The sequence below is a fragment of the Macaca mulatta genome, chromosome 5 (genome assembly GCF_049350105.2).
Source record: "Macaca mulatta isolate MMU2019108-1 chromosome 5, T2T-MMU8v2.0, whole genome shotgun sequence".
NCBI classification, from domain to species: Eukaryota; Metazoa; Chordata; class Mammalia; order Primates; family Cercopithecidae; genus Macaca; species Macaca mulatta.
In genome coordinates this window covers 191,903,843-191,975,931 of record NC_133410.1, presented here as the reverse complement: position 1 = coordinate 191,975,931, position 72,089 = coordinate 191,903,843, and the positions used below count along the sequence as shown (strand labels likewise).

Genomic DNA, 72,089 nt, shown 5'->3' with positions numbered 1-72,089 from the left:
TAATGCAGACACGCAAGGGGGTCAGAGATGTAAAAAGCAAGTGCAGAGAGTGTGGTTTCAATGGAGGCACAATCAGACAGTTTAAAGAAATGACAAAACTGTTGAGCACCACAAAGGTTAAAGATAATGGGAGGCATTTTAGAAGGAAGCAGAAAAGACATCAGCTTACTGAGAATGTCTCAACTACCACTACCACTAAGTCTTAAGAGTCCTAACTTTTTTTTTTTTTTTTTTTTTTTTTTTTTTGAGATAGGGTCTTGCTCTGTCACCCAGGCTGGAGTGCAGTGACACAATCACGGTTCATTGCAACCTCCAGCTCCTGGGTGTAAGCGAATCTCCTGCCTCAGCCTTCTGAGTAGCTGGGACTACAGGCATGCACAACCACACCCAGCTAATTTTTAAAAATTTTTTGTAGAGATAGGTCTCACTCTGTTGCCCAGGCTGGTCTTGAACTCAAGGCCTCAAACAATCCTCCCACCTCAGCCTCTTAAATTGTTGGGATTACAGGCATAAGTCCCAACTCTTTTTTTTTTTTTTTTTTTTTTTGGAGTCCCAATTCTTAAGGGCAAAATAATGGCTAGAGTAAGCCGTGCATCCCATTCCCATTGCAGTCTGTTGGTGGTGAGTCTGTGTTACAGGCTTAACATGGGGTCTAATCCAGAAGTGCTGATCTCTGCTTTCTCAGCTCAATGCAGCCTGGAAATCTCAAGGTACTTCACTACATACTAAGAAGGGAATAAATACCCACATTTGGAATCCAGTAAGCCAAAGGCAAATTCTCTGTGGATCCTGTTTAACCCAGTCGGTGATGAGTTAACTAACAATGACAGATTTTCATCTTTTGCAAAATTGTCTACAAAGAATGACAATCAGAAAGCGGAGTGCCTGCGTGTGAAAAATGTTGAAAGTTTCATCAGAACTGCAAAAAACAAATGGGTTTGCTCTTCAGTGTTAATGCCAATCAATTGATGATGGCTCCCTAAAATCTATATTGAGAAGAACTTTGGAGGTCCTTGAAGTTCAGCAAGTAAAGAGCACCATGAAAAATATGAGCTGTGTCCAGCGTGGGTATCTAACTGACAGCACTCTTGCCAAATATTTGCTGTTGCTACACCTCCCTTTCCTTGAACCATACAAGACTTTGGCCAACAAGTATCATCTTTGAACATTTCTTCTAATGTACCTGTGACCTTGCACATTTGCGGTTTGTCACCAGCTTCTTGAGGTGCAAAACAACACTCTGAAAAGGAAGCTTTTGTACAGTGACTGAGACAGCCCTGCAAAAGGTCCTCCCTGATTAAAGCAATACAGTTTTGGTGTCTGGATAACAGGATGGTTGTCTACAATTTGACATAGGAAAGCAAGGGTAACGAGCCGACTCTTCATCTTTCCCAATGGACAAGCAGCAAGCCCTGTGTGTATGACTTGACCATCACAGAATCTGATGGATTTTGCTTCTGAGATCAGAGTAGAGTTCAAGTAAAACTTCAGAGAGCCCCATCTTCTTTTATTCAGACCAAGCTGCTCAGTAGGAAATTAGTATTTTGTGATGGTTGACTGTCCATTTAATGCTTCTATAACAGGTTTGCGCTGTGCACTATTTCTTGACGAAGTAAGCATTATTAAAATTAATTTATTTCCCCTACTTAATATCAAATCTTGCTTCTTGTTTTGGAACCAAAAGTGTTCTTGGGTTTTTCCCCATTTGGACAAAATGCATCAGCTTTTAAATTTAGAGGAAAAAAATACAATAGCTAAGTACTCCCATTATGCCCTGACAAGTAGATTTCCTACCAGAATTATTTAATATTACTTAGCAATATGCACAAGCACTTAATCCACTCAACATCTTTATCCTAAGAAAACAGGCCTAGTGAAGCCAGGCACAGTGGCTCACATCTGGAATCCTAGTACTTTGGGAGGCTGAAATGGGAGGATCACTTGAGCCTGGTAGTTCGAGACCAATCTGGGCAACATAGCGAGACCCCATCTCTATATTTTTTCTTTTTTCTTTTTTCCTTTTTCCCTTTCTCTCTCTCTTTCTCTTTCTTTCTTTCTTTTTCTTTCTTTCCTTCCTTCCTTCCCTCCTTCCTTCCTTCTCTTGTTCTTTCTTTCCTTGTTCCCTCTTTTCTTTTTCCCCTTCCTTCCTTCCTTCCTTCCTCTTTCTTTCTTCCTTCCTTCCTTCCTTTCTTCCTTCCTTCCTTCCTTCCTTCCTTCCTTACTTCCTTCCTTCCTTCCTTCCTTCCTTCCTGGGCTCAAGTGATCACCTGTCTTGGCCTGCCAAAGTGCTGTGATTACAGGCATGAGCCACCATGCCCAGTCTCCATTAAAAAAAAAATAATTGGGAGGCCAAGGCGAGTGGATCATGAGGTCAGGAGATTGAGACCATTCTGGCTAACACAGTGAAACCCCATCTCTACTAAAAAAAACACCAAAAAATTAGCCAGGTGTGGTGGTGGGCACCTGTAGTCCCGGCTACTTGGGAGGCTGAGGCAGGAGAATGGCATCAACCTGGGAGGCAGAGCTTGCAGTGAGCCAAGATCGCCCCACTGCACTCCAGCCTGGGCAACAGAGTGAGACTCCGTCTCAAAAAAAAAAAAAAAAAAAAAAAGAAAGAAAGAAAGAAAACAGGCCTAGTGAGAAGGGATGATAGGTTTAAAAACCAAAGACACTGGATTGGATCAACAACAGTTTCATGACATCCATTCAAAATGTATTTATTAAGGACATAACATATTGGGTGTCAGTACTGTTCTAGGCACTGAAAATACAGCTGTGAACAAAACACACACAGTTCCTGCTCTCAAGGAGCTTACATTTTAGTGAAAGGAGACAGTCCAATAACCAGATGCTATGAAGAAAATAAAAGGTGGGCCAGGAGTGGTGGCTCATGCCTGTAATCCCAGAACTTTGCAAGGCCAAGACAGGCGGATCACCTGAGGTCAGGAGTTCCAGACCAGCCTGGCCAACATGGTGAAACTCCATCTCTACCAAAACTACAAAATTAGTTGGGCATGGTGGTGTGTGCCTGTAAGCTACTCGGGAGGTTGAGGCTGGAGAATCCCTTGAACCTGGGAGGTGGAAGTTGCAGTGAGCCAAGATTGTACCACTGCACTGTAGCCTGGGTGACAAGAGTGAGACTCTGTCTCAAAAAAAAATTATAAAAAAAGAAAAGAAAAAGAAAAGCTGATGGGACTGGCTGGGTATGGTGGCTCACACCTGTAATCCCAGCACTTTGGGAGGCCTAGGTGGGCAGATCACCTGAAGTCGGGAGTCTGAGACCAGCCTGACCAACATGGTAAACCCCGTCTCTACTAAAAATACAAAATTAGCTGGGCGTGGTGGCACATGCCTGTAATCCCAGCTACTTGGGAGGCTGAGGGCCTGTAATCCCAGCTACTCGGGAGGCTGAGGCAGGACAATTGCTTGAACCCGGGAGGTGGAGGTTGCAGTGAGCCGAGATCACGCCATTGCACTCTAGCCTGGGCAACAAGAGCAAAACTCCGTCTCAAAAAAAAAAAAAAAGTGATGGGATTGAGAACATGTTATTAGAACACTTTCTCTTTTCATAGGGGTTATTTCTTTTCTATTTGAATTATGTCTTTGTATACTGTCTCAAATTTACACAAAGTCAATATTTGTTTGGATTAATATCACTTTAGCTGGAGTAGCAGTATTAAAATTCTCTGAAAAGGCTAAGTTCAGAAAACCTTCCTTTAGTTAGAGTTTCATAGCTTATGGTCTTCATTTTAACTTCGATGATGTTGGAGAAGGGTTTTGATGGGTCAGAGGAACAAACAGCATTCTAGAATATAAAACAGGCATTGCAGGAGTAGCTATGCAATAAAAGGAGCAACTGAAATGGAAATCTGAGACAAGGGACAAGCATTTAGGCAGAGGGAAGAGTAAGTGCAAAGACCCGTGGCTGGACAGTGCCGGCTGTGTCCAGGGAAGAGCAAGGTGGCCCATGTGACTGGAATGGAGTAAGCAAAAGGAGAGCGCTAGGAGAAGTCAGAGCTCAGAGCCAGATTACATGGGGCCTTTTAGGCCAACATAAGGACTTTGGATTTGACTGTAAGACGGGAAGCCATTGGAGGACTTTAGGCATAGGAGAGAGAAATGTGGCTGAATCTCTTTATCTGCTTTGTGGACAATAAACATAAAGGCAGAGGCGGAAGCAGGAAGACTGATGAGGAGGCTGTTCCAATAGCCCTGGTAGAGGCGATGGTGGTCTAGGGGAGGCAACGGGCAGCAGAGCAGCAGGCTGCTGAGTATATCTGAAAGGCCAAATGACAGAATTTTCAGACAAATTGGTTTTAGAGTATAAGAGAAAAAAAGAGCCAGGTGCGGTGGCTCACACCTGTAATCCCAGCACTTTGGGAGGCTGAGACAGGCAGATCACTTGAGCCCAGGAGTTCAAGACTGGCCTGGTGACAAAAACTCATCTCTACAAAAAATACAAAAATTAATTGGGCATAGTGGTGCACACCTTTGATCCCAGCTACTTGGGAGGCTGAGGTGGGAGGTTCACTTGAGCCCAGGAAATTGAAGCTGCAGTGAGCTGTGATCATGCCACTGCACTCCAGCCTGGGCAACAGAGTGAGACCCTGTCAGAAAGAAAGAAAGAGAGAAAGAGAGAGAGAGAGAGAGAGAGAGAGAGGGAGAGAGGGAGGGAGGGAGGGAGGGAAAAGAAAAGAAAAGAAAAGAAAAAAAAAGAGACGGTGAGGGGGGCGGTGGGTGGGGAGAAAGGAGTCAATGATGACTCCAAGATTTTTGGCCTGGACAAGTAAAAGATGGACTTTCATTTTCATTTACCATGAAAGGAAGAAGAGTAGGCTCGTGGCTGGGAGGATGGTTGAAAACTAGGAACTAACCCATGAGGTTTGAGACATTCACCTGACATACCAACAGAAATGCTGGGGGCAACTGAGTATGTCCGTGTAGACCGGAGTCCTGGATTGGTGACAGACATTGGGAGTCATCACAGTATAAAAGGTGTTTAAAGCCAGTGCACAGGATGACAGCCCCTAGGGAATGGTTACAGATGAGGAAGACTTCTGAAGCCTTCACCCAGGACACTCCAGTATTTGGAGGACAGCAAGAAGGGGCAGATTCAGCAAAGCAGACAGAAAAGAAACAGTCCCTGAGGTAGGAAGAGATTCTAGAGCAGGTGTACTTTGTACCCTGGAGGCGAAGTAGAAAAAGCATTTTAAAAGTGATCATTTGTGTCAAATGCTAGCAGGTAAAGATAATGACAGAGAATTGACAATTGAATTTACTAATGTTAAGACAGTTGTATTGGAGTGTTCGAGACAAAGCCATTCTGGAAAGAATGGAAGGAAAGAAAGCAGAGACAAGAATAGACAACTCTTGGGCTCAGCGTGGTGGCTCATGCCTGTAATCCCAGCACTTTAGGAGGCTGAGGTGGGAGGATTGCTTGAGCCCAGGAGTTCAAGACCACTCTGGGCAACACTGGCAAGACCCCGATCTCTACAAAATAAAAAATCCGCCAGGCATGGTGGCATATGCCTATTGTCTTAGCTACTCAGGAGGCTGACGTGGAAGGATCACTTGAGCCCAGGAGGTTGAAGGTGCAGTGAGCCGAGACTGTGCCACTGCACTCCGGCCTGGGCAACAGAGCAAGACCCTCTCTCAAAAAATAAAAAATAAAAGCAACATGTCATATTCAGGTACATTAAATTTTTATATGGTTGCTTAATTGTTCTGTGATTGAAGACCATTGAAAAATAAGTCTTGATAAATGTTAGTATGAAAAACAGCAACAACAAAATGGAATAGACAACTCTTGAGTTTCTCCACAAAGGTGAACACAGAAAAAATGGGACATTAGTTAGCTATTCATTGTCATTTTTTAAGATTGGCACTACAACAACATTGCATACCAACAGAAAGGTCCACTGGAAGGGCAAACATGGATGATCGAGAGAGGGAATAATTGCGGGAGTGAAGTTTCTGCGCACAAGGAGAGGCTGAATGGTTGGCCCTAAGAACAGACAATCATCCACTGTAAAGAGATGGAAGGCAGGTGGGCCAGCAGTTGTGGTAGAAACAGGAGGAGGGCTCGGATGACCTTTGTTTCGTTGTTTTTAATAAAATAAGAATTGAGTTAATCACCCTGTGAAGGCAGAGGGAGAGGGATATTGGGTACTGAAGGGTTGAAGAAATAAGAAAAAGTAGAATCATGGTCTCAGAAGTGAAAGAGTAACTTGACTAAGAAAATGTAGCGGGGGCGGGAGCGATGGCTCACGCCTATAATCCCAACACTTTGGGGAGGCCGAGGCAGATGGATCAACTGAGGTCAGGAATTTGAGACCAGCCTGGTCAATATGGTGAAACCCCATCTCTACTAAACATACAAAAATCAGCTGGGTATGGTGGCGTGCACCTGTAATCCCAGCTACTTGGGAGGCTAAGGCAGGAGAATTGCTTGAACCTGGGAGCACTCCAGCCTGGGCGACAGAGCAACACTTCATCTCAAAAAAAAGAAAAGGAAAAAAGAAAATGTAGGAGGATCGTCAGGCAACTTGAAGGGCCTGCTTGAACTCTGTCGCTAATTGAACGAATGAGCCGTCAGCACAGTCGTGTGTTACTCCGGCCACTTACTAGCTGCCTGACTGCAGCGGCTGAGGAGGGTGAGAGCTGGGTTTAAACAGGGCCAAGGCACGCGGAGGAGGGAGGGGGTTGAAAATCTGTACCATCGGGTGAGTAGCATGACAGCCACACAATCAGACAAGCAGACGCCAAGGCCAACCTGGGAAGGTGGAAGGGTAGGAAGGAGGGTTTGGAGGAAGTATTTTGGAGGTCGTGGTGGTGCTGAAGAACTGTTCAGTCAGAATAGAGGAGGGAGTGAAAAACAGTGTTGGCCAGAGGGTGGGATATTTCAAATCGAGAGTGTATTCTTTGCTGGTAGGTAGAGTTTGGTACTTGCAAAGTCTAAGGTAACTCCAAGGAGGCAGATGGCTGAGGCAGGATTTAAGGCGTGGGTCAAGGCCAGAATATTGAACAGATTGTTTCTGTCCATTTCTAAAGTTTTTACTCTCACATATCTTAAAAATTTTTTGAAATACTACTTACCCTCTCACATATGTAAGTTGACCTCTAAAATGTTTTGCTATAAACTTCCATGATTACAACAAATGTATTTCCAGTATATTTTCTATACTGCCTTTTTGTTTTTCTTTTCAGACAGAGTTTTGCTCTGTCATCCAGCCTGGAGTACAGTGGTGTGATCTCGGCTCAATGCAACCTCCGCCTCCCGGGTTCAAGCGATTCTGCCTAAACCTCCCAAGTAGCTGGGACTACAGGCATGCATCACCAGACCCGGCTAATTTTTGTATTTTTAGTAGAAATGGGGTTTTGTCATATTGGCCAGGCTGGTTTCAAACTCCTACCTCGGCCTCCCAAAGTGCTGGGATTACAGATGTGAGCCACTGCCCCTGCCCTATACTGTCATTTTTAAATAAAACATTTAAATATTACATGGCTCAAATAAGTTCAATGGAATATAAACGCTATACCACAAAGTTTTTAAAGTACTTACAATAAGAGTTTAACATTGCTTTTCCCCTAAAATTGTATTTCCATCCCACTTCCCCCACAAAATACTATCCTAATGATGTATTCTTATTCTCGAATCATTTGATTACCCTATTATACTTCTTGCAACAAACAAAAGCATATGTAATTCTCAAAGTTAAAAACTTTTTCTGAATTTAGTATTGCAATTATTAGTTCACAATTGATTGAAACATGAACACTGGGAATAGTTAAAATTCATAAACTTGTATTAAACATGACAAGGATTTGGGGGGAAACTTTATGGTGCTTTGAGAAGTTTCCCAGTGTCAGTATTTCAAATGTTCCCTATGGTGGCCCGTCAACTTTTACAATCTGAAGCCACTAAATGGGGTGCTCTCCAGTATAGTGTGGTGTTCAGAACCATGACAAAACCACAAATGAAAAGCTGGTTTTCGTTGTTTTAGAATGTGTGGCTCCAGCAGTTTGTGAAACTCAGGTAACGTATCACAGCGATATGGTGGCAGCGTCAGAGCTTCCGGCCCCCATTTTTATGGTAAGATGAGAGGATGATTCTGAAAAGGGAGAAGGGAAATTTTCCCTTTGCACATCCTCCTCCCTTGGACTTCATATTTCATTCTCTTTAGAATAAACAGTAAACTAGTCTCAAAATAGCTTTACCACACAAATCTATACAGAGTGACAGGGAGCCTGTTCTCTCTCCATATATGAGCATCAAACACTGCTGTAACTCAATTTTCTGGCTCCAGGAATAAATTAATCAGTTTATCCTTCATAGCTACTGATTTTCCTGAAGACTCCAACTAATTAAGAGATGAAACAAACAGAAAGACAGATTTCCTACTCTCTCACTAAACCACGCTAGAAATGGCAAATTTGGAGCCCCATCAATAACTCTGCTGGAATTATTACTCTTGGGCAATTAACTACCCCTTTTCTCTAGAGATCTTGTGCCTCATGCACAATTCAGGTTTTAATTCTATCTACAGATGGTATTTTTCCACCCTTAATAGAAATTTTTGATGGTGACACTGGTTAAGCAATTCTGACTTTCTGTAAACGCATTTTACAGAAACAATTACTTTAAATGACAATGGGACTCGCCTGGGAAAGCAGTTTAGTTGATCTTTACAGGTTATAAAGCCAAAGCAGCATCATGACATCAAATTCGAATAAACTTCAGAACCCACTGAGAGCACAAGATTGTTGCCTAGGGTCACTTCTCACGTCTACTTGACCCGCATGGTAACAATAGAATGTGGCTTGAATTCAGATCCTCATTATCGCTTGCCTTTTGTAGTCCTTTCTTTCTGAGAAAGGGACCTGAGACGAACAGTGGTCCTTTCTGGAGTTTCTCTGATCAAATACGAAGGTTACTATCCATGTGTGACTATGAATGTAGACCAATTCTACCAATCAAGAAGCCACACACGTTAATTTAATTTCAGGATTGAGCTAGTAGGTTATATAACCCAATTGTATTCGACACACAGCTCTTGAACAGTATTGTCACTTGTTGCACCAGATTTGGTTAGGGAGGCTTTAAACACTTACACTTCCTCCACCCAACTGAGTAGTACTGTCTAGTGGAAAGAAGACACCGGTCCTCATGCCCGACTGCTGTCTTTAAACAATGGTACAAATGGCACCAACACCCCAGTGCTGGATATGGGAAAGTAAGGAGCTGGGGTATAACTCCCCCTACAGTAGGAGTACTCAGTAGATTTGAATATGATCCATCCTTTCATGGTGTAGTGTAGGGCAATATTTTCAAACTGTTTGAAAGGACCCTACTTCCTCAGAATATTAAGGTATTATAGGGGGAAAAGTGGCAATATTTCTCAGAACCTCTAATATGTATGTGCCTTCTTTATCTCCAAGAGGAAGAATTTTATATGCAAAGTACCCCAGCTTTCTTGGGCCGGTTCGCATTCTAGGATCCATGGAACACTTTGGGAAACTCTAGTATGGAACACAGTCTCACTCCAAGCCAAAGGACGTTGCCTAGTTACTACAGGATTCCTCTCCAAGTTCTACATGGTACGCTTTTGCAAATTATTTTTCACATTCTGCTGAAGTTATCTTTGAATTGTCGTATCAATGTCAAAAGTCAGGATGTGGCAGGTCTAACTGGGAAGATGTTAAGGAAACAAATGGCAGTCTGGTCACACTTGGGGATTATTTACAAATGCTTATGTATGGGGAAATTCCTTTCCCAGCATAAGAAGTTGCTTCTCTTGTACCTTTGGTAGGACAGACCTTGGTGGAGCATAACAAGTAAAACAAAGATGCAAGTATCCAGTAAAAACAAACCAAAACAAAATAGGAAATCTTCTACCTTAATCCTGGATGGAAAGTAGTATAAAAATCTACTTTTAGCTACTATTTGCAACTCACTGGACTAGCCACTTGTTGAAATACTTAGGCAGGTACTGCAAACTCTCACATATAAGGTACTTTTTCACAAAAGCGCTTTACAAAGAACCCAAACTCACTCTTGTTAGCTTAAACAGATAAAGTCTTGTTTTGAGACCTTCAAGTGACATGAAAATGATACGAATTTTTAAAATCAATTCCAGATAATTAAACATTTAATCTACTATTAGGAAGGGAAATCTAATTTAAAATAAATTTAATACAGTGAAGACTAAAATAGAAAGAGAATACTTTAGGCCAGGTGCAGTGGCTCACGCCTATAATCCCAGCACTTTGGGAGGCCGAGGTGGGCAGATCACCTGATGTCAGGAGTTTGAGACCAGCCTGGCCAACATGGTGAAACCCAGTCTCTACTAAAAATATAAAAATTAGCCAGTGTGGTGGTGCGTGCCTATAATCCCTGCTACCCAGGAGGCTGAGGCAGGAGAATTGCTGAAACCTGGAGGCGGAGGTTGCAGTGAGCTGAGATTGTGCCACTCCAGCCTGGGCATCAGAGCGAGACCTCCTCTAAAAAAAAAAAAAAACAAGGCCGGGCACAGCGGCTCATGCCTGCAATCCCAGCACTTTGGGAGGCCGAGGCAGGCGGATCACCTGAGGTCGGGAGTTCAAGACCAGCCTGATCAACATGGCGAAACTAAAAATACAAAATTAGCCGGGTGTGGTGGCGCATGCCTGTAATCCCAGCTATTCAGGGGGCTGAAGCAGGAGAATCACTTGAACCCGGGAGGTAGAGGTTGCAGTGAGCTGAGATTGCGCCATTGCACTCCAGCCTAGGCAACAAGAGGGAAACTCCATCTCAAAAAAAAAAAAAAAAAAAAAAAAAAAATTAGCCAGGCGTGGTGGCACACACCTGTAATCCCAGCTACTTGGGAGGCTGAGGCAGGAGAATTGCTTGAACCTGGGAGACGGAGGGTGCAGTCAGCCAAGATTACACCACTGCACTCCAGCCTGCCTGGGCCACAGAGTGAGGCTGTCTTAAAAAAAGAGAGAGAGAGAGAGAGAGAACACTTTGAGAGAACTCTAGCTTTTCTCCCTCTCTTAACTGGGCACAGGAAAATGTCCTTATTTTTCACTGTGTAATTAGAAAAGTGCTGGGTTGTCAATTCCACAAAGTGGCACCTTAGTCAGAATTATCCTGAAGTTAACAATGACATTGATGAAGAAAATATTCTATGCAATATTCAAACACTGTAAACTCAAAGTCAAAGCTACTGCAAAGTTTTTGCTGTGAACATTGAACTTCTCAGTCACGATTTTGCTACAGTGCTTGATAATTGCTTCATCTATGAGAATTTACTTTTTTCAAGTTGATGGGAAATGAATGTAACCAAAAAGCAAAATGTGTTCTAAGATTACAGAAGAAAATTTCTGAAATTTGGAAGATGTTATCACATCTCAAGAAGGCACAGAAAAGCAATGGAAGTCTGTCTAAAAGGCTTGAAATTGCTATGTTCTACCATTTCATATAGTTGGTAAATCAAGTTCTTCTATTAGAATAAAAAAGATTACTTCCCACCAAGGGTATGATTCCATATTACTAATCTAAAACCGGAACACCTGGAGAGAAAACTAGCCAGCTGGCCTAACACCTGTTTCTATGTGGGAAGTTTCTAAGATTAGAATACTGTATAAATAAGTTAAGTCCTCTTGTCAAACAAAGCAATTAGATCTTGCTGTTCAAAGCAAGTATATGGCAAAACACTGCTATCTGAACACAAGAACAGGGGAGAAAAAACAATCCACATATTAAAAAAACCAAAACCGGTTGGGCACAGTGGCTCATGCCTGTAATCCCAGCACTTCGGGAGGCTGAGGCAGGTGGATCACGTGAGGTCGGGAGATCGAGCCCAGCCTGTCCAACACAGAGAAACTCCGTCTCTACTAAAAATACAAAATTAGCTGGCTGTGGTGGCGCATGCCTGTAATCCCAACTACTCGGGAGGCTGAGGCAGGAGAATCACTTGAACCCAGGAGGCAGAAGTTGCGGTGAGCCGAGATCGCACCACTGCACTCCAGCCTGGGCAACAAGAGCAAAACTCTGTCTCAAAAAAACCCAGAAAGACAAAAAAACAAAACCATACATTGAAGTCAAGCACTAGATACTCTCTTAGAATCTATTTATTCTGAAGCTAGACACAAATTCAACCAAATGCTTTTCCAACACACAACAAACTAAAAGAGGGATACAAGCTACGAGGCAGACAGTTTTAGAAGCAAGGAAGAATGAAAAACATCAAAAGCAGCCAAATTTATTTTAAAACCAGTCGGAGGCAAGTACAGAGGCAAATGGCCCTCCATATTGGAGCGAGATTTAAGAATATCACTGTATAATCACATGGTGCTGAGTCGAAGGATGAATACATTAAATGTTTGTTTGTCCTACTATATGCCAAGAAGAATTTAAGGACATATTTAAGAAGGCAGGAAAACTTTTATCCAGCACAATTAAAATCTGAAAGACTACTTTAGTGCTCATAGGTACACAGCTACCCGAAATACCAAAAGACGCTGTTGCAGTAAAAATCTCATTCCTCCCGTGTTTATGACATGGACACGTTGCTTTTATCCAATCTGTAAGGAAATCGGAATTTTTGTTTTTATAATAGAGACTGCTAAATCAAGAACCCACTAGCTAGTGGATAACTGAGGAAATTATCCGGGTAATTCTAAGGATTTTTCAGGTCTGGAATGCTGGGCCCAAGAGTGATGGTATTGCAAGGCTGGCCCAGGAAATCTCTCTCAGCATCCAAAGACATGCACTAAGGCCCAACACAGTGGTTCACACCTGTAATCCCAGCACTTTGGGAGGCCAAGGGGGCGTGGATCACTTGAGGCCAGGAGTATGAGACCAGCCTGGTCAACATGGTGAAATCCTGTCTGTACTAAAAATACAAAAATTAGCCAGGCCTGGTGGTACACGCCTGTGATTCCAGCTACTTGGGAGGCTGAGGCAGGAGAATTGCTTGAACCTGGGAGGCGGAGGTTGCCATGAGCCAAGATCGCATCACTGCACTCCAGCCTGGGCGACAGAGCAAGACTTCGTCTAAAGAAAAAAAAAAAAAAAAAAAGAGATGCACTGAGGAGGTGCCATTTTTAATCCTCAGATGAAAAAAGAGGTAAGACTAGAAACTCCTTTGAGGTCAGTATAAAGTCAATTACTCTAGTACTGATATAGACAATGTTGGCGAATAACTTATGAGGTTTACAGAAACCTTAATTAAGAGGCAACATCCATCTGCATGTAGCTAGACAAGTGCTGTTAAACGAAGAAATGTTAATTTGTTTTATACTGATAGTCAAGAAACTGCAGTGGTTAACCTTTTGTTACTTAAAGTGTTTTCCAGAGTAGGAGGGAAGGCAGTACTCAAGAAAAGTCTCAAAATCCTTTTGATCACATCATGCAGAAAGACACAATTTGGTGTTTACGTGTCTTTTACCCTTACCTAACATTACTTACTAATCACACCTTTAAAAAAAAAAAAAAGGATAGACTTTGGGCTATCTTCACTGGCCATACTGCATAGCTAGAGTTTAGTAACACTGTTTTCATTACATTTTAAGGTAGTCTTCTAGTCACAGAAAGTGATACGAATTTTCCATTTGCCAAAGTGACATGCTTCCTTTTTAAAATAAATTTACATCAAACAGTGAGTTGACTTTAAAAGTACTAAGTACATAGTAGTTTTAAATATAAAATTAGAAGGGTGTGCAGAAATGGCAAACTCCATCAAGATCCGTCTGTGGTGTCTGAAGTTTAGAAAGCCCTGCTTTAAAGTCTACTTACCACACACGTGAATTAAAGCTGTTATTTTATTAACTACCCAGTTAATAAATTTGTGACCAGGAGACCCCTTTCCTCAGACTAATGTTAAGACATGAATAACAGCCACACTTTTAGGTAACCATATATTAAATCAGTCATTTTCCAGCTGAACAAACTACATGCCAAAGAGGATGAGTGACCTGTCCAGGATCACAGGCTGAGTCCACGCCTCTGGAATCTTGGTCCAGACCACTTCCCTCTCATTGAAATAGGAAACGATGAAGCAGCTGTGGTTTCTCTAATTGATGTACAGTTTAGGCAATATAGTAAAGGAAGTCCCAAAATAACTAACTTCACTTAAAACATATTTTGAACAACATAAAGCTACTAAGTACTTGATTCAGAAAGCGCCGAAGAGCCGTCTAGCTTATTTACATGAAGTGCTCCTTGAAAATTTGCTCCTTCCATTTCAGAAGGGGGAATGAGGACAGAACCCCAGAGGAAGCCACCTAATAGGTACATGAAAAGGATTGGGGAGATGCAATTTTTCTGGCATACTGTAGAGATTTTGAAATTTTCTGTTATTTTGTGTGTTTATTTTTTCATGCCCGCATCCAGGCAACAAAATGAGTAGTCTGCTCATGTGAAGTTATGACCCGAACCTGCAGCTTGGCCACAGTCCTGGCACTCTGGGGTCATTCACTTTCCTACTCTCCCAGGTGATGCTCCACACCTCTCATTCCTACAGACTTCCAACTCCCTTCCCCATCACCTCCTCAGCTAGGAAAGTGGAAGCTATCATTTTCCCAATGACTAATTTAGCAACCTACCTGCATATATGCCCCATTCACTCCAGAATCTAAGCTCCACAAGGTGACAGATTGTCTCGTTTTGGCCACTGCTTTACCCTCAGTACAAACAATGCCTTGCAAATAATAGGTGCACAATAAATACTTGAGTAAGTGAATAAAAGTGCTGCCCTCCCTGTGGACAGGGACAATGCACTGTCCCTTCTGCCTACTGAGACCAGCCTCTCCTGAGTCCTGCATCCCACTCCATCTTGCCTATTCAGTTTTCCCATCAACAGCCTTCACTTGTCCCCTCCTAATGGAATTCCATCAGCATATAATCATCATGCCATACTATTTCCTGAAAAGCTCAAGTCCTCCCTTACTTAGCTCACCTCTGCCTCAATTATAACCCACCTCTGTTCCCCTTTGCAAGGCTTGTCTACAGTTGCCATCTCGATTTCAGTCCCCTTCTGCTCACAGTCCAGCCCCCAGACTTGCAGTTTGTTAAACCACAACAATCCCCCCAGTCTAACAGTTCTCAGTGTTCACCTTCCTTCAATAGCACCTGAATGAGCAGATGACTCCCTTCTTGAAACAGTTTCACGTCACTGAGTGCTCTCAGGTTCCTTTGCTGGCTCCTCCCCATTTTATATGGGAGTGACACAGGGCTGACCATCTCTCCTACCGATCTACTTGGTTGCTACTCAAAATGTGGGCCCTGGCCCAGCAGCATCAGCCTCACTGAGAAGTTTGCTAGAAATGCAGACCCTCGGGCCCCACGTCAGATCTGAAGCAGAATCTGTATTTTAAGCAAACATGCTTATTAACATTTGAGAAGCTCTAATTTCCTGAGTAATTTCAGTCACATGGCTTCAAACACCATAGAGATGACTCTCCAAAATGTTTACCTCCTGTTACCCTAAGGTCGTATGCGGGGTTCCATGCTGGATTCTACTAGAAATCTATTAGGCATCTCAAACCTAAGTGCAAAACATAAATTGTTATTTATTTTTTTCCCTTCAGGTCAAAAACCCGAGTCACCCTTGTCATCTCTTTACCTTCCAACCCCTGGGCCAAAGTTCTGTTGGCTGTACCTTTAGTACAGAGTCCTACCACTAGACACTCTGCTGCTGCTACCACCCTAGGCTAAGCCACCAGCACTCGATGTGAAGACTTCTGAGTTGCTATGACATCTTCTGAGTTGCTTCTGCTAAATCTCCCTATTTTCACCCAGGTTCCCTATAATGTTGTATACACAGTACCAGAGTGACCTTTAAATATGTCAGACCATGGCTCAAAACCCCTCAATGGCTTCCCAAATTTCCTACCATGGCTTCCAAGAGCCCCCAGTTCCTAGCCCCTCGTACACTGTGCTCTAATGCTCTGCTTCAGTCAAACTGCCACGTTCGTTCCCTCTTCGCTCCCGCAAATCTTTGCCTGCCTGATTTCTGCTCTTAGCTCTAAGGATTACTTCCTGAAGACGCCTTTTTTAATTACCATAAATAAAAGACTCACCACCCCTCCGCCGTTCATTTCCAACCCTTTACTCGGTTTTCCTTCCCTTTTAGCAATTTACCTAACATTGTATGTATCTGACTCCTCCACTAGAATGTATTGTCCACAAGCAGGGATATTTTCTTCTTTACACCACAACTGCTTAAAACGGTGCCTGGCACATTAAGAAGCACTCAGATGTTGAGTATTCAAGCACTGGTGGTGGAGCCACTGGGGGCAGGGGATACTCTCATGTGTGTATAAGCATCTATATATGCTTCAGATTTGTATAAATCTGGATGTAGATAATCCACAGCAGCTTTCAGTAAGTTGAAAACTGTGAATGTGGCAGTGGTTCCAAAACATTTCTATATATTAGAATGGGAATCTTTAAACAATTCTAATGCTTAAGCTACATTCCAAATGAATTAGATCACAATTGCTGAGGGTGGGGCACAGATATCAGTATTTGTTGAAACTCCCAGGTAATTCTAATGTTAAGTTTGAGAACCACTGGTATATACAGTATGAGTTGGTAACCATGATATGAGATCCAGTATACTCAACAACAAAAGAAATTCCAGTCCTAATGCTATGCATGCTTAAGACTTCTATTTCCAAGATGCATAGAAAACAAAACAAAAAAAAATTCATAAAACTGTTTCAGACATTAGGTCTTAAAGGGAGCACACCTTCCAGGGTTTTCCAGGTTCGCTTTCCCGTCAAGTCTAATCCAAACTTGGGCATTTCTATTAGGAAGTTTATTCTTTTATCCCATCTGCTCAGGCAGATCTATGCGTGAAAAAGTGGTGACTTCTATGTAAGTCGCATCTGAAGGCTTTGGGGATTTTGTCCATACTGGTATTTTTAATGGTGTCAAGTAAAAAGCTCCATTCTGGTAATAAGGTTGTAATCACTAAAACAAAATGCCATATTCTCAAAAGGATTTCCTTACAACTCAGCTAAGTTATTATGATGAGAATGGATTTCCTAAATTCTTAATCATGCTGTCTAACATTTCTCACTCAAAAGGTAACAGAATCAACTAGCTCCAGTCATGAATCCAAATATCTTTAGGACAGTAGCTAACAAATATTGCACATTTACCCATCTCCAAACTCACCTTTAAACTATCTTTATACCTCAGAATGAAGGACAAAATTAATGAAAGAGAAGTCATGTCATTATTCAAATCCTTACTATAGTGCAAATACTAGAAATTTCCAAGGAATCTTGGAAATATTTAAGCCAACTCATTTTACAGGTAATGACCTGATACCCAGACGAGGTGAAATGACGTGCCTAAAAGTCACACAGGAGAGCTAGAAGACAAAAAAAAGCTTTTTTTTTTTTTTTTTTTCCAAAACAAGCAGGGGTTTTTCATGTTAGTCAACAAGAATCAAGATCATCAGATCACGAAGAAATGAGGAATAAAACATACGTTACACATAGATTTAAAGAACTAGTCAATCTGCCGCTCCCAAAACCAAAACCTTCTCTAAACATATGGACATATATCCATCAAGATGCGTACCCTTCAAATATCAGAATCTTGGAAAATACATTAATTGCATTATGATGATGAAGTAAGTTAAATGTGAAAACATCAAACAGCACCAATACCAGAAGTTAAGAAGGTAAATACACTATTATTTAAAATAATGTATAGTCACTGATTGGGACAGAAATGACAGTAACCACTAGCAAAACCATTTAAAACAATCTCTGACATAAAGGCTATATGTAAAGACTACTATACGCCCTTTTCCACTGATAGGGCCTATGGCTAGGCATCCTGGCAGCGGGTCACATGGAAAATACTATTAAAGATGCATTTTTAATTGTTCAACCTTGAGCCATGATACTACACAACCCAAAGTTTGCCAATGTAAGCCAGTCGCTATATTTTTGGTATCCTAACTACTTTTTTTTTGGGGGGGGCGGTGGGGGGACGGAGTCTCGCTGTTGCCCAGGCTGGAGTGCAGTGGCGGGATCTTGGCTCACTGCAACCTCTGCCTCCTGGGTTCAAGCAATTCTCCTGCCTCAGGCTCCTGAGTAGTTGGGACTACAGGCGAGCGCCACCACGCCCAGCTAATTTTTGTATTTTTTATTAGAGACGAGGTTTCACCGTGTTGGCCAGAATTGTCTCGATCTCTTGACCTTGTGATCCGCCTGCCTCGGCCTGGTATCCTAACTACTCTTAACTGTCGCAATTAAAACAAAACACAAAACGACTCCCTTATTAAGCACTAGATTAAGTATATCTACGAAGCAGCAGCAAGGCATTAACAAATGGGCTGACAGTGTATCAAAATGCTACTGAGGAAAAGACAGCAGCAAGTACTCTCATAAGAGCACATTATTCCACATGGAATCCCAAATTACTCTTATCTCCAGTTCCTCAAACCCCTGGAAGACTAGAGATGAACAAGCGAAGGTATAAACGGGGCTGGGGAAAAAGCAGCTCAAATGGCATAGTGTCTGTATTTTAAAGTACCCAAGATCATGTGATGCTTACAGAGAAATCCCACTATAGCTCAAATTGTTTAAACATGTATAACTAAAATGAGAGTGAAACTTTTGTGTTTACCCAAAAAATAGCATTGCAGTTTTAAGTGAAAATGAAATAAGCATGGTTTGTGAAATGTTTGTTTACACCACCCTCTTCCTGCTCCCTGCTCGTTTCATCAGGTGATCTGAAGACTACCTGGTTGGAAATATTTGGTAATGCAGTGCAGAAAATTAAGGTCACAGACAAAGTACAACAACTTTTAATACACCATTAATACTAATGATTAAAAATTATTGCATAGTCTTATGCATTTACCCTAAAACATTTTCTGAAAGTAAACGAATTATATAAAAGACAAACAACCCTTTAAAATGTGGATGGCCTTTACTACCTCGACCTTCTATCCTTTTTTGTCTTTTCAGTACTTTTGTCCATGGTTTTCTCATTGTCTCCCCTGCACTTTGGGCAATACCATTTCCCCTTTGGTTTATAGGTGAGTGAAACGCATGAAAAGTGAAACCATTCAATTGGACACTGTTCATTGTCACATCCTATCATCTCCCCATAAGACACTTGGTTGCATAAGCAGTATGTAGGTTCGTTAGGATCTATTGCAAACTCAACAGGTGAAGCTTCCCTTTCCTGCTTGGCCTTGGAGCGTTTCTTCTTCTTTGCTGACTTGGATTTCTTTTCTTTAGGTGGCTGATCATCACAGTCTTCGATCCCATTTGCCATATGACATAAATCACGGCTTTCACTGGTCCGCTGTCTGCGGGGTCTTCTTGAAGATCTTTCTGGTTGGCTAGAATCCATCTTTGCTTTATCTGAGGCCCGTTCACTTTCAGCAGGATCTTGGAAACACTGTGAATGTAACTCCATTTGTCTTGCCCGATTTTCTACCAATTCGAGCATTTGTGTAACAATCTGGATTTTTTCATCTCCCAATTCTTGACTATTAATTAGTGCTCTCTGGAGAAGCTGCTGTAGACGTTTCTTTTGGTTTAAATCATCTTCTTTCTTATATTTTTCATAGACATCATCAATTTCCTTTAACGTTTCTAAAAAAGGAAAAGAATGAGACCATTATCATGTGTTAGCGGACATAACATTTCCAAGTTAGTTATTTTTTACAGAATTGAAGTTAGAACTCAAACCATGAAACCATACTCCTCTTTGGTACGTATACATTAAAAACTATTTCATACAAAGACCACATTATCTAATATGAAAGTATATTTAGAAGTAAAGTAATGAAAAGACAGAACACAAAACTAATACTCATTAATCTATATTAAAAAGGGTAAGAGGCTGGGCGCGGTGGCTCACGCCTGTAATCCCTGCACTTTGAGGGGCCGACGCAGGTGGATCACCTGAGGTCAGGAGTTCAAGACCAACCTGGCCAAGATGGTGAAACCCTGTCTCTACCAAAAATATAAAAAATTAGCCAGGCATGGTGGCAGGCGCCCCTAATCATTCCAGCTACTCGGGAGAGAACTGCTTGAACCCAGAAGGCGGAGTTTGCAGTGAGCTGAGATCACACCACCGCACGCCAGCCTAGGCGACAGAGCAAAACTCTGTCTCCAAAAAAAAAAAAAAAAAAAAAGGATAAGAGATGTTTGGCTAATGATCAAAAGTATTTCTAATGGGCAGGAACACTTCATGCCACTTCAGTCTACTAAGTGCTGTAACACCTTCAAAACAACTCTATACATAAAATTTGCAGGCTGGGGTCCAGCTCTAAAACTTGTAAAGGTTACAGGACTAGGCTACAGATTACTGCCCAAATGTGTTTACAGGATTTACAGTCAAATCAATGACTTGTGACATGACTCCGGAGACACTACAGCTTCACTTTCACATCATACATTCTTAACAAAGAAGGCGTAAACAGCTCTTAGCTTCCCATCATCTTAGTTTTAATGGCTCTATTTTAGCCTCACATGGGAAATTCTGAAAATGAAACTATTTCCAGGGTAAAACTATTTCCAGAGTAGATTCTGGTTCTGGCACCAACTGACCAAACCACTAACAAAATTATAATAAAGTCAGCACTGGATCATTCTGCCTTTGTAGATAAATCAGTAGTTGGTTCTAAGCTTTCTGAACTGCTGATTTAGTTGCAGGGCACGTGGAATACACTTACTTAAATAAAATAAAAATAGCTGACTCACTAGAAGGTATCTAAAAATCTGAAAATATAATTTCATATGTCACCAAAAATTTACTTAAGATTAGTTTTGTTCAAAACTGTTTTGTTTCTTATTCTTACAAGATGTAATGCTATCTCAAAGAGTTCTGTCCCCATGGTATTTTTCATACCACATGGCATACCAGTTTTATATTCCAATATTATAATTATTAAAAACAAATGTTGGACAAGTAAATATATACATTGGGGCTGTCTGCAAGTAAGGCACACAAAAGCAAATATTCAACAGAACTCATTAATTAGCTTCTCCCTGGAAATCACAGGTACTCATACTTGATGTACAACTGTCTAACCTGGAATACATAACAAAGTGCCACCACACGGTTAACAGCACTTATGCCCACAGAGCATATTTTTGAACAAAGTTCATGTATATTCCATTTGCTTAGCTAGGCATCTAAGCGGATTTCTTAAGAACCTCATTTCCCTACAGGAAAAATAAGGAAACTGGTTCCCTCAGACACATAAAAAAATTGAGGATTAAAAAAAAAAAGAGGCAAACCTCATTTCAAATATTCTGTACCTAATAATCAGGTGTTAGAGGCTAATTACAGTATATATCACACCAGCACACTGATAGATGAGATACAAAAATTTTTAAGACACCTTTTTATACAGTGAAAGACAAGAAATTTAACATTTACTCAGCCCCTTCTATGTGGTAAAGATTTTCTCAGTTAATCTCCACAGCAACCCCATGAGGAAGCCATCACTTCTGCTTGTGAAAAAAACTGCAACTCAAGAGATAAGTACCCCAGACTTTGAACTGTGCCAGATCTGTATGTCTGACCTAGCAGTGTAAGCACTTTCTATAAACTGTATGAAGGCACTTGAAATTAAGTATCAAATTTTAGTTTGAAGGTTGTTATTTATCGAAGAAATGAGTGAGAACACTAGAACAAAAATAAAGGTTCTCTAATAACCCTATCCCATAATAAGTACTTCAATTGTGAATTTTTTCTTTATTTCTCATCTTTATAAGGTTTTCAGCAGTTCTGAAAGTGTCTCAAGTAGGTGAGAGAGAAATTTATTTGACTGCCTATATGATTTATATCACTAAATATTGCTAGAAATATTAGATCCAAAACCAGAAAAGACTTAAGCACTAGTGAAGAAATAAAAAACATGAAATCTGAACCCAAAACACAAAATATATATAAACATAAAACTGAAAGTTGAGCTCAGTAACCATGCGCAAAGAGTGAAAACTGGATGAGTTTTTAATCATTGATCACAATCTTCATGGAGCTAAGAATTTTTATAATCTCTTAGTCCTGTAAGGCCTACTATATTACTAATCTTACCAGAGCTATTAATACATCACAATTATAGATGATCCGAAAGCAGATTTCCCTGTCAACAAATTATAGTATCCCTTACCAACTTCAAATAGCTTAACTCTTGTGAAAGGAAACGTGTCTTCAAAGAAATGTAAAAACCTGCAAGCTTGCTGGGTGCGGTGGCTCACGCCTGTAATCCCAGCACTTTGTGGGGCAGAGGCGGGCGGATCACCTGAGGTCAGGAGTTCAAGACCAGCCTGGCCAACATAGTGAAACTCCGTATCTACTAAAAATACAAAACTTAGAGGGGCGTGATGGCAGGTGCCTGTAATCCCAGCTACTCGGGAGGCTGAGGCAGGAGAATCGTTTGAACCCGGGAGGCAGAGGTTGTAGTGAGCCAAGATCCAGCCACTGTACTCCAGCCTAGGGGACACAGCAAGACTCTGTCTGAAGCAACAACAACAACAGCAACTGCAAACTTTACAAACTTTAGTGTTATTTGAAAAACTAGAAAGGTTCAATATACAATTATTAAGCACGTATCATTTTTAGGTTACCATTCATGTTTGTGCTCCATATCTGCAGAAATCCCCTTGGACAGTTTTTATTAAAATTTAAATTGTTTGAAAACAAGGATATGCATCTAAAGTTGCAGGAGCTGGAGCCAAATATTCTACATCTAATTAACTGGACGAGTTACTTAAACTCTTTCTAATCTGTAAAAGAAATATTTATATAATGGTCTGGACTCAGCGCATCAGTTTGAAATCCCTCCCCCCCACCCCTCCCCCAAACGCGGATCAGTCCTATGAATCCCATGGATTCAGAAAACACAAATTTATCAACTAAAAAAAATCAGAGACACTTATGTCACCCAAGAAGTGGATTCCTTTAGAGACTTTTAAACTACAGGATTACTGACGTGTTTACAAAAACAGAGAATGGGTCCAGGAAATTATCTTTAAAGTTCATATGGCTGTTTCCATACTATGTTCAAGGTCTGTTCCTCGATTCAAGGTTATTAAGCGCAACACATTTCCCCTTTTAAACTGCCCTCCTAGTAGCACCACCGATAGTAGGTGATAACACTGTAAGGAAGGTCGGATTCTGTCCCGGCTTCCCGGGTCGGCCCGTAAAGGGTGGTTTCGCCTTAACACTTAAAAGTCGGAGAAGGAGGGGCTTGGGGACGCCAGGCGGTTGCCCAGTCAACCAACCCACTTCCTCCTGAAGCCCGGAAGTGACACATGTCCCGGAACCTACGCGGAGCCAGGGTCCGAGACCCTCTGAGCTGCTAATCTCCGTCCTGATCCATTGGTTGGGAAAGAGATTGGAAACATCACCGCAAAACATGCTGCAAACCCCGACTCGGACTCCGCTGGGGCCGAACCAACGCCCTCGCACAGCCTCGACTCCCTCCCCAGCAGCCGGCTCGCCGCCGCCCCTCTCGCAACCAGCCATTTTCCAGGCCCGCGGGAACGCGCGCCGCGCCCCGCCCACTCCCACGTCACACCCGCAGGCCCCGCCCCCGGCGCGGGGGCCCTCCCCGCCACACACGCCCCTCTCTTCCTCTCTCGCGGGGGACCCCTCCCCTCTTAACCATTTTGCCGAAAGAGCTGGGCTAGGGCTGCGGCTCGGGGCGGCCGAGAACTTTCCCGGGGCAGAGAGCGGAACGGACTGCTCTCCTCCCGGCCGGGGTAGGAGCGCGGAGGAAGGCCCCCTCAATCTGCCTCCGCGGCCTCTCGCCCCCTCCCTCCCGCACGTTCCAAAGCACCCGCACTCCGGGGTGGGGGCGAGTGAGGTGGGGAAGTGCGCCCCGCAGACCAGCGGGAGCCCGGCCGCTCACTCCCTCTGGCCCTTGCCCGGCTGCAGTCCTGGGCCGGGGCGGCAGGGTCTGCGGCACGGGGCAGGCGAGCGCCTGAACAAATGCTTGCTGCTTAAAATGGCTGATTCCCCTCCGCGGCAGCTGCAGCCGCTGGGTCTGCAGCGGGGGCTGACGAACAGCCCCCACCCCCACTCCGGGGACCCCAGAGAAGTACTCGCCCACCGCGGGGCAAGGAGGGCCGCGAACCCAGTCTCCAGTCCTCCCCGTCCCGCTCGGCAGACCCTCGGTGGGCTCGGGGAGACTGTCACGGGAGAAAGGGAAGGTGGCACTGCCCCGGCAGGCTCCCTGCCACCGGCTCCCGAGGCCGGCAGCCCCGCGGCCCCTACCTTGATATTTGTTGTCCAGCTCTCGCAGCACAGACACGTTCCTCTGCATGTCGTGGGGCAGCGACTCCACGCACTCAAGGTAGTCCTGCACGTAGCAGGTGAGCAGCCGGCTCCGCTCCCCGGTCAGGAGCGCGGCCGACGAGTACAGTTGCTGCTGCTGCTGCCCTAACATCCTGCCGATGCGCGCCGTCGCCGCCGCCTCCGCATCCAGCAGCCGCACATGCACCGGCCGCGGCCGCCGCGGTCCCTCAGCTCAGCAGCCCGGCGCCGCGGGGACCCCGCAGCCGCTCGAGAGGGCACGGCCGCGCTCCCCGATCTCCACTCCCCCCAGAGCAGCCCTCACTCCCCGCCCCCGCAGCACCAGCCCAGGGGCGGGGCGAAACTGGGGCTCCCTCCTTTCTCCCCTCCCGCTCCAGGACCGGAGCAGTGGGGATCCCCTCGGCGGGGCCGGCGCCGGGGTCCCGGACGCTGACACTTCCTGTCCCCCTCGGAGTCCCCAGATGCTACCAGTGCCGTCTCGCAGCCCGGATCCCCATGACAAGCCCGTCGCCGCCTGCCTGTCCCCAGTCACCCTCCGTGCCTGACGGGGAGCCTCCCGCTGGCCTGCCCCCGCCCCTCCGCCCGCGGCCGCCTCTGCGCCTGCGCAGCGCTCGATCCCAATAAGGCCGGGGCCCGCCCCTACCGCCTACCGGAGGGTTCGCATTCTCCCGCCTTCGCTTTGCCGCCCGGGCGATTGGTCTGCCGGCTCCGGGCTAGGGGGGGAGGGTGTCGGGGGCGGCCAAACGGCAGGCCTCGCCCCGCCCCCCTTAAAGGGGAAGCCTGGGGAGCCAGTCTCTGCGCCCCGCGTCTGAATGGGACCCGGCAGGGGAGGCGGCTCGGTCCTTCCGGCCGCCCTCCCCGCGGGGAGGGGCAGCTCCGCCCGGCCACACCGGCTTTTTACCCATCCGGCGGTCCGAGTGCGGCTCCTCGCGCCCCTGCAAAGGAGCAGCAGGCGGTTCCTTTTTTTCGGACGACCCGGAGCGAGGCCTGCAGGACTGCGCGTCCCGGCGGGCAGCGGGCGGCAGGCGGCAGGCGGCGGGCGTCTCCCGGCATGCGCGGCAAGGCGTTCCCGCCGCCTCCGAGCTCGCCTGGGGCTGCCGCCCGCCTCCTGCCGGGCCCTCGGGCTCGTCCGGCACCGCGGGGCTGATCGGGGAGGTAGGCGGTGCTTCCTCCGGCCCCCGGCGTCGTGTGCCCTGCGGGTTTCGTGGCCCTTCCCCTGCGCTGGAATCTTCTATGTCATTTAGGGGGAAGGGATGCGGGACGGCATCTGCCTGCCAACGCATAGGTCCCACAGACAGCCTTTAAAAACAACTGCGTTTGGGGTGTGTCAGAACATTTAAACACAGGACGTCGGCGGGGCTTCCTGGCGGAGTGGGGCACACGCCAGCTTTACGGGACTTTTTGCTTGGTCCTGCCCCAGGACTACAATCGGAGGGGACCTGGGGCATGCAGACGCGAGTAAAAACCTAGTCAGCGGGCGGGCCCTTGGCCCCGTAATCTACGTGATCTCCTAGTGGGGTTTAATTTCGGTGTAGTGTAAACGAGATGCCAAGCAGAGGAACTGATTTTAATTTCATATGGACTTTTTTGAAAGAAATGGGTGCAAATAGAATGAATGCATGGAGAATTTTAATGGAATGCCTATGTAAACAAGCCCTATTGTGAGTACTACCTTTGAGTTAAAAAGAAAATGTGAGTGGTGACAAATTTGGATCTTCTTAGATCCAGTTTGCAGCGTTGGTACACCTGAATGGTGACCTATTTAGAGCACTTTTGAAACAGCTGTTAATAGTAACTAGCTTTTGACTTGCAAAGAGAAATCTAGATCTTTATCTAGAGGAAATTTTAAATTTCAAACCAAAATGAAGCACTCCAGGCAATTTGACGTCGTAGGACGTCAGCTATTTCAAAGGACTGGGAAATCGTCATGGGTTATTATCCTAGGACACTGAGGTTTGGGCCAGTATTAAGTCAACCCAGACAGTACAATGTATAGTATTTCTGAGAACATTTGGGGATTTTACTGTTCTTTAAACCTTTCGGCCGGGTCTCGTCAAAAAACGGCCACTGTGAAGAACTGAATTTTACTGGTTTTTACTTGAACTCTACTATTTTTGTTTTCTCACAAATTTGAATAAGATGGTCTTTATCAAAGGCCCAAAATAATGTGGGGTGCCTTGTTACAGGTCAAACACCGAATGTACCAATGGATTTTTTTCAGTCTGATAAGTGATCTGCAGGTAGATAAAAGAAGTGTTTAGAAACTAAAAGGGGGAAAAGGCAAAGGTGCAGAATACCTACAGTACTCCAGAAACAGAGCAAGGTGATAGGAGGGATGAGCATGGGATAGGAGACATTTTATAGCATTATTTTCACCTTTTATAATTCTGTTGAACAGGCTGGAAAAAAGCAAAAAAATCCAAAGAATATTTTAGCTGCTAGTGATCTAAAACTATAAAACACTGTAGTATGATAATATATGTATATGTATGAATTATTTTAGACACGCTTTTCTTGCCATATTTATTTTAAAAGGTTAATCGAAGGCGTATTCTACTGCCACCCTGCGAAAGCAGCCTGTGTGGGGAGAACACTTCAGTGGGGGAAAAAAAAAATCGCCACAATCCCTAAACCCTTGACCTTGATTATTGAGCACTGTCCTGCCCTTCTGAATGGTCACTTAACTGCAAATACGGGGCCTCTTCAGATTGAATTTCTTGTCTTCTAAATGCAAAATTTAAAATCTCCCGTTCTCAGCAACTAGAAATTAATTTATGGTATTTAATCCTGTGAATAAAGCAAAAAGGCATTTTCTTTGCTCCACAGTGTATTATCTACCACAAAGCAACCCTAAAAAAATAAATAAATAAGTAACTGATCTCCCTAAATTAGTCTGGGATTACCTTGAATTTCTAAGTCAGTGACTTTAAGAGGTCCCTGGCAGGGACTGTGTGTGCCTCCGTACCTGTCTCTTGGGGAGAGCAACAACTTCAAACTGATTGAAAACAAACTGGCAAGTAATTGTGAAAGATTCCTAAAGAAGACTGCTGAGAAAATTCAGCTTCTGTTTGAGTCAGGCCAAATACATGAAATCCTTTTCTTTTTTCTACTTTTTAATATTTTTAAACTTTTATGGAAATTTTCAAACAAAGGCAAAAGTAATAGTACAATAAATCCTCATATACTGTTTACCCAGCTTCAACATTTAGCAACATCCCTTCACACTCCCTCCCTCTTGCTGGATTTTTATCATTTTATCTGTAAATACTTTAAATATGAATAGGTAAAATATAGCAGTTGTTTTTTGTTTGCTTGTTTTTGAGACGGAAATTTGCTTTTGTCGCCCAGGCTGGAGTGCAACGGGGCGATCTTGGTTACAAGATCTTGGATCTTGTAACCTCCACCTCCCAGGTTCAAGCGATTCTCCTGCCTCAGCCTCCCAAGTAGCTGAGATTACTGGCGTGTGCCACCATGCCCAGCTAATTTTGTATTTTTAGTAGAGACGGGGTTTCACCATGTTGATCAGCCCAGTGTTGAACTCCTGACCTCCGGTGATCCGCCCGCCTCGGCCTCCCAGAGTGCTGGGATTACAGGCATGAGCCACTGTGCCCGGCCAAGATAACAGTTTTTTAAACATATCCATAATACCATTTATTCTATCTCCCCAAATTTTCTTATTGTCATTTCATAACTACACAATTCAAATTTTCCTGTTGTCTCATTAAATCTTTTGCATTTGGTCTAACAGGATCCAACAAATCCCATGCATTTTATTTGGTTAATGAGGTCTTTTCCAAACCAGTAAGAGGCAGTTAATTCCCTGTTTAATTCAGTGAAGCAGAGAGCAATGTTTTTCTGAGGAAGATATTCAAGTAGTTTAAAATCACTGCTTTAAGTATGGAGAAATTCAAGAAGAAATCCTCATATGAAAAAGTCACCGATTGACAGCGTGTTGTAAGAAATGTAATTGTACCTGATGCAAATAAATAAATCCTTAATAATCTAGGAGTCTGCGTTAGAGTGTAATTTGTTCTAGAAGGTCCAGTGAAGCATCTTAAATTATAGTGAAAAACCCTAAAACTTTACATCAATTCATTAGTACAAAAAGCAACTAAAAAAAACCTAATAGTCCTGTAATCCCAGCACTTTGGGAGGCCAAGGCGGGCGGATCATGAGGTCAGGAGATCGAGACCATCCTGGCTAACACGGTGAAACCCCGTCTCCACTAAAAATGCAAAAAATTAGCCGGGCGTGGTGGCGGGCGCCTCGAGTCCCAGCTACTGGGGAGTCTGAGGCAGGAGAATGGCGTGAACCCGGGAGGCGGAGGTCAATGAGCCGCGATCACGCCACTGCACTCCAGCCTGGGTGACAGCGAGACTCCGTCTCAAAAAAATAAATAAATAAATAATAATAGTTTGCATCTCCACTGAACTCAGTTTTAAAGCATTTTTGATTACTTTATTACATAAGTAATGCTATTGTAGAAAAAAATTAAATAGAGATAAAAAGAAGATATATAAAAGTCACTACAAACTGGAGTTAATTCTTCTCAATATCTAAATATACTCCAAGATGTAATTCCATTTTAGCAGTTCTTTTGCTGTAAGAAAACACTTTGGCTGGGATTGAAGGACAAAGTTAGGCCAGGTGTGGTGGCTCATGCCTGTTAATCCCAGCGCTTTGGGAGGCCGAGGTGGGCAGATCACCTGAGGCCAGGAGTTCGAGACCAGCCTGACCAATATGATGAAACCCCGTCTCTACTAAAAACACAAAAATTAGCCGGACGTGGTGGCATGTGCCTGTAATCCCAGCTACTCGCTTAAACCCAGGAGGCGGAGGTTGCAGTGAGCCGAGATCACACCATTGCGCTCTAGCCTGGGCAGCAAAAGCGAAACTCCGCCTCATTAAAAAAAAAAAAAAGGACAAAGTTAAGAAAATATCAGATCCTCTAGAAGGAATATTAGAAATCTGAACCATATCACCCTGTACGTGGAGTTAATGTGATAGACCACACAGATTTAACTGGTGTATACAGTCAGTCCTACTGCTTTCCATTATAGTACTAGTCAGCATTTAGGATGACTGCTAAAAGCAAAACAGGATCCTAAAACATTTTAACGAAGGGACCGTGTGAATGACTGGGACTGTAGAGAAGAGGAAATTCAGTATAATAAGATCTCGTATTTTCATAACCAAGAAAAAAGGCGAACATACTATCCCCTTAGCTATCCCAAGGAGAAAAAATAGCACATATGGTATACTTTGCATATTGCTGACCAGAAAAACATTCAATTTTCCCTAGCTAGTTACCATAGTTACATGAGCCCTTTATAACATCAAGAGGGGGAACTAGGTCACAGTATTGAAGGAGTTTGAATTATGCAATTATGTTTTCTAAAAGCAGGGGAAAGGGTTTTTAATTGAGAGAAGAGAGATTTATGCTTTGTTCAAAATTGAAATTTTGGTCTGATTTTGCTGATGAAACCTAAAAATTTGTCCAAAATTTAATAGTTGATACAGTACATATAAATTACTCAACTTACACAAATAACAATAGCTAGATCCATAAAAATGACACATTATGTCTTTGTAGATATCCCTTTTTCTTAATGAGCTGTGTTACCCGAAAATGTTTTTGCAGGTAATCAGTAAACCCAACAATTGCCTGGCATCTGAGAGTAGCCAAACCATGTGTAAACTAAAGGCTTGAACTCTTCCGGTCTGTGAAAGTGTGAGGTAAAGGTTGGCACAGTGCCTTTCAGATGCTACTCCTTGTTGTACAGCAATTTTCCTATTAATTTCATCAAATGGAAGTGAGTGGCAGGAAGGGAATGTATTGAAAGTTGTGGTAGCATAGCCTTCACCTTTCCTTTATATGTATTATAATTTTTACTAAGAACCTTACAAAAAAGATGTTTTTATTTAAAAAAAAAAAAAAAAAAAAAAGGCCTGGCCTTGTGGCTCACCTATAACCCCAGACTTTGGGAGGCCAAGGTAGGAGGATCACTTGAGAACAGGAACGTGAGAACAGCTTGAGTAGCAGAGAGATCCTGTCTCTGCAAAAAATTAAAAAATTAGCCGAGTGCAGTGGTGTGCACCTATGGTCTCAGCCACTTGGGAGGCTGATGCAGGAGGATCCCTTGAGCCCATGAGTTTGAGGCTGCAATGAGCTAGGATCGTACCACTGCACTCCAGCCTGGACAACAGAGTGAGACCCTGTCTCAAAAAGAAAATGCATCTCAAGGTTGCATGATTTCAGATGTTTTCAATATCATGATCACTCTAGACTCGTAATTTTTTAATGCTGAAGTTATCTTAGATCAACGATTTCTCCAAAGGAAGGAAGAGCAGGCAACAGGCAGCCCAACTGGGTAGCTAGAGGAGCCAGTGCTGCTGATGGTAGTGTATCCTAACCATCATCTATGCAGGGATGGGGAAGAGGATGGAGATCACCAGCTTTTCTACAGGTGATAATATTTGGACCCAGAGAAGTTAGCTTGCCCAGTGTCATATAACAATCCATAAAATAAGTATATACCTAAAGTTTAAGAGATAAACAAATAATTATCTTTTTTCTGGCTGACAATTATTGAAGGGAGAATTGGGCCCATGGGAAAAAATTAAGAACTCGGATATCATAAAATATTTTTCTGTGAAGTCTTACAGCAAATTTAACATCTCCTCTGAAGGAAAATTAGAATTTGCTGAAGAATAATGTTTCAAGTAACCACCCAGTCAAAAGTACTAGAAACTGTGTATCCTTTAGACTTATTTTAAAGGATCAATGCCTTATGCCTTCAGCACTAGCTAAAGAATGGTCTTTTAAAAATGAAACTAATGCTATCGGCTAGGTGCTTTTTGCTAAATCTATCATTTATTTGAAGTGCTTGATTATTTAATGAGGTCTTACTGGAGCTATTGTTACATTAATTGCTCTTAGCATGGTTAATTTAATCCAACATTTGGTAAGTATTGATTATCTTTCATGGGGTAACAGATTTTTTTTTTTTTTTTGAGATGAGTCTCGCTCTGTCACCATGCTGGAGTGCAATGGTGTGATCTCGGCTCACTGCAACCTCTGCCTCCTGGGTTCAAGTGATACTCCTGCCTCAGCCTCCCGAGTAGCTGGGACTACAGGCGCACACCACCACGCCCAGCTAATTTTTGCATTTTTTAGTAGAGACGGGCTTTCACCTTGTTGGGCAAGATGGTCTCAGTCTCTTGACCTCGTGATCTGCCCACCTCAGCCTCCCAAAGTGCTGGGATTACAGGTGTGAGCCACCACGCCCGGTAAGGGTAACAGATTTTTAAAAATTATTTATTTCCATAAATTGACATTCTCTGACTGTTTTATGCATGAAACCAGTATATCTCACTTTACACAATATATATGTTTCTGGAAAGTTGTATTTAAATCTTATTTTGCTAAATCAGGTAATTTTAGATGTGCCAGTTCTACAAAATGAGACCGAAATTTTGAAAATGAAAATATTCATTTAATACAAATAATTTATCTTATTTTATTTCTTTTTCTCTATTGTTACCTTGAGAAAACATAGGTTGTGTTCATTAACTGCAGTCTAGATGTACTTTCATTTTCTTGTTCTAACTGTAGTGTACATTGCAGATATTTTAGTACAACATCTTTTCATCACAGAAATGATATCTTCAGGGAAAAGACTTTGAGAAAGTGCCTGAAGTGACAGAACACATATTTTCTTCTGGTATCTGGCTAAAGTAAGTACTAGAATTAGATTAAAAACAAAGATATAAAAGATGGGGGGAAAATTATATGGGAAGTATTAGAAGCTAAAGAGCTCTATATTAAGGGGAAATAGAAGAAGCAGAAAAAGAAATGATTATTTGAGCCCTTACTGATGATGGTAGAACATTAAAATTAAAATTTAGGGGCTGGAATATTTAAATTTTATTTATGGAGACTATTTGTGATACTATTTTTCAATAACAAAAAATATAGTTGCTGGCCAGGTGTGGTGGCTCATGCTTGTAATCCCAGCACTTTGGTAGGCCAAGGCAGGCGGATCACTTGAGGTCAGGAGTTTGAGACCAGCCTGGCCAATATGACGAAACGTCATCTCTACTAAAATACAAAAATTAGCTGGGTGCAGTAGCAGGCACCTATAATCCCAGCTACTCAGGAGGCTAAAGCAGGGGAATTGCTTGAGCCCACGAGGTAGAGCTTGCAGTGAGCTGAGATCGCACCACTGTACTCCAGCCTGGGCGACAGAGTGAGACTCCATCTCAAAGAAAAAAAAATGTGTGTGTGTGTGTGTGTGTGCGCGTGCGCGTGTGTATATATGTATGTATTTGTGTGTGTACATATGTGATGTGTGCATATATATGTGTGTATGTGTGTGTGTATATATATAGTTGTAATACAGGGCTAGAACAATAGCATATCTAACTTAGTCTTTGACTGATAATTGGCATGTTGATTAAAAAATAATTTCAAAAAGCCAAGTGACTTCCTTATATGATATTACATTTAGGATATCCTAAACAATGTTAACTTTGTATTCAGATTAAATATCTCTGGAAAAATAGTCCAGCAATATCTAGAGGCTTTGTTTATCCTTTTGCACATTTGTTTTTCATTTTTTGGTATATGTATTATTTTAACAAAAATTTATGTTTCATCTAAAATATAAAAGAAACAAAGAACTGGGTGGGTGCAGTGACTCATGCCTGTAATCCCAGCACTTTGGGAGGCCAAGGCAGGTGGATCACGAGGTCAGGAGATCGAGAACATCCTGGACAACATGGTGAAACCCCATCTTTACTAAAGAAAAAATACAAAAAATTGCGTGATGTACGCGTGCCTGTAGTCCCAGCTATTTGGAAGGCTGAGGCAGGGGAATCGTTAGAACCCGGGAGGCAGAGATTGCAGTGAGCTGAGATCACGCCATTGCACTCTGGCCTGGTGACAGAGCGAGACTCTGTCTCAAAAGAAAGAAAGAAAGAAAGACAGAAAGAAAGAAAGAACTTTATGCACTTTCTGCAATAACAAAATGCAAATGTAATGTTATGTACCAGGAAAAGAGTAGATAAGTAGATACACCAAATATTTGGATTTAGTACACTTTTATAATTTTTTTTTACTTTTCTTATTAGTCATGTCTGGTCTTAGTGTACCAGCATTCTAACAGCACATAAATTATTGCACATATTAAAGCGAAGAAGTACCACAATTGGTAAATTTGAAGCTTCTGAAGACGTCTCACTTTAGGAATTAATCTAGGCAGTTTGGCTGAGAAACACATTTTTTGTGGAAAATTTTTAGCAGTTTAAGAGAAGTTCGAGGTAACCCTTTTCTCATTCAGCATAGCCCTCAACTTGCTGCTAAGAGCTTTAACAACTTTTGCAGGATCTCACTTGAGTATTTCAGGTTCATATGGAACAATTCTTATCACTTTTATGAATCAGATATTTTAAAATTCAAATTTAGATTGATGTTATATGTTAACACCACCTATAACATCTGCCTACACCCTCAGAAGGGACCGATGAAATATAAACTAGCCAAGGAATCATTTTTTGACTGTGGTCTTTTCTGTAGGAATGAAATTTGGCAGAAATATTTAATGAAGAGGAATCTGAACATAGCAATTGAGAAAGGAGAAAGACTGAGAGAAGACTCCAGATGTCGTAAAGCAAAGAGAGGATGAGGCACAGGAAGCAGCTCTTATTATTTCTGTTGCACAGCTCAGAGAACTCCAAGCAATTGATTCTATCCTAAGGACATATTTTTTCAATTTGAGATGTAATTAATTTGTTTTCCAGTAAAATAGATATTAGTAGATCTATAACATACAGGAAACAATCGAAAATAGAGATAAGTGGTAATAATACCTCATTTCATAAGACATCTTTTTCAGAAAATTATTCTTCAGTATGTGGTGCATTGGCTTTCTAGGAAGGAATGGGAGTGAGAACCCTGCTGAAATGAATAATGGCCTTGGGGAGAGGGAAAGAGAAGCAAGAAAGGAGCAGTTAACAGGAAAATGAGGTCATATGGAAAGAAAGAAATAGATCAGGGCATTTTTAGGAGGTAATATCAATTGGGTTTAGTGACTGTATTTAAAGGATGGGAGAGGAGGTATCATCTAGGGTTTTGGCTTGGACCACAGGTAGATCTTGTTAAGGCTATATGAAACAGAAAATCCAGGAGGTAACACAGGTTTGTGGGGGAAATGATACAAATATAAATCATACAAGGATACGAACCCTGTAGATTTTACAACTTTGAGCTCTATCCTTCTTAGGCCTCCTCTTCTAAGCAGCATAAGCTACTGCTCCCTACATGTTGCCTGTTCATAAAGTCTGAGGCAGGGGAATCGCTTGAACTTGGGAGGCGGAGGTTGCAGTGAGCCAAGATGGTGCCATTGCACTCCAGCCTGGCGACAGAGTGAGACTCCATCTCAAAAATATAAAAAAAGAAAATAAAACAAACAAAAAATAAACAAAGAACTTTATGCACCTTCTGGAATAACAAAATGCAAATGTAGTATTACCTACCAGGATAGAAATTGGAGGCTAGAATATGTTGGGTAGGGTAGAGAGACTAGAGGGAATGATTTAGCAATAAAATAGGTTTAAATATCTTCTCACATGCCCGGACTTAATTAGCTTTGTATGATTCCTGTTAGTAAGCCGGGAATTAGTACTAGGTGATAAGCAAGGATGCGCAGGGCCTCGTGAGGAAAAAAGTGACTGTAGCAGTTCTGGTTGCTTTCCCCTTGCATGTCTCCAGGGGAACCATCTTCGACCTTGGCCAACCCCTGGATTACAATCCTGGGAGTGTTCCTTATGTTAGTGATGATGATTTTGTTGTATCCACCTGGAGCATTGGATCATTCCATACTGGCTCACCAAGTTGTGTTGTACAAACACCAAGATTGATAAATAGGCACCTGGTTTTATTATTGGGCCCCTGAGTTTTGGTTGCCATAGCCAATTCCATAGCAGAGTATGCATACATGAACAGCCTCCCACAAAAGCCTTAGACCCTGAGACTCAAGTGGGCTTCTGTGGGCAGAGACGTTCCACAGGTGTCTACAGTTTGCTGAGAGAGAGAGAATTCCTGTGTAGCTGCAGACGAAGGACAACAGAATCCTATGTTGGACCTCTCTGGACTCCACTGATACATCTTTTCCTGTTGCTTTTGCTCTGTATCCTTTGCTGTCATAAATCTTAGCTATGTGTTAATATATAGCCTGCTATTGAGTCTTGTGAGGCCTCTGGGATCACCAAAGGAAACAACCATATACCTAGTACTGAAGAGATTTAAAGCCCAATTTGTCCATCTGAGTCTTGATAGGATTCACTGAAAAAGAATAATGAACATATGTATCTGCAGTGTCAAGGTTTAAATGAAATCAAGGCTTTGGTCTTTGTCCACAAGACATTTGTAGTCTTTATAGGGACATGACACATGTTAGGGAAATGCTTATGAGCATAAGTATAAATAAAAGCAAATTGGCAATGATGGCAGAATTAAAGAGAGATTAAAATTGGTAAAAGTCAAGCAAGGCTAATGAAATATGGTAGGTATTTAAGAAGAGATATAGGACTGCATTATCAAATGATAGCCTAATTTTTCCCCATATGTACTTTAGCTGTATGTAAAAACTGTAAAATAAAAAACTTTTTTTTTAAATTTTATCTGATGTATTCCAAGCTCAACTCAAGTTTGATGAATTATTTGTATGGAATCTAAATTTGTACTAAATCAAAATTTAAGTGTTTTATGCAACAATTTTTTATGAGCCCTCCAGTTATGGATTTCAGCTATGGGATAATGTTCTCATGTGTTATCATCCCAAAGACTCCATGCCAATTCCTGTTATAATTAGTCACACCTGATAATTCCTTCAGTTGTGTGGTTAAGCTGTTTGTGTCCAAAGCAGTTTACCTGAACTACACATGTGCAGGGCAGACTCTAAGCAGCCCAGATTAAGAAGGAACTTTGAAGGTTCTGCTTCCTGTAATGGCCAGATAGCTCCTATCAGATCAGTGTTCTTGCAAATAACGGCTATACATTCTGCACAGAATTTAAAAATCTACCAGAAGGCACTGGAGAGCAGGAAAAAGAAGGCAGATTCTGGACGGGAGTCCACACTTGGAAGAAGGAAATAGCAGTTCATGAGTTTCATCGTGGAAGAATGTCATTTAGCCGGGGGGCAGGCCCTCATCAGTACCATGTAGAATGACTATGACTTTCAAACTTGCAGACTTACTGGCTTGAAGAGCCAGAGGTTGGAGTCCAGGACAACCACAGGGTGGTATATGGTCTAAAGTTAATACCATGTATTGCCTTGATATCTGGTAAAATCAGGAGGCCCTTGAATGGCCTAAGTACAAGTTCCTGTCCACACTCTGCTCCTTAGCTCAAGGATCAGGCACATTTCCTGCTTATTCCTGAGTCACAGGTTTTAGTTCCCTGACAGTTTATGGAGTTATTCATCCACACCAGTCACGTCCTCCCTCAGGAACCAGGAGCGACCTCATCCTCTTGATAGTACAAAGCCTGCACCCATGGTTGTTCTCTATTTCCACGTGCAGGCCCCACCTGGCCCTGTGTGGGGTAGGTGTTCTCCTCTGCTAGGCTGTGAGTATACGTGACTAGTACACTGCTGTCTCACCTGTGCAGTGTCTAGTGTCGTGTTTAGCCTATTCCCATAACCTTACAGTAGAAATCCCTCTCACCAAAGAGGTGAGGAGGAGGGATGCAAACACACAGCAATGGGAAGTAGAGGAGAAATCCCAGGAAAGAGAGATTCAGAAAGGAGGAGCCTTAAAGACTATATAGAAACTGCCCAAATCTCTTGCTGAACCTAAACTACACATGTGCAGAGCAGACTCCAAGCAGCCCATATAAGGCTTAAATAACTGAACGGAGAAGTTTGAGTTCATCCAAGCGTCCAGGATAGAATCTAAAATTACTAGGCATACGAAAAAATAAGAAAATGTGACTCAAAGTCAATCAGTTACTCCAGGATGAACCAGATGTTAGAATTGGAGACAAATATTTTGGAGTGACTGCCAAAACTATGCCCAAGGATGTAGAGGAAAATATACTCATAATGAATGAAAACATAGGAAATCACAGAAGAGAAAAAGAAACCATAAAAAAGAACCAAAGGTTAATGCTAACACTGAAAATATGATATTTAAAATGAAATTTTTGCTGAATAGCCTTAAGATCAGAATAGAGGCTGGGAGCGGTGGCTCACACCTGTAATCCCAGCACTTTGGGAGGCAGAGGCAGGTGGATCACCTGGGGTTGGGAGTTCGAGACCAGCCTTACCAACATGGAGAAACCTTGTCTGTACTAAAAATACAAAGTTAGCTGGACGTGGTGGCACGTGCCTGTAATCCCAGCCACTCAGGAGGTGGATGCAGGAGAATCGCTTGAGCCCAGGAGGTGGAGGTTACAGTGAGCCAAGATCGTGCCACTGTACTCCAGCCTGGGCAACAAGAGCGAAACTCCATCTCAAAAAAAAAAAAAATCAGAATAGAAATAACAGAAGAAAGTATCTGTGAATTTGAAGGTAAAGCAATAGAAATTATTCAATCTGAAGATCAGAGAGGAAAATAAAATAAGGAACGGTGCCTAAGAGACAGAACAATACAAAAAGATCTAACATGTATAGGGTTCCAGAAAGGAAAGAGAAAATGGATGCTCATTATTTGCTGCTGCCATGACACGGGGGTACCCCTGTCCCCAGACAAATTGTGCCCAAAGGGCAACATAGAGGATACTGAGGAGGAGTTGGAATAGGAGCCACACGGAGCTAAATGAGACCCGTCATGACAATGGCGTCTAACGGAGATGCTCCCAAAAAGGTCTTGTCTGTACCTGGATCCATTTCTGATCTCTCCCTTTTCATGGCTCGAAAGATGTACAGATTTTCCACAACAGCCTTGTGGATTGCAACCACTTTCTTTATACTCCTGGCTCTTCTGTTGTCTTTGAGACTAAGTCACAAGTGGAACAACAACAGCAACTAGAAGCGGCAGTGGATACTTTCTAGGGCCTACCACGGGGCCTACCACAGGCTCTCCCTTCACTCCTGGAGAGATCTAGATTGTTACTGCCATATATGAGCCATCTTGGTGGGAGAAGGTTGAAATTCAAGTCTCTAGACTGCTGATTATTGGATTTTTTTTCTTTACTTTGGCACATTGATCTATCTAAAACAGGTAGGAGAATCCTCCCCACAGGGTTCCACAGAGAGACTCCCAACTTGCAACTGTGCCCTCCATACTTTTCTGCCTTATTTTTTCCCTCCTCATTCAGATACCACAGTACATCAGTGCAGAGCGTTACTCCATCTCCAGCCACCCTGCCCCTTTTACTAGATTGTTCCTAACTGGTTGATCTCCTCACTGTCCCATTGAAGGGCAGGAACTGATGCTAGGGGAGGGATGAGTCCTTGACCATCAATCAGAATGAGGAGGGATGTGCACACAGCATGAAGCAGACGAAATGCATTACAGCTATAGTATAAAGTGGAAGCTGTGGATTCCTATGTATGTTGTAAAGGAGGAAGGCCAGCAGCAACTTCAACCACAGAATGGGAACCTTGGAGGACAGAGTAGGAGCTCATTTCCTCTGTGCATTTTGGCTGTTAGACTTGTGTGTATGTTTTATTTGTTTGTTTCTGAGACGGAGTCTTGCTCCCTCGCCCAGGCTGGAGTACAGTGGTGCGATCTCGGCTTACTGCAACCTCCACTTCCCAGGTTCAAGCAGTTATCCTGTCTCAGACTCCCAAGTAACTGGGATTACAGGCATCCACCATCACGCCCAACTAATTTTGCATATTTTTAGTAGAGATGGGGTTTTGCCACGTTGGCCACGCTGGTCTCGAACTCCTGGCCTCAGGTGATTGACCCACCTCTGCCTCCCAAAGTGCTGGGATTATAGGTGTGAGCCACCACACCTGCCCTATGTGTATGTTTTTAAAAAGTCAGTGCTCACTTTTTGCATTTAAATTTCCAAAATGAGGCTGGGTACAGTGGCGTGCACCTGTAGTCCTGGCTACTCAGGAGGCTGAGGTGGGGGAGGATCACTTGAGCCCCGGAGTTTGAGACCAGCCTGGACAACACAGCAGGACTTCGTCTCAGAAACAAAAACAAAATCAAAACAGAGCCAAACCATTGAAAAGGAAAAATAAAAAGAACATCTTTAGAGTAACCAAAGGAAAATGACATTGTATGAGGGGAAGAAAGATTTGAAACGCCATTGACTTCTCATCAGAATCAAGTGAAATGACATATTTAAAGTTCTGAAAAAAAAGAAAACATCAACTCTTTATCTGGAAATAATCTTACAGATGAAATGAAAATATCATGCAATAATGAGGGCAAATTAAAGATGTTTTTACTTAAAACTTAGAATCTGTCACTAGCAGACCTGTGCTACAAGAAACGCTAAATGAAGTTCTTTAGACAGAAGGGAAATAATACCAGATGGAAACCTGAATCTTCAGGAAGGAAGGAAGAGGCTCAGAAAGGTAAATATGTGGGTAAATATAAAAGACTCCTTTTCCTCATAATTTCTTTAAAATACATGACTGTTCAAAGCAAAAATTATAACTAACTAATGAAATTTATAACATGGAATTGTGATGCATTTGACAACGATAGCTTAATGTACAAGTAGAGTGCAGGGGCTTGTATTTTATGTGATGTGGCACAATATTAACTTTAAAAATACTATGAAAAGTTAAGGTTGTTTATTGTCATCTCTTGGGCAACCACAAAAAAAGTGACTCAAAGAGGTTTTGCCAAATTCATCCATAGCAATAATTACATTATATTTGAATAAACGAAAAAATCCAATTAAAATGCAAGGATTGTCAGAATGCATTAAAAAGTAAGGCAATTATGTGCTGTCTATCAATGACGCTATTTAAATATAAAAAGAGATAGGTTGAAAGTGAATGGATGGAAAACGATATGCACAAAATATAAGCATAAGAAGGTTGGAGTGGCTATTTATCACAAAACGTAGATTTCCAGACAAAGAGAATTATCAGGGAAAAGAAGGACATTTCTTTTTTCTTTTCTTTTCTTTTTTTCTTTTTTTGAGAGAATCTTGCTCTGGCTGCACCCAGGCTGGTGTGCAGTGGCGCCCTCTCAGCTCACTGCAGCCTCCGCCTCCCGGGTTCTATCCATTCTCCTGCCTCAGCCGCCTGAGCAGCTGGGATTATAGGCATCTGCCACCACACCCGGCTGATTTTTGTGTTTTCAGTAGAGACGGGGTTTCACCATGTTGGCCAGGTTGGTTGTGAACTTCTGACCTCAGGTGATCTGCCCACCTCCGTCTCCCAAAGTGCTGGGATTGAGCCACCATGCCCGGCCTGGACATTTCATAATAAAACAGTCACTACATGAGAAAGACAATTGTGAGTGAGTATGTAACTAATAACAGCACTTCAAAATACATTAAGCAAAATTTGACAGAATTAAACACCTCTTCTTCAGGAATGGATAGAACATGTTTAAAAAATCAGTAAAGACATAAGATTTGAACAAAACCATCAGTCACCTTGACCTAACTCACCTAACTGCACTCAACACCTGCAGAAGAGTGAACTATAAAAATGTTTACGGTGAATTTGAAGTCAGATGTCCTTTTTTGATCATTGAATTCATTTTTATGTGCAAAGTTAGATTTCCATAGTTTTTTTTTTTGCTGGTTAATATAACATACATGAAAAATTTTACATATTCGAGTTTCTTTGTAATGTGATAAATAGCACTTGTCCTGAAACTATGAACATTTCTCTCTGAAGGAAGTCCTGAGTTTATTCTAAAGAGCAAATAAAGGCTGGCTCGTAGCTGTCATTCCTTAATATCTTTAAATTCCCCAGAATCTTCTAATACACACATTCCATCTCCTACGTTGTTTGAAAGTAACTGACCGATAAATAGATTTTTTTCTTAAATAGCACGTTTCCCTTTAAAGTTATGTGTAAATTCAGTTTTATAAATCCATTTAAGAAAATGCTTAGGAGAGCTGCTATTTCACATCAAAAGAAGAGTTTTAATAAATCCTTAGATTTTTGTTTGTAACACTTTACATTTCACCGAGTATTTTTGGTTTGCTCTTTACACTGACACTGAGGTAGGCAGCATTTCACAGATGAAGAAATAGGCTGACAGAGGCCAGATTCTAACAGGGAGGGGCCAGATAGTTACTGAATAGTGGAGCCAGGTCTTCTGGTTTCCAATAAAAGTCATTCCATTATCCTGTACAAATTAAAAGAATTTTTTTTTTTTTTTTTTTTTTGAGACAGGGTCTCACTCTGTCGCCCAGGCTGGAGTGCAGTGGTCTGATCACAGCTCACGGCAGCCTCAACCTCCCAGGCTCAAACCATCTTCCTGCCTCAACCTCCTGGGTAGCTGGGACCACAGATGTGTGCCACCACACTAGACTAACCTCTATTTTGGATACAGATGAGGTCCCCCTATGTTGCCCAGGCTGGTCTCGAACTCCTGGGTTCAAGTGATTCTCCTGCCTCAGCCTCCCAAATTGCTGGGATTACAGGCATGAACCACAGTGTGTGGCCTAAAAAGATCTTTTATTTTTATTTATTTATTTTTTTAAGATGGAATTTCACTCTTGTCACCCAGGCTGGAGTGCAATGGCATGATCTTGGCTCACTGCAACCTCCGCCTCCCAGGTTCAAGTGATTCTCCTGCCTCATCCTTACGAGTAGCTGGGATTACAGGCACCCACCACCATACCCGGCTAACTTTCATATTTTTAGTAGAGACAGGGTTTCACCACATTGGCCAGGCTGGTTTTGAAATGACCTCATGTCATCCACCCGCCTCGACTTCGCAAAATGCTGGGATTACAGACATGAGCCACCCTGCTTGGCCAATTTTTTTTTTTTTTAAAATAAAGATGAAGTCTCACTATGTTGCCCAAGCTGGTCTCAAACCCCTGGGCTCATGCAATTCTTCTGCTCTGGCCTGCCACAGTGCTGGGATTACAGGTGTGAGCCACCATGCCCAGCCAAAACCAATTTTTAAAAAGGAAAAATATTTTTAAAACATCAAAGTGGAAAAGATTCTTAAACAAGATCCTCAATTCACAAATTAATATGAGTACACCAAAATTAAATAGTTTTGTTCAAAGAAAGATATAATAGACAATGTTAACACATAGGTAACAGACTAGAAAGAAATACAATATATAAAAGCAATAAAGGGATAAATAGCTACAAGAACTTCTGCAGGCCGGGCACAGTGACTTACGCCTGTAATCCCAATACTTTGGGAGGCTGAGGCAGGTGGATCACCTGAGGTCAGGAGTTTGGGAGCAGCCTGGGTAACATGGTGAAACCCTGTCTCTACTAAAAATACAAAAATTAGCCCTGCGTGGTGGCGGGCGCCTGTAATCCCAGCTACTCAGGAGGCTGACGCACAAGAATCGCTTGAACAGGGGAGGCGGAGGTTGCGGTGAAGGGAGATCTTGCTGCTGCACTCCAGCCTGGGGAACAGAGTGAGACTTTGTCTCAAAAAAAAAAAAAAAAAGGGCCGGGCGCAGTGGCTCAAGCCTGTAATCCCAGCACTTTGGGAGGCCGAGACGGGTGGATCACAAGGTCAGGAGATCGAGACCATCCTGGCTAACACAGTGAAACCCCGTCTCTACTAAAAAATACAAAAAACTAGCCGGGCGAGCTGGCGGGCGCCTGTGGTCCCAGCTACTTGGGAGGCTGAGGCAGGAGAATGGCATGAACCCGGGAGGCGGAGCTTGCAGTGAGCTGAGATCAGGCCACTGCACTCCAGCCTGGGCGACAGAGCGAGACTCCGTCTCAAAAAAAAAAAAAAAAAAAAAAAAAAAAAAAAAAGAACTTCTGAAAATCAGCAAGATAAAACAGGTAACCCTAAAGGAAAATAGTCAAAGGCTATGAGTAAGAATTTTAATAGATTCTGAGTCTCACCAGCGGATCACCTGAAGTCAGGAGTTTGAGACTGGCCTGGCCAACATGGTGAAACCCTGTCTCTGCTTAAAAATACAAACATTATGGGGGCAGGGTGGTGGGTGTCTGTAATCCTAGTTACTCAGGAGGCTGATTCATGAGAATGCTTGAGCCTGGGAGGCACAGGTTGTAGTGAGTCAAGATTGCACCATCACACTCCAGCCTGCGTGACAGAGCAAGACTCCCTCTCAAAAAAATAATAATAATAATAAATAAATAAATATATTGTTTCTACCGTTCACACTTTTAACCTAATTAGGGTTTATTTTTGTAAGTCATATGTAGTAGAGTCATAATTTATTTTCTCCTCCATGAAGTAAACCATTTTTCCATTTTCACTAAATGACCATTTCCCCTGTGATTTGTCATGCCACCCCCAGGTGATTCAGCTATTGTGCACACTCTGTTCTTTTTGCTGTTGTTGTTGTTGTTGAAACAGAGTCTTGCTCTGTCACCCAGGCTGGAGTGCAGTGGCATGATCTCGGCTCACTGCAATCTCCGTCTCCCAGGTTTAAGCAGTTTTCATGCCTCAGCTTCCCAAGCAGCTGGGACTTACAGGCGCTTGTCACCATGCCCGGCTAATTTTTGTATTTTCAGTAGAGACAGGGTTTCACCATGTTGGCAAGGCTGGTCTCGAACTCCTGACCTGAAGTGATCCTCCTACCTTGGCCTCCCAAAGTGCTGGGATTACAGGCGTGAGCCACTGCTCCCGGCCTACACTCCGTTCTGTACCATTCCTGACTCTGTGCCTTGACTCTCTTCCATTCCCTTGATCTTTCTCTATGCCCACTACCCAAAATACAGAATTTTAAAATTTTGTTGGCTGGATACTGTGTCTTTATATTGATAGGTAATTCTTTCCTCATTTCTTTTTCAATTCTTTATATAATTCTTATATATTTAATAATATATACATAATTCTTTTTCAATTATATTAGCTAGTGTGTAGAGGTTTATTTATTCACCAATATTTTAGCATTTGTCAAATTCTTGCAAAAAATCTTGATAGGATTTGTATTAGTATTGCACCACATTTACAGATTAACTTTGGAGGACTGAACAATTCTACAATGACAAATTGTCCCAACGAACAGCATGATATTAACATCCATTTATGCAGAAGTTATCTTCTGCTTATTTCTATATTTTTCTCTTTAATGTATTTGAAGTTTTTTAAAGTAGTACGTGCACATAGTACATGCAAACAGTAAAAAGGGATATCAATAAAATAAGTATAGGTCAGCCCCTCACCTCGGCCCCGGAAGCTTCTCTCCCCAGAGGAAGCCAGAGATTTGCTACGCATATACAGGCATATATGGATGTTATAGGATGTTAATTGGGACACTTCCTGTCAGAATTTCAGTAGAGGCAATGAGTCTGCATATGTTATATTCCAAAGAAACCATCATGCAAAAACTTTAGCAAAGATACGTGTGTCTTTTTTTTTTTTTTTTGACAGAGTCTCACTCTGTCACCCAGGCTGGAGTGCAGTGATGCGATCTTGGCTCACTGCAACCTCCACCTCCTGGGTTCAAGTGATTCTCCTGCCTCAGTCTCCCAAGTAGTTGGGCTTACAGGCCTGTGCCACCTTGCCCAGCTAGTTTTCATATTTTTTTTAAAAGAAGTCATAAACAGCATTTATTACCTTGGTATATCATACTGGTCTTGTTGCTGTTCCTTCACATTTAAGTGGCTTTCCATCTTTCCTCCCTCCTCCCATAGCCTGGCTACACAGTGCGTGCCTGAACTGTTAGCCCACAGCAGCAATATGCTCATTCCGTCCACATCCCTAACATCATGCATTCACAAGGTGAAAGTCCTGGTCCACAAACCCTGCCCTACAGGAAGTTCAATGGTTGGGAAAGAATTTGTAGTAAACCAGGCCTCCCGGGATGGCGAGCTCCAGGAAGATGATAATGGAAAGCAGCCGCTTGTTGGTTGTCACTTTTCTGGACATTGAACGGAGAATCTTTCGACTTGTGCTCAAGTTTTCAGCTGTGTTTACCAGTCTACTCTTGGCTCGTTCTAAATGGGCTTGTCGTTCCCCCAGCTCTTCTGTGGTTTCTGAGCCAAGCTGGTCAGTCTCTGTGGCCCGGTTCAGGCTTTCAGGGCCTTGCAGAAGCATTGCCCTTTGAGACTGTAGCCGATTCACATGCTCATTCTCTGCAGCACATTTGCCGTATTTCACGTCTCCTCGCCTTCCTGGTGTGGCTGTCAAAGCTGTGCTGCTCACCTCCCCGTGGAGTTTGGCAAGGGCCTTAGACAGGGGTGCATAACGTAGCTCCTCCTCCATCCCTGCCAGCGTTTCATTTGCTTCCTGTTGCTTTTCATCAAAATCCCTGATCAACTTCTTCTCTTCAGGACTCGCCGTCCCCAGCAGCCGCTCGGGCAGCTCTTGTAGGTCTTCATGGAGGCCGCGGAAGACTTCGTGCAGCTTCTCCAGATGCTCCGGGGAGGCGGCAGAGGTGGCCATGGCGCAGGCCCAGCTCCAGCAGTGGCCACCGAGATTGGGGTGCTGGGCCCTCTCCTAGCCCAGCGGTCAGCTTGCCCAGCCCTGTGGCCATCACGGCGACCGCCGCGCCACCGCCGCCCAGGACGAGGCTCTTCCGGGGTCGCTAATTTTTGTATTTTTAGTAGAGACGGGGTTTCACCGTGTTGGCCAGGCTGGTCTCGAACTCCTGACCTCACGTTATCCGCCTACTTCCGCCTCCTAAAGTGCTGGGATTACAGGCATGGGCCACCGCGCCCGGCCAATACGTGCGTCCTGAGCCCCTAGTCTACATTACGTATTTTAAAAGGTAAAGAGATATGTGAGGATGACTGTAGAGATGGCTGTGCCGTGGAGTCCTCCAGAGAAAGAGGGCGGGGAAGACCTCTGGTTGGGAGGGAGGACTTAGTGGGAACTCTCAGAAAGTCTAATATGTTCACCAGTAATTAAAGAGACACAGTGCATTAACCGAATCTCATCTAGAAATCAGAAAAGACAAGGAAGAGATGACTAGCTCCTGAAAGGGCAGGAATGACGAAGGGGTCATCCATACTTTGGGATCAGCCTACATTCCTGAGTTTGTCAGGCCCGATGTTGCTTGAGTATTTCCTGCAGATCACTTGAAGGTCCCAGAGTCTGGAGCCATTTAAAATCCTGACCAAGAGGAACAACCGGACTCCACGAGAAAAATGTCCCTGTGGAGTGGGCCATGGAAAATCCTATGAGTGGTGGAAATGTCACCAAGAGGAAAATACATCGTCCAGTCATGGGAAATACACTCATAGATTCCTAGTAGAGGCCTTTGAAGGACAAAAGCATTTACTTTAGAAAGAAACACTTTTAAACTCCTGTCAGGACCAAGGAATGATAAGTCATTTTATTTAATTTTCAGATTTAAGTCCCTAATGATCAATCATATGAACATAGTCCTGTTTAAAAATCAAACATTCTCTAATAGTCATAGCAAAGTCTTATTTATTTATTTATTTATTTATTTATTTATTTTTGAGACGGAGTCTCGCTCTGTGGCCCAGACTGGAGTGAGTGGTGCAATCTCAGCTCACTGCAAGCTCCGCCTCCTGGGTTTACGCCATTCTCCTGCCTCAGCCTCCCTAGTAGCTGGGACCACAGGCGCCCGCCACCTCGCCCGGCTAGTTTTTGTATTTTTAGTAGAGACATGGTTTCACCGTGTTAGCCAGGATGGTCTCGATCTCCTGACCTCGTGATCCGCCCGCCTCAGCCTCCCCAAGTCCTGGGATTACAGGTGTGTGCCACAGTGCCTGGTCATATCAAAGTCTCTTTATGGTAATACGGAGTATTAGTAACAATAAGGCCAGACGCGGTGGCTCATACCTGTCATCTACCACTTTAGGAGGCAGACTCAGGCAGACTGCTTGAGCCCAGGAGTTCAAGACCAGCCTGGGCAACATGGCGAAACTCTGTTTCCACAAAAAATACAATAAAATTAGCCAGCAGTGGTAGCTCGCACCTGTAGTCCCGCCTACTCAGGAGGTTGAGGTGGGAAGATCACTTGAGCCCAGGAGGTCGAGGCTACGTGAGCCATGAGCATGCCACTGCACTCTAGTCCGGGTGACTCTGTCTCAAAAAACAAACAATAGTCCTCAAAGTCCAAGCCATGGTTTTCTCTACCATGCTGTAAGGTAGAGAATTTTTATATTTTTATTTGTTACAGACAGGGTCTGTCTCTGATGCCCAGGCTGGAGTGCAGTGGCGCAATCATAGCTCACTGCAGCCCCCAACTCCCGGGCTCAAGCAATCTTTTGCCCTAACCTTCCAAGTAGCTAGGACTACAGGCACAGGCCACCACACCTGGATGATTTTTTAATTTTATGTCGAGATGGGGGCTTCACTATGCTGCCCAGGTGGGTCTCAAACTCCTGGCCTCAATCCATCCTCCCTCTCCAGCTTCCCAAAGTGCTGGGATTACAGGTGTGAGCCACCACACCTGTCAGGTACAAAATGTTGAGGCTGTAGTTGAGAACTTTTTTCGCTCAATACAGTAGATCTAAACCTACTATTGAAAGTATGGCTGGGTGCGGTGGCTCATGCTGTAATCCCAGTACTTTGAGAGGCCAAGGAAGGTGGATCCCTTGAGCCTAGGATTTCAAGACCAGCCTGGCCAACATGGCGAAACTCCATCTCTACTAAAAATACAAGAATTAGCCAGGCATGGTGGCACATGCCTGTATTCCCAGCCGTCGGAGGCTGAGGTATGAGAATCACTTGAACCCAGGAGGTGGAGGTTGCGGTGAGACAAGATCATGCCACTGCAGTACAGCTTGAGCAACAGAGTGACTGTCTCAAAAAAAAAAAAAAAAAAAGATGTTGACTCTCTTTTGCAATCCCTCTGCAGTCTTCTTCCATGTGGAGCCATGGAAGCCTTCCACCCTGTAGGAAACACAAATTTCAGGCCCTTTAATTTGCATAAAGAAATTTCCGGCCAGCCGTGGTAGCTCACACCTGTAATCCTAGCACTTTGGAAGGCCAAAGTGAGTGGATTACCTGAGGTCAGAAGTTCAAGACCATCCTGGCCAACATGGTGAAACCCTGTCTCTACTAAAAATACAAAAATTAGCGGGGCATGGTGGTGTATGCCTGTAATCCTAGTTACTGGGGAGGCTGAGGCAGGAGAATAGCTTGAACCCAGGAGGTGGAGGTTGCAGTGAGCCAAGATCATGCCATTGCTCTCTAGTCTGGGAGACAAGAGCGAAACTCTGTCTCAAAAAAAAAAGAAAGAAAGAAATTTCTATCTTGCCACCTACAAATCTGAAACCTGAAGTGATTGGATCTCTTTTTAATCAATAGAGATAATTTCCATGCATTTATTTTTTGAATAACTTTTTCGTTATGGTGATCACTTTTTTTTGTTGTTGTGGGTTTTTTTTGGAGTACAGAGATTATAAAAATGACATTAGTTAAGAGTAGAAATTTTCAAAATAGGAACTAAAGTGAATATTGAAATTCCACAGTCATAATTCACCACACAAAAATTAAGTACCTATAGTACTGTTTGGTATTTCTTTCTAGTCTTTGTTCATCTGTATCCTTTTCAGAAAACATAATTGAGTTGGTAATGTATATACTAAGTTGTATTATTTATAATGGCTAAATAATATCCCATGACCACCTATGTGCCTATTTTTATGTATTTAGAATTATTTCCTTAACAGAGTCCCCTTAAAGCAGAATTATTGGATAGAAGCTCTTGCTACATATTAAGAATCGGTCTGATTCTGCTCCTTTCCTTCCCGCTTTCTGCCCTGTAAATCATTTGGCAGTATCCACAATGGTAATTGACTCCTTCTGTGCTTTTATTTTATGCTCATTGGGATCTTATATTTTTCTCAAATTCCTCTTTCAGCTGCAAAATCTTGTGCAAAGCTTGCCAGCTAGCATGATGGGACCCCTGGATATAGCTATGGCAGCCCCACCTAAAGGAAAAGAGAAAAACGCAAGACTTACATTTTATCCATCCAGCTTTCTAAATGCATCTCTTTCTAGCAATCTTAGCCACAGAGATGCACATCAGAATTCAGGAACTAAATGTTACCAGTCTTCTACTTTGTACTAAGTATTTTACATGTTTCATTTTATTGAACCTTTAATAGCTGTTAGATTAAATAGGTCTCATCTTTGTTTTACAGATGCAGCAATTGAGGCACAGATTTAAATAACTTGCATTAACTAATAGGTTCAAGATTTCAATCCACGTTTGTCTAACTTCAAAGTTCTATCTCCTATACCAGTATCCCTTCATAGTTAAAAGAAAACTGTGGTCGGGGGCAATAGCTCTCGCCTGTAATCCCAGCACTTTGGGAGGCCAAGGCAGGAGGATTGTTTGAGCTCAGGAGTTTGAGACCAGCCTGAGCAACATAGTGAGACCTCATCTCTACAAAAAATTAAATTAAAAAAAATTAGCCGGGCATGGGGGCACGTACATGTAGTCCCAGCTACTCAGGAGGTTGAGGCAGAAGGATTGTTGAAGCCAGGGAGATTGAGGCTGCAGTGAGCTATGATTGCACTGCACTGCAGTTTGGGTGACACAACAAGATCTTGGGTAAGAAAAGAGGAGAGGAGAGGAGAGGAGAGGGGAGAGAGAAGAGAGGGGAGGGGAGGGGGAAAAGAAAGGAGGGAGGGAAGGAAGAAAGGAGGGAGGGAAGGAAGGAAGGAAGGAGGGAAGGAGGGAAGGAAGGAAGGAAGGAAGGAAGGAAGGAAGGAAGGAGGGAAGGAAGGAAGGAAGAAGGGAAGGAGGGAAGGAGGGAGGGAGGGAAGGAGGGAGGGAGGGAGGGAGGGAAGGAGGGAGGGAGGGAGGGAGGGAGGGAAGGAACGAGGGAGGAAACGGAACGGAAGGGAGGGAGGGAATGGAACAGAAGGGAGGAAGGGAGGGAAGGCTGTGAGCAAATGCCCAGTGGATTAAGTTCCCAAATAATATTGCAGGGGAGGAAAAACTTTCCTGTGGCCTCTTCAGTTCAGTGACTGGAGCCTGTGAATTAAACTGGCAAAAGACGAAGGCATACAAACGTATTTGATGTTAATATTTTGATTATTTTTATGTGCTCAAAAGCGTTCATACTAAGTAAAGACTCAAAGAAGTGGTTAAAGTCGGGGGACTTAGATACCATCTTAAAAAGGGCAACAAAACATAGAGAAGTGATAAGACAAAGGAGAGGGGAGTGGAGCTTCCAGGGTGGCAAATTCTGGGAAGGTAAAATATGGGGGAAACTCATGGGAAGATAAGGTTAATTCACGCAGCCGCATCTCGGTGCACCTCCTCTCCGGAGATAAAGGCTGTTTTCCCTTCCTGGTACAAGAGTGGGGGAAACTTTCACAAAGGGAAACTTGTTCCCTGCTTTTAGGTAGAAAAGGGGAGGACAGAGAGTATTTTCTGCACCTGCTATTTCACAGTTGCCTTCAGTTTAAAATAATGCTTTCACAAAGTGGCATATTTTGGGGTGCCGATTCTGAGCCTCTTAAATTTATGGCTTGTTTTTGTTTTTGTTTTTGTTTTGAGACAGAGTCTCTCTCTCATCATCCAGCCTGGAGTGCAATACTGTGATCTCGGCCCACTGCAACCTCCACCTCCTGGGTTCAAGCGATTCTCCTGCCTCAGCCTCCTGAGTAGCTTGGACTATAGGTGCGTGTCACCACACCTGGCTAAATTTTGTATTTTTAGTAGAAACGGGGTTTCGCCATGTTGGCCAGGCAGGTCTGGAACTTCTGACCTCAGGTGATCCACCTGCCTTGGCCTCTTGAAGTGCTAGGACTACAGGCGTGAGCCACTGCGTTCAGCCTATGGCTGTTCTTTAATGTGATTCAATAAATAACTCAGATCCAGTTTCCTCTTATTCTTTGCTTTCTTTTATTACATTTTCCTCATGTTCAGGCCATTTATTCTTGAGGTTTTCCCTTTAACTCTATCGCTGTGAAATTGGAACTTTAATTGGTAGCATAAAATAATTTTCTAAGAAGATTGCTGTTGATTGCTGTTAATTGCTGTTAATTAATAAAAAGCATTGCTGATTTAGGTGCTGGGATTTTTGCCTTTTTGTTGTTGTTGTTGTTGTTTGGAGATTAAGTCTTGCTCTGTCGCCCAGGCTGGAGTGCAGTGGCACAATCTCAGCTCACTGCAACCTCTGCCTCCCAGGTTCAAGGGATTCTCCTGCCTCAGCCTCCTGAGCAGCTGGGATTACAGGCTCAGGCCACCACACCCGGCTGTTTGTATTTTTAGTAGAGACAGGGTTTCACTGTGTTAGCCAGGTGGTCTCCATCTCCTGACCTCGTGATCCGCCTGCCTCAGCCTCCCAAAGTGCTGGGATTACAGGCGAAAGCCACTGTGCCCGGCCTGTTTTTAAATTAAGAAGATTCAGGCAAATTGTGTTTGTGTTCCAACAGTAAACAAGCTGATGCGAAAGAAATGACTATTACCAAAATGGATAATAATTGGTTACATTTTTCCTCATCCTCAACTGCTCCGGCCAATGCCATCTGATTTTAATGATACCGTTCGTTGCTCCTAGAAACCGACGAAGAAATCAGAATTTACAAAGACCATGAAAACAAATCATACTCACAAGTGAGGCAATATATGACCATGAAATCTGCGGGGAGAGTGTGCATCATTCAAAGCAGAGAGTGAAAAGAAAGGCTGTGCTGGGTTATTGTATATTTATCTGGTCGCTACATGAAAATCTTCACTGAGGAGAATACTAGAAGGCCAAATGTTAAATGGCCAAAGCCAGGGAGCAAATTACTGCCAGACTTAGAAAAAGGGTTTTCAGCCAGTGTTGCCCCTAATGGGGTCTCAGACCGCCTCCATCAGAATCACCATCAGCACTTATTAGAAGTGCCTGTTTCTGGACCTCAGCCCCGACCTAACCTGAAATCTCCAAAAATGAGGCCCCGGAACCTACATTTCAAACAAGTTATTTCTGGGCCTGGCATGGTGGCTCATGCCTGTAATCCCAGCACTTTGGGAGGCTGAGGCAGGAAGATTGCTTAACCCCGGGAGTTCGAGACCAGCCCAGGCAACATGGTGAAACCCCATCTCTACAAAAAAATCCCAAAATTAGCCATGTGTGTGTGCACCTGTAGTCCCAGCTACTCAGGAGGCTGAGGTGGGAGAGTCGTTTGAGCCCAGAAAGCCGCTGCACTCCAGCCTGGGTGACAGAAGGAGACTCTGTCTCAAAAACAAACAAACAAACAAACCAACAAACTGAGTTCCTTGTGATTCTTTCACCACGTGGAGAACCATGGACGTAGTCTCTGAGCCCCTACTAGTTACTGAAAGAAGTATAGTCAACTTGTAGTCCAATAATTTTTATCTTTGTTAGTGACTAATTGTTGACAAATATTTTCCTTCAAAATTTGCATTCTTGAAATAATCAGGCATGTAAAAATCCTTCTAAAATATTCAATTTAAAATTTGTATTAATGAAATGCTTTCCACCATATTATATGACAGATTTGCAGATATGAATCTGATACCAAATTCAGCTGAAAAAATCTTCCTTATAAAATGCTAAGACATTCAAACCATTTTATACTCTGTCAGGAAAACATTTGAGATGCAGACAACATGATGTGATTTGCTTCACAATGAGCTGATAGTTTGTTAAGCTGGGTGATGATTATATGGGGGTTTGATGTATTATATATGTATATTTGATATACTCCATAATTTAAAAGTTAAAAAAAAAAAGCTGTCCACCCAAATGCTTTGTAAAGGGTCTCTCATTAAGGTATGTAATGTACCTGGTATTTGTTATTACTCCCTTTGTTTTGCTAGTTAGTAGGTATTCTGGATAGAAAATTAAGCACATACTAACTGAACATTGATTGTAATTGTAAAGCTCAGTTAAGCCAAATGGCATTTAAAAGCCCCAGGGAATGTTTACAATTGATAAGATGATTGTTATTATTATTATTTTGAAACAGGGTCTTACTCCATCGCCCAGGCCAGCGTGCAGTGGTGTCATCATGGTTCACTGTAGCCTCCATCTCTTGGGCTCAGGCAATACTCCCTCCTCAGTCTCCCTAGTAGTTGGGACCACAGGTACGTGCCACTGTGCCCAACTAATTTATTTATTTATTTATTTTATGTATGCTTTATTTTCTATTTATTGCTTTTGGTACACCCTTGTAGAACACTGGCTAATTAAAAACAGCTTTTTTTTGTAGAGATAGAGTCCCACAGTGTTGCCCAGGCTGGTCTCAAACTTCTGGGCTCATGCAAGCCTCCCGTGTCAGTCTCCCAAAGTGAGATTACAGGTGTGAGCCACTGCACCTGGCCAAGATTTTTTTTTTTATTTTTTATTTTTTGAGATAGAGTCTCCTCTATTGCCTAGGCTGGAGTGCAGTGGCGTGATCTCAGCTCACTGCAACCTCCACCTCTCGGGTTCAAGTGATTCTCCTGCCTCAGCCTCCCAAATAGCTGGGATTAAAGGCATACGCCACCATGCCCAGCTAATTTTTGCATTTTTAGTAGAGACAGAGTTTCACCATGTTGGCCAGCCTGGTCTCGAACTCCTGACCTCAAACGATCCGCCCACCTCAGCCTCCCAAAGTGCTGGGATTACAGGCGTGAGCCACCGTACCCTGCCCCAAGATTATTCTTATTCTTGTCATTATTATTATTTTTGAGACGGAGTCTTGCACTGTCACCCAGGCTGGAGTGCAGTGGCGTGATTTTGGCTCACAGCAACGTCTGCCTTCCGGGTTCAATCAATTCTCCTGCCTTAGCCTCCCAAGTTGCTGGATTATAGGTGCATACTAAGAAAGTCTTACAGTGTCCATCAACAGAGGAGTGGATAAACAAAGTGTGGTATGTACATAAAAAGGAATATTAATCAGTCTTAAAGAGGAAGGCACTTTGGGAGGCTGAGGCGGGCGGATCACCTGAGGTCAGGTATTCAAGACCAGCCTGGCCAACATGGTGAAACCCCACGTCTACTAAAAATACAAAAATTAGGTGGGCGTGGTGGCGGGCACCTATAATCCCAGCTACTCGGGAGGCTCAGGCAGGAGAATCGCTTAAACCCTGGAGGCAGAGGTTGCAGTGAGCCAAGATCGTGCCACTGCACTCCAGCCTGGGCGACAGAGCCAGAATCTGTCTCAAAAAAAAAAAAAAAAAAAAAAAAAAAGAGGAAGGAAAGTCTGCTACATGCTATAACATGGATAAACCTTGAAGATATTATGCTAAGGAAAATAAGCCAGCCACAAAAGGACACCTATTGTATGATTCCAGTTATTTGAGGGACATGAAGTAGCCAAATTCATAGAGTGCAGAATGATGGTCACCAGGGCGGATAGGGAAGGATGCAATTGGAAGTTATTGTTTAATGGGCCGAGAGCCTTAGCTTGGGAAGATAAAAAGTTCTGGAGATGGATGGTGGTGATGGTTGCACAACAATTTGAATGTACATAACACGGCTGAGTTATATACTTAAAATGGTAACTTTTGTTATGTATGTTTTACCACAATTTAAACAAAAAATATTGAGCACCTGTTATGTGCTAGTCACTGTTGAAAAAGACAGTGAGGTGCCTGAGCTCATGGAGCTTCCATTCTGCTGAAGGAAATAGACAGTAAGTGAGATAATTATGAAGGAAATAAAGAGGGTGATTTCGTGACATAGTAACTAGAGAGGGGAATATTTACTCTAGGTAGTGGTGTTGGAGATGAGATTTAAGGGATGGGAATGAGCCTCTAAAGGCATTCCAGATAGAGGATGCAGCAAGTATGAAAGTCCTGAGGAAGGCAAAGACTGAGGATGAGAAAAGAGGCCAGGAGGTTCAAGAAGCAGACACACGGCCTGGAATCTTTTGTTGTGCAAAGAAGAGAAGATGGTGGGGCAGATCAAGGGGTTGACAAACTTTTTCTGTAAAGGACCAGATGATAAATAATTTAGGCTTTTCAGGCCAAGAGAAAAAAAAAAAAAAGAAGGAAAAATGAAATTTACATAATGACACTGGTAGGAAAAAAGTCTGACATAGTGTCTATAATTTTGAGAAAGGAGTGACCAGTAGTGACAATTTTTTGTTCCACTTAGGAAATGATCAGAGCCTCACCTGAACTATTATCCATCCCAAAGTGGGATTCTTAAAAGGAGGAGGGCCTAGAAGTGAGAAAGAAGTGAAAAATATATTTGTTGAAAGGCCAACATGGGTGTTTGGAAGAGAGGTAATGCTAATGAGGTATTCGTAAAATTGGAGGTAGGCAACTTTGCTTTTGATACCCGTCATCACCATTCCATTGCCCCCGTAAATGTAAATTCCTCAGGTGTTTGGCACATACGATATCCAATACGTATTTGTGGAATAAGGTAACTTTTTCCTTCTTTTTGTTTATTCCCTGAGAAATAAGTGCCCTGGTGCTGCCCCCTGGTGGCTAAAGGATCCCTTCACTGGGAGCCTAAACCCTCCTTGGTAATGCTGTGGGCTGGGAACCACGGCTCTGTGTGACTGCAGTTCCCCTTCCTCACAAAGGATATTAAGGATGTTAAAGGGTATTAGTGGTATAGATAAGAGAAATACGTTTTTCTTTCTTTTAAATGTCATATTTGATTTTTAAAAACTTTATCCAAGTGGGTCTGAAAGTCTTAATAAAAATGCCTACGAATAAAAGGGTTACATGGACATGTGCGAGAATAGTTCCTCCTCCTTCCATTTAAAACAAACAATTCCTTTTTAGCCAAACTTCCTTTTTACAAAACCACTATATTTAGCTTTCCCTTCTTGAGATGAATCTTTCTTTTCCATAAAATTTTAAAACAAAATAAGTAACTGGCGGCCGGGCGCGGTGGCTCAAGCCTGTAATCCCAGCACTTTGGGAGGCCGAGACCGGCGGATCACGAGGTCAGGAGATCGAGACCATCCTGGCTAACACGGTGAAACCCCGTCGCTACTAACAATACAAAAAACTAGCCGGGCGTGGTGGCGGCGCCTGTAGTCCCAGCTACTCGGGAGGCTGAGCCAGGAGAATGGCGGGAACCCGGAAGGCGGAGCTTGCAGTGAGCTGAGATCCGGCCACTGCACTCCAGCCTGGGCGACAGAGCGAGACTCCGTCTCAAAAAAAATAAAAAAATAAAAAAAATAAGTAACTGGCTTAAGCCAAAATTGGGATTTAATATTTTATTTTATTTTGAGACGGAGTTTCGCTCTTGTTTCTCAGGCTGGAGTGCAGTGGCGCGATATCGGCTCACCGCAACCTCCGCCTCCTGGGTTCAAGCAATTCTCCTGCCTCAGCCTCCGGAGTAGCTGGGATTACAGGCACCTGCCACCATGCCGAGCTAATTTTGTATTTTTAGCACAGACAGGGTTTCACCATGTTGGTCAGGCTAGTTTAGAACTCCCAACCTCGTGATCCGCCCACCTCGGCCTCCCAAAGTGCTGGGATTGCAGGCGTGAGCCACTGCGCCCGGCCGGGATTTAATTTTTTAAGGGTGGTCTCAGTAGATGGAATTAAATTAAGGTTGTAAATAGACTTAAATTACTGTTATTGGCAATGTTGAATAGTAAGGTTACTAAAACCATAAATCAAAGCAATATTAATAAAAATCAATTCTAAAACACAATTTTATATTACTTTGAAAAACATTTTCTTTTCTTTTCTTTCTTTCTTTTCTTTTTTTTTTTGAGACAGAGTCTCGCTCTGTCACCCAGGCTAGAGTGCAGTGATGCAATCTTGGCTCACTGCAAGCTCTGCCTCCCAGGTTCACAAGATTCTCCCGCCTCAGCCTCCCGAGTAGATGGGGCTACAGGCGCCCACCACCATGCCTAGCTAATTTTTTTTTTTTGTAGTTTTAGTAAAGACGGGGTTTCACCATGTTAGCCAGAATAGTCTCGATCCCCTGACCTCATGATCCGCCCGCCTCAGCTTCCCAAAGTGCTGGGATTACAGGCGTGAGCCACTGCACCCGGCTGAAACATATTTTCTATTGAGTGACATTATCAGACCCACATATAAGCCCAGCCATTACAAAATGATTGTTTCTTGATCTTTTTTATAGGCCTGTTTAGGCATAAAATATTACTTTTGAGATTAACAATAAAGAATAAAATTTACCTCTTAAGTGGATACCTGTGTTTAGTTTTGGTAGCACAGATACTGGATCCTGGGATGAATTTGGGATAAACACCGACAGATTTCATTTTCAATTGAAATGAGAATGTCTGTATGTGTTCTTCATGCTTGTTATACTGGAAAAAGTTTGCTAATATAAGCAAGAAATTGAACATTGCAACAAAATTTTCATTTTATGCATATGAATAGCAGGATACTCTTCTTTCACAGAAACCCGAACTTGCCTAGAGAGAGATCAGTGAATCTCATCTTGAATGTACTATCAGATTGCGGTTTACAAAGTTCTTTCTCTTCTCTCAAAGTCAAGTTCTCAAGCTGAGTAAGTTTAAAGAAAAGGCCCCTCGGCCGGTCATTGGTGTTGAAAGGGAGAGAAAACGCCCTTTCATTTTGTCCTGAAGTTCTTCCAGGAGGTTTTCAGTAAGATGTGAGACTTACTGATGTCTTTCCTTACTCACAGGGCCAAACGATATTGGAAGCATTCTAAGATTTTTTCAGCATGATTTTTTCAAAAATTCAGTTTCCTTTTAAATCCAAGAATCTCATTACTTGGAGTCAAAACATTTTCTCCTGGGGCCTGGAAGATACTTGTTCAACTAGTTTATGTGATGAAGTATTTGCTAAGTAGGCTAGTTTCTGCTGACATTCTTTATCTTCAAAGCACTCAGAAAAATCTGGCTTTTCATTTTCTTGAAAGTCCTCCTGCAAGTCACCTTTCAGCTCAAACACTGAAGAACTCTGAGAACTCTTCCTTTGTTAAGCCACCTGATTTCTCTGTACTTGGAGATTCATGTACCTTTGTCCGGGCTTTCATAGTTTTTAAAGCATACTCAAGTGAACTGGGCTTTTTAAAATGTAGTTTATCATGTTTGAAAATCACTCAGAACTTTCATCACTTCACCTCCAAGAGTTTTTTACTTCAATACCTTTCTATAAAGAAAGTAGTGTGTTGTGACTTTGTCAGAATTTTCTTTCTTTACAAGAGGTGAAAATTCTTTTTTTTTTTTTTTTTTGAGATGGAGTCTTGCTCTGTCGCCCAGGCTGGTGTGCAGTGGTGCAATCTTGTCTCACTGCAACCTCTGCCTCCCGGGTTCAAGTGATTCTCCTACCTCAGTCTCCAGAGTAGCTGAGATTACAGGCGCCCGCCGCCACGTCCAGCTAATTTTTGTATTTTTAGTAAAGACAGGATTTCACCATGTTGTTCAGGCTGGTTTCAAACTCCTGACTTCAGGTGATCCGCCTGCCTTGGCCTCCCTAAGTGCTAGGATTATAGATGTGAGCCACCGCACCTGGCCAAGAGGTGAAAATTCTTATGGAACCATCCATGTGTGAGACCCTATGGTCCAGATTGTGAGCACGGTTCTTGGAAGACAGAGCTTTTGCTTTCAGGTAGGAAGACAGAACATTAAATGTATCTTGGCCTTGAGGCAAATTTTTATAGCAAGAATGTTTCTTGAGATTCACCATTACTTACAAATCTTCCCAGTGCTACCCAGTGATATTTATTGGTAATGTCTGTTGACTCATCAACCTGAATAAAGAAGCTATTGTTTTCCATTTCATTGCACAAAATTCTTCAGCATCACAGGAAAGGAATATAAACTTTTTCCTCTACTCCTTTAGGTTCACTGTCTGGGGCCCTGAAGATTAGACTGATGAAAGACAGATTAACAGGAGAAAAGACAGACAAATTTTATTTGATCTTAGTCTTTATATATAAGGGCATTCCTGGAAAAGAAGTGAAGAGCCAAAGAAGCAGACAGATCTGAGAACTTATATACCATCTTCAACAAAGAGCAATAAATTGTGGAAAAGTGATAAGACAAATGACATTTTTTAAAGAGAGATGGGGTCTTGCTGTGTTGCCCAGATTGGCCTGGAACTCCTGGGCTCAAGCAATCCTCCCACCTCAGACTTCCGAGTAGCTGTGACTATAGGTATAGCCACCACACCAGCTGGAAAAGGGTTTTAAGCTTCTAGGGGCTGCACTCTGTGGGACTGTAGATATATGGGGAAAGTAATGGAAGATACAGGTTAATTTAGTAAGGTCGGTTTGTGCAGGTCCATCTTGGTGCCAACTTTCTGTTTTCTTCATGGTCATAAAATGTCCCTGGGAGAGGAGATTTATGGCAGTTCTCATTTCTTAGGCGTTTCTGCTTCTAGTCAGATAAGAAAAGCCCCAGGAAGGTTCTCTCTGCATCTGCTAATTCTCAAATGCCTTCAGCTCAAAATAATTCATATGCCAAAGTGGCACATTTTGGGGTGGTATATTCCAATCCCCTTCCACGCCATGTGACATGTCATCACTATGTTGATGTATACTGTTGAAAGTGGAACCCTGTCAACTTCTCCATGCTGCATCTTATCTTGTCGTTTTGCTCACTATGATTTTACATGCTGGCCTAATGAGATTCTTACCAATGGTGTGACTTTTCCTTTTTTGAGCAATTAGTCCAGCTAGTAAATAAATTGCTGTGAGTCTTTCCACTGAATGTGATTATCTTTTCTTTTCATTCTTTCTTTCTCTCTTTCTTTTTTTTTGTCTTGCAAAGCTTTCCCTGTTTGGAATTTCCAATAGCCATTTCAAAAAAAATCAGCACTTTTACTATCAAATGGCTGTGATTTGTAGGGAAGTTCTTTTCCAGTTTTTCGGAGCCACTGCTGTATTTGTAAGATGACACACAACATATAACAGACTAGGCCAACTTGAATTAGCAGACACCTAAAACTCATCGACAAATAACTTTGATAGTTACTTTTTGGTGCATCCTTAATCATATTAATGCGGAATCATGAAATGACTCAGAAGGTTGTAATTAGCTTTAATCAGAATTATTCATAGGTATAAGCCTATGAACACTGCTCTTCCATTTGGTATATTTTCCTTAAAAACTGCTACATTGAACCATCAGACTTTAAAAAACACTAACAAATATGAACAGAAGGCATAATAAATACTAGACAAGAGAATTGCAAGCAAAAGTTAAAAAGTAACAACACAGTTCACTTCTACCCTGCACAATCCATGTGTTGCAATGTTTACAGCAGCGAAACAACAGGAACGGGCAGCTGAGTCACAGGGCATTAAAATTCTTCTTTTAGAATGAAACTTTCACTCCAGTTTCCCAACTGGAAGACCTTATTTACTGCTGTCAGTCATGGCATCCGAAAGGAGACTGGGGGACTGAGGTGATTCAGGATGGAGAGGGTGACGTCTCAGTCTACTGTGGCACATGCATTCTGGAGCTACTCTGTCCCATAGAGACTTCAAACATTTGTTGTCCGCCCACCACACTGGAACAAGGTTTGGTGATGTGCAAAAGCAGGTCATCCCTGTCCACAGACACTTAACGCTTAGTGCACTTGTATATTTTAAACCTGATCCTTTAAAATGCTACAATTTTCTATCCACAAAGACAGGGATAGATGCTCTGTCAAAGGGTTTTGCCTTGCAAATTTTTTCTACATAAACAGATGTATTAGTCTGTTTTCACACTGCTGAAAAAGACATACCCATGACCGGGAAGAAAAAGAGGTTGAATTGGACTTACACTTCCACATGGCTAGGGAGGCCTCAGAATCATGGCAGGCGGCAAAAGGCACTTCTTACATGGTGGTGGCAAGAGAAGATGAAGAAGCAGCAAAAGCAGAAACCCTTGATAAACCCATCAGATCTCATGAGACTTATTCACTATCATGAGAATAGCATGGGAAATACTGGCCCCTATGATTCAATTACCTCCCCCTGGGTCCCTCTCACAACATGGGGGAATTCTGGGAGATATAATTCAAGTTGAGATTTAGGTGGGGACACAGCCAAACCATATCATTCTGCCCCGGGCCCTCCAAATTTCATGTCCTCACATTTCAAAACCGAACATGCCCTCCCAACAGCCCCCCAAAAGTCTTAACTAATTTCAGCATTAACCCAAAAGTCCACAGTCCAAAGTCTCATCTGAGACAAGGCAAGTCCTTTCCACTTATGAGCCTGTAAAATCAAAAGCAAGCTAGTTACTTTCTAGATACAATGGGAGTATGGGTATCGGGTAAATACAGTCATTCCAAATGGGAGAGATTGGTCAAAACAAAGGGGTTCCAGGTCCCATGCAAGTCCGAAATCCAGCAGGGCAGTCAAATTTTGAAGCTCCAAAATGATCTCCTATGACTCCAAGTCTTACATCCAGGTCACGCCAATGCAAGAGGTTCCCATGGTCTTGGACAGCTCCGTCCATGTGGCTTTGCAGGGTACAGCCTCCCTCCCGGCTGCTTTCATGGGCTGGTGTTGAGTGTCTGTGGCTTTTCCAGGTGCACAGTGCAAGCTGTCAGGGAGTCTACCATTCTGGGCTCTGGAGGACGGTGGCCCTCTTCTCACAGCTTTGCTAGGCAGTGCCCCAGTAGGAACTCTGTGTGGGGGCTCTGACCTCACATTTCCCTTCCACCCAGCCCTAGCAGAGGTTCTCCATGAGGGCCCCATCACTGCAGCAAACTTTTGCTTGGGCATCTGGGCATTTCCATATATCTTCTGAAATCTAGGAAGAGGTTGCCAAACCTCTATTCTTGACTTCTGTGCACTTGCAGGCTCAATACCACGTGGAAGCTGCCAAGGCTTGGGGCCTCCACCCTCTGAAGCCACAGCCCGAGCTGTATGTTGGCCCCTTTCAGCCACAGCTGGAGGGGCGGGGACACACAGCACCAAGTCCCTAGGCTTCACACAGCACAGGGACCCTGGCCCTGGCCCACAAAACCACTTTTTCCTCCAGGGTCTCTGGGCCTGTGATGGGAGGGCTGCCGTGAAGATCTCTGACCTGGCATGGAGACATTTTCCCCATGGTCTTAGGGATTAATATTAGGCTCCTTGCTACTTGTGCACATTTCTGAAGCTGCCTTAAATTTCTCCCAAGAAAATGTTTTTTTTTTCTATTGCATAATGAGGCTGCACATTTTCTGAACTTTTATGCTCTACTTCCCTTACAAAACTGAATACATTTAGCAGTACCCAAGTCACCTCTTGAATACTTTGCTGCTGGACATTTCTTCCAGATACCCTAAATCATCTTTCTGAAGTTCAAAGTTCCACAAATCTCCAGGGCAGGGGTAAAATGCTGTCAGTCTGTTTGCTAAAACATAACAAGAGTCACCGTCACCTTTTCTCCAGTTCCCAACAAGTTCCTCATCTCCATCTGAGACCACCTCAATCTCGACCTTATTGTCTATATCGCTATCAGCATTTTGGGAAAAGCTATTTAACAAGTCTCTAGGAAGTTCCAAACTTTCCCACATTTTCCTTTCTTCTTGTGAGCCCTCCAAACTGTTCCAACCGCTGCCTGTTACCCAGTTCCAAAGTCACTTCCACATTTCCAGGTATCTTTTCAGCAACACCCCACTCTAATGGTACCAATTTACTGTATTAGTCTGTTTTCATACTGCTGATAAAGACATAACCTGAGACTGGGAAGAAAAAGAGGTTTAATTGGACTTACAGTTCCATGTGGGCTGGGGAGGCCTCAGAATCGTGGGGGGAGGTGAAAGGTACTTCTTACATGGCGGCGCCAAGAGAAAATGAGGAAGAGGCAAAAGCAGAAACCCCTGATAAACCCATCATAGCTCATGAGACTTATTCACTATCACAATAATAGCAAGGGAAAGACTGGCCCGCATGATTCAGTTACCTCCCCCTGGGTCCCTCCCACAACATGTGGGAATTCTGGGAGATACAATTCACATTGAGATCTGGGTGGGGACACAACCAAAACATATCAGCAGATTAATTGGCATTTTCCTTTAATGGCTTCCGAATTTTGTGTCATAGTTAGAAAGCACCACCCCCCACTGCACCATACTTCAAGATTAATTTGCTCATGTTAGTACTTTCATAGTTTTACATTTTATATTTAAGTCTTTGAATTTATCTTGGTGTAAGTTGGAAAGCAGAGATGGATCTTAATTTCATTTCCAACTTGCTACTTAATTTAGTTATTGATTAAGCTATCTTTCTCCCATTAGTTCAAAATGCTGTTTTTATCATATTTTATATTCCCTAGAAAATTTGGGTTATTTCTGAACTTTCTATTTTGTCCCATTTATCTTTTACCTTGCTATGCTCCAGTACTATACAATTTTGACTTTTATGATTCCATGGGTTAAAATATGTTTTTATTTATAGGGTTAAAATATGTTTTAATATCAGGTGGGGATAATACCCCTTCATTATTCTTTTTTTTTTCTGAATTTTCCTGACTACTATACTTTTTTTCCTACAAACTTTTGAATCAGCTTATCTAGTATAAAAATCCTCTTGGTATTTTTCTTGGGATCATGTTAAAATATAGATAAACAAACATAACTGTTACACTTATGAAGTTAGTTTTTGTATCTAAGAGCTTTATGTGTTTTCCTGTTTGTTGAAAAATTCGTTCTTGTCCCTGAGTATTTAAAGGTTTTCTGTATGTAGGTTTTAAATGCTTTTTTATCACTAAATATTTTATTTTCTGTTGCTATTGTAAATAAGGTCTTCTCTATTATATCTTCTGGTTGGTTATTTTTATATTCTGAAGCACCAGATTTGTATTGGTATTTGGCATTAATTTCATACCCAGGTACTTGACTGAATTCACTTATTTATTTATTTAGATTTTTAAATTGATTAGGGATGGGAATTCTAGTATACAATTATATCTAAATAACAATGATTTTACCTTTTTTCCAATGTTTAAACATATATTTCTCTCATTCAATTTTTTTTTTTTTTTTTTTTTAAGACGGAGTTTCGCTCTTGTTGCCCAGCTGGAGTGCAATGGCACCGTCTCGGCTCACTGCAGCCTCTGCCTCCAAGATTCAAGCGATTCTCCTGCCTCAGCCTCCCAAATAGCTGGGATTACAGGCGCCCGCCACCATGCCTGGTTAAGTTTTGTATTTTAGTAGAGACAGGGTTTCACCATGTTGGCCAGGCTGGTTTTCTCTCATTTAATTCTATTGCTTTGTAGCAGGATGAGCCGCAGAAAACACCCCCAGACACCAGGTGAAAGACGAAAGAGGCTTTATTTGACTGAGAGCGTTGGCAGACTTGTGTCTCAAGAACTGAGCTCCCAGAAGAAAAAATTCGTGGTCCTTTTGAGAGATGAAGCCAGCTGGACTTCCTGGGTTGAGTGGGGACTTGGAGAACTTTTCTGTCTAACTAGGCGATTGCAAACTCATCAATCAGCACTTGTGCCTAGCTAAAGGATTGTAAATGCACCAATCAGCACTCTGTTAAAATGCACCAATCTGCACTCTGTGTCCAGCTAAAGGATTGTAAATGCACCAATCAGCACTCTGTAAAAACACACCAATCAGCACTTGTGCCTAGCTAAAGGATTGTAAATGCACCAATCAGCACTCTGTAAAAATGCACCAATCAGCACTCTGTATCTAGCTAAAGGATTGTAAATGCACCAATCAGCACTCTGTAAAAACACACCAATCAGCGCACTGTGTCTAGCTAAAGGATTGTAAATGCACCAATCAGCACTCTGTAAAAATGCACCAAGCAACATTCTGTGTCTAGCCAAAGAACTGTAAATGTACCAATAAGCACTCTATAAAAATGCACAAATCAGCACTCTGTGTCTAGCTAAGGGATTGTAAATGCACCAATCAGCTCTCTGTAAAAATGCACCAATCAGCACTCTGTAAAATGGACCAATCAGCAGCATGTGGGTGGGGACAAATAAGGGAATAAAAGTTGGCATCCCCAGCCAGCAGGAGCAACCCACTCGGGTCTCCTTCCACACTGTGGAAGCTTTGTGCTTTAGCTTTTCAAAATAAATCATCTTGCTGCTGCTGACTCTTCGGGTCTGCACCACCTTTAACAGCTGTAAAACTCACCGTGAAGGTCCACAGCTTCATTCTTGAAGTCAGCAAGACCAAGAACCCACCAGAGGGAACCAACTCAGGACACACTTTTAAGGGCTTACAACTCTAAGGGGGTCCATGTGAAAGAGCTGTGATAGATTGGGCAAGTGATCTATAGGTAACACATGTGGTTAGAGTAAGGGGTTAATCTTTAACCTCAGGCCTGGTCAGTGGTGCTGTTAGTCTTGCCACTGACTTCATTCCTGTTGTTTTTCAGCTTTTACTTCCTCTTTCTCTTCAGAGACAGGAGACAGTAAGAGAAATGGCCTCTCTCCTCAGCTTAAGATAGTATTTGCCAGGCACCGTGGCTGACACCTGTAATCCCAGCACTTTGGGAGGCTGAGGCAGGCGGATCATGAGGTCAGGAGTTCAAGACCAGCCCGACCAACATGGTGAAAACCCCGTCTCTACTAAAAATACAAAGATTAGGTGGACGTGGTGGCGTGTGCCTGTGATCTCAGCTACTCAGGAGGCTGAGGCAGAAGAATTGCTTGAACCTGGGAGGCGAAGGTTGCAGTGAGCCAAGATCGCGCCATTGCACTCCAGCCTGGGCGATAGAGTGAGACTCCATCCCCCCCGCAAAACAAAAGACGGTGCTTATCTTGTCCATAATTTAGCAGGAGTGTTTCAATATTACACCCATGCTGTTTCCATATTAAACAGATTCTTTGTGGTTGAGATAAATATACTTCATTATGCTAAGAACATATTTGTATACTCCTGCTAAGAACTTACATCAAGTATGAATATGGAATTTTTCTTTTTCTTAATATGGAATTTTTCAAATGTCTTTGATAGCTTTTTCAGACATGAGTACAGTTATGTGCCACATAATGATGTTTTGGTCAATGATGGATCACGTATACCATGGTGGTCCCATAAGATTATAATGGAGCTGAAAAATTCGTATCTCCTAATGACATCATAGCCATCATAATGCAATGCATTACTCACGTGTTTGTGAAGATGTTGGTGTAAAGAAACCTACGGAACTGCCAGTTGTCTAAAAGTATGACACATACAATCATGTACAGCACATAATGAAGGGCTTGATAATAAAGGGCTATGTTACTGGCTTATGTATTTACTATCCTATATTTTTCATTGTTATTTTAGAGTGTACTCCTGCTTCGCAGTGTCTCATGCCTGTAATTCTATCACTTGGGGAAGCCAAAGCAGGTGGATCACTTGAGGTCAGAAGTTTGAGACTGACCTGTCCAACATGGTGAAACCCCGTCTCTATTTAAAGTACAAACATTAGCCGGCTGTAGTGGCGTGTGCCTGTAGTTCCAGCTACTTGGGAGACTGCAGCAGGAAAATCGCTTGAACCCAGGAGGTGGAGGTTGCAGTGAGCTGAGATCACACCACTTACTCCAGCCTGGGCAACAGAGCAAGACTGCCTCTCAAAAAAAGGAAAGAAAACTGCAAAATAGCCTCAGGCAGGCCCTATAGGAGTGATTCCAGCAGAAGGCACGTTATTACAGGAGACGACAAACTGTGGGCGTGGAAGGCAGTGATACTGATCATCCTGGCCCTGTGTAGGCCTAGGCTCATGTGTATGTTTGTCTTAGTTTTTAGCAAAAAATATTTTTAAAGTAAAAATAATAATAAATTTTTAAAACATGAAAAGCTTATAGATATTTTTGCACAGCTATGCAATGTTTTTGTGTTTTAAGCTCTTATTACGAAAGAGTTTAAAAAATTAAACTTGAAAAGGTAAGTTACAGTAGCCTAAGGTTAATTTATTATTGAAGAAAGAAAAATGATTGCTTATAAAGTTAGCGTAGTCTACGTGTACAGTGTTTATAAAGTCTATACCCATGCACAGTAATGTCCTGGGCCCTCATACTCACTCCTCACTCACTCACTCACTCACCCACTCACTCACTCACTCACTCACCCACCCACTCACTCAGCCACCCAGAGCCACTTCCAGTCCTGCAAGCTCCCTCCATGGTGAGTGCCCTGCGCAGGCATTCATTCTTTATCTTTTGTACCATATTTTTACTGTACCTCTTCTATGTTTAGCTATGTTTGGATATACAAATACTTAGCATTGTATTACAGTTGCTCACAGTATTGAGCACACTCACATGTTGTACAGGTTTGCAGTCTAGGAGCAGTAGGCCATACCTATAGGCCATACCATAGATCCTAAGTGTGTAGAAAGCTCTACCATCTAGCTTTGCGTAAGTACATGCTATGATGTTTGCACAATGACAAAATTGCCGAATACATTTCTCAGAGCATATCTCCATCATTAAGTGATACTTATCTGTATATAATTTTTCTTCTTATACCTATTAATAACAATATATTTCTGTAGAAATATACTTGGTTCATTAACTAAACATTGGAAATGTTACCTCTTTTTGTATGCTCTGGAAAAATTAAAATAAGACATGGGAGTTGTCTTTTCTGTAAAGATTTTACAGAATTCCTCTATAACTGCTGGAATTTGAGGGGTCCCTTTTTTTTTTTTTTAACAACTTCCTATTTCTTTTATAGTAATTTATCTGTTTAAATTTTTTTCTCTTCTAAATCGTTTGTGGGCCCGGCACGGTGGCTCATGCCTGTAATCCCAGCACTTTGGGAGGCCGAGGCAGGCATATCACTTGAGGTCAGGAGTTCGAGACTAGCCTGGACAACATGGTGAAACCGTGTCTCTACTAAAAATACGAAAATTAGCCAGGCGTGGTGGCGCACACCTATAATACCAACTACTTGGGTGGCTGAACCAGGAGAATCACTTGAACCCAGAAGGCGGAGGTTGCAGTGAGCTAGATGGTGCCACTGCACTCCAGCCTGGGCAACAGAGGAAGACTTTGTCTCAAAAAAAAAAAAACCAGTCGATTATGGTAAATGATAATTTTCTAGAAAACAATTTTATTCATTTTTATATGAGATTTCCACTATATTTGTGATTATTTTCCTCATCAATAAATTTTTTTTTTGGAGACAGAGTCTCTCCCTGTCTCCCAGGTTGGAGCACAGTGGCTGATCTCAGCTCACTGCAACCTCCCCCTCCCGGGTTCAAGAGATTCTCCTGCCTCAGCCTCCCGAGTAGCTGGGACTACAGGCATGCGCCACCGTGCCTGGCTAATTTTTTTTTTTTTTTTTTTTTTTTTTTTTTTAGTAGAAATGGGGTTTCACCGTGTTAGACAGGCTGGTCTCAAAATCCTGACCTCAGGTCTCTCAAAGTGCTGGGATTACAGGCGTGAGCCACCACAGCCGGCCTCAATAAATACTTATTTGCATACTTGTTTTTCTCCTTCATTAGGTTAAGCAATGGCTTGTCCATTTTACTGTTTTATGTTTTGTTTTGTTTTGAGACAAGGTCTCACTCTGTCACCCAGGCTGGAGTACAGTGGAGCAATCACAGCTCACTGCAGCCTCAACTTCCCAGGCTCAAGTAATTCTCCTGCCTCAGCCTCCTGAGCAGCTGGGACTACAGGCATGTGCCACCATGCCCAGCTAATTTCTTAAAATATATTTTGTAGAGACAGGATCTCGCCATGTTGCCCATGCTGGTCTTGAATTCCTGGGCTCAGGCAATCCTCCTGCCTCAGCCTCCCAGAGTGCTGGGATTACAGGCATTAGGCACTGCACCTCGCCTATATTATTGCTTAAAAAAGATTTCAAATTTATTTTCCAGTTCTATGGATTTAAAGAATTTAAGAATTTAAAGAATTGTTCTATTTCATTAACTTATGATTTTGTCATTATTCATTTCTTTCTTCTGCTTTCCTTACATTTATTTTTTATTCTTCTAATTTGTATTTTCCTTCTTCTTTGCTTTGACTTTGTAGCCTAAGCTTCATATCCCATACATACAAATACGTAATATTTTCTATTATTTTTATTTGCTATTTTGCGGTCTCTACTTTGATTTCATCTTGAATTCCAGAGCTGTTAAGAAAGTATTTTAAAGTTTCCAGATGGCAGATAGTTTTTGTTTTGGGTGATGTTATTACCTCCTAATTTCGTTGCACTGTGATTGAGATTGTTGTCTATACATTTTCATTTTTATGAATATTCCATGAGGACTTGTAAAAACAAACCGTTGCCTTTTTTTCAGCAATCATCATTTGATATATATTTGGATATATAACTGAGATCTGTTTCATTAACTATATTATCTAGCTCCTCTGTAGCCTTGATTTTTGTCCAGTTGATCTGTCATGGACCTTGAGAGGTGACTGAAAGTCATCAATGCACTGATGTCTGTTTTTATGGTATCTCCTATAATTTTTCCTTTTGAATGTTGAATATTAATGCTCTGCTATTTGGTGCTTAATTGTTTGTAACTATTAGATGCATATTGTGAATTATGTCAATTGTTTGTAACTATTAGATGTATATTGTGAATTACGTCCTCTGCCATTATGAAGCGCCATTCTGTTTTGTTTCTTACTTTTGAACCTGAACTTAACCTTGTCTAATAGTAAGAGCTCAGTTCCTGCTTTCTTTTTGAGTAGTTTGTCTATTTTTGGTCAATATTTTAATACTACATGTTAAAATAGGTGCAAGGCAATGTTGTGAGCACTCTACACGTTACCTCATTTAATACTTTTTACTTTTAATGATATGTTTTTGCTTATCCTTTCATTTTCAAACTTTTTGCGTACTTTTGTGTCCCCTGAATGCAGCATAAAGTTGTATTTTGCTTTGTGATTCAATCCGAAAATTGTTTTCTTTAGGTAAGTTTATTCATTTATACTTTTGATGAACCACATACATTTGGTGTTGATTCTGTCCTATTACTTTATTTTGTGCTTTCTCTTTTTACATCTTTTAAAAGATGTCGCTGTATGACCTATTTTCTGTGTTGTGTGTGTGTTTTTCTTTTGAAAGGTAGTAAGATTTGGGTTTTTCCTCCCAGAGGTTACCCTTATAAGTGTGACTTTATATTGTGCCTTTAATCTCTCACTTCTTTAGAGAGTATCTATTTATGTATTCTTGCATTGTGATAAAGGAATACCTGAGGCTGGGTTATTTATAAAGAAAAGAGGTTTAAGGCCAGGTGTAGTGGCTCACACCTGTCATCCCAGCACTTTGGAAGGCTGAGGCGGGCGGATCACCTGAGGTCAGGAGTTCGAGACCAGCCTGGCCAACATGATGAAACCCCGTCTCTACTAAAAATACAAAAATTAGCCGGGCATGGTTGCGGGCGCCTGTAATCCCAGCTACTCGGGAGGCTGAGGCAGGAGAATGGCTTGAACCTGGGAGACAGAGGTTGCAGTGAGCCGAGATCATAGTACTCCACTCCAGCCTGGGCAACAGAGCAAAACTTCATCTCAAAAAAAAAAAAAAAAAAAAAAAAAAAGGAAAAGGAAAAGAAAAGAGGTTTAATCGGCTCACAGTTCTGCAGGCTGCACAGGAAGCATGGTGCCAGCATCTGCTTCTGGGGAGGCCTCAGGAGGCTTGCTATCATGGCAGAAGGCAAAGGGGAGTCAGTGTGTCACATGGTGAGAGCGGGACGAGAGAGAGAGAGGGCAGTGCCACACTTTTAAACAACCAGATGTCATGTGAACTTAGGCCCCACCTCCAACACTGGGGATCGCATTTCAACATAACATTGGCAGGGGCCAAACGTCCAAACCATATCAATACTATTCCCAAATTTAGTTGATTATCTTTCTCATTGTTTACCTTTCAGTGCGTTTTTTAAAAACCTAAAACCCTCTATTATTTGAATTGCCAACGTTGAATGGTAAACGCTGACCTCATCTATTAAAGATGAGTAAATTTGCACACTTATTTCTACCTACCTTCTTTCCCTTTTCTGCCCCAACTTTTATTATGCCATTTCTACATTATCAGAAAATATAAAAGTTGCTTTCTTTTCTGTCACTTTAATCCCTGAGTTTGCTTTCATCTTGGTTATACTGTTAAATAGTCAATGATTGCTTCCCATCCCTTTGCGCTAACTTTCCCAGTCAGCTTTTGCCGGTTAAAACTTCCTTACTTATGCAGAGTTAATGGGACAATATCCTTGAGTTCTTGGTGTTAAAAATTGTGTCTGTATTGGAATCATTGTTTGCCTGGATATAAAATTCTTCTTCACATTTTTTTCTTCTGTCTTCTGGTGCTTCGTGTTGCTATGAAGAGGTAAGAGTTTACCCTGAGTTTTTTCTTATACATTACTTGATCTTTTTGCCTGGACACCCAATGGATCCCTTCTAAAATCAATGAAGTCCAATAATTTATTAAGATATATGTAAATATTTAGAGCTGGGCATGGTGCATGCATCTGTAGTCCCAGCTTTTCAGGACACTAAGGCAGGAGGATCTCTTGAGCCTGGGATTTCAAGACCAGCATGGGCAATATAGCAAGACCCCATCTGAAAAAAATATGTGAATATTTAGTATTATAGGCCAGTTTTCCCTGAAATATGGTGTGCTCTTTTTGTATGTTGATTCTATTTTTTATTTTATAAAATTTTTTGAAGTGTTATTAAATATTTGTCCTGTTCAGTAATTGAACTTTATTTTTTTGAGACTCCAATCATGCTCTTCATCTCATTTGTCTATTTTCTTTATCATTTGGCTCTAATTTTAAAATCCCAAACTGATACTTCCTTTGATCCACTTTTTGCTTTCGACTCTCTGCTCCTGTGTCGTCAGCATCTTCTCTGCGTATGCTTCTTCCAATCTCGTTTTCAATTCTTTGCTGACTTTACTGCTTCCTCTCAGTTCCTGAGTCCCTCCAGCCTACGTTTTATATATTCCTGTTGCGAATTCTTTCTTCCCTGAGCTACTACACTTCTGCTTTGAGCCTTGCTTCACAGAACTGATTGCTGT

General features: G+C 42.5%; 1 protein-coding gene, 1 long non-coding RNA gene and 1 pseudogene across 3 annotated transcripts; 1 reads left to right on the top strand and 2 right to left on the bottom strand.

Annotated features, from left to right (window-relative positions):
• Positions 1-18,577: 18,577 nt before the first annotated feature.
• Positions 18,578-24,624, bottom strand: ING2 (inhibitor of growth family member 2). The gene is given in 2 exon segments (NM_001193975.2): positions 18,578-19,611; positions 24,251-24,624. Coding segments are annotated over 2 exon segments (843 nt in total). The 5' UTR covers positions 24,423-24,624; the 3' UTR covers positions 18,578-18,940.
• Positions 24,625-31,904: 7,280 nt separating this feature from the next.
• LOC114678450 (uncharacterized) lies at positions 31,905-35,971 on the top strand. The gene is made up of 2 exons (XR_003729887.2): positions 31,905-32,026; positions 33,867-35,971. It is a non-coding gene; the product is annotated as an uncharacterized LOC114678450 (long non-coding RNA).
• An 8,946-nt stretch (positions 35,972-44,917) lies between these two features.
• LOC701696 (vesicle transport through interaction with t-SNAREs homolog 1B pseudogene) lies at positions 44,918-45,781 on the bottom strand (annotated as a pseudogene). Its single transcript, XR_013417486.1, has one exon. The product of XR_013417486.1 is annotated as a vesicle transport through interaction with t-SNAREs homolog 1B pseudogene (transcript).
• Positions 45,782-72,089: the final 26,308 nt, after the last annotated feature.